At 42.2% G+C, this 54,037-nt stretch overlaps 1 protein-coding gene across 1 annotated transcript; it reads right to left on the bottom strand.

The window, feature by feature from the left end:
- Positions 1 to 15,389: 15,389 nt before the first annotated feature.
- On the bottom strand, positions 15,390 to 37,617 carry MAL2 (mal, T cell differentiation protein 2). The gene is made up of 4 exons (XM_032858430.1): positions 37,404 to 37,617; positions 24,052 to 24,222; positions 18,448 to 18,603; positions 15,390 to 15,685 (listed from the first exon to the last, which is right to left on the bottom strand). Exons 1-4 carry the CDS (start codon positions 37,533 to 37,535, stop codon positions 15,614 to 15,616), a joined length of 531 nt encoding a protein of 176 aa, XP_032714321.1. The 5' UTR covers positions 37,536 to 37,617; the 3' UTR covers positions 15,390 to 15,613.
- Positions 37,618 to 54,037: the final 16,420 nt, after the last annotated feature.

Here is a 54,037-nt window from a genome sequence, read left to right on the forward strand (position 1 = left end):
GAGCCGAAGGCAGCGGCCCAACCCACTGAGCCACCCAGGCGCCCCAGGTCAGATTTTTGAAAACAAAACAAACTTAGTTTCCAGAGTCTTTGGAGGTTAAAGTTGTGGGTAAAGAACTATGGAGCTGTAGGTATCAGAAGTGATTGAGATCATTTTGGATAAGACAAAGGAAAGATGTGGAATTTGGAATGTCAATGAATAAATTAAATTGTTTTTCTTAATGTCAAGGGACACAGAATTGACTCCTTGTTTTTTTCCCCTGGACCTCATCTCTAGTAGATGTTCCATAATTATTTATGATGTAAATACTTTCTACTCTTTTTTGGGCTGGTTGGTTGTGTTCTCATCATTGCTCCAACTTCCTTACCGAAAGGCCAGCCTCAAGTTCATGCCTCTAGAGCATTTGATGGGTTGGTCACTCTTCCTAGGTGTCCCTTTCACTGACTTGTATCGAGCCACATTGTATCTAAGTCTCTGACTGGTCCTCCTTGGTTCCTTTTTTGGGCTGTTTTTCCTCCCTCTACCTTTATGTGCCAGTGTTCCTCTTCCCATTTTCCTCTGCACATTTCTCAACAGTGAGCTGATAGACCACCTACCATTTGTATGTTCACAACTCCAAAGCCGTGCCTCTCTATAGCTTATATAGTTCTTCTGAGCTCAGGACTTGTAGTTGGCAAGGCATTTCCAAATTCAAATGAGCTACTGAGTTTCAAATAGAATTTATTACTTCCCTTTTCCCCAGCCACACTCTCATAGATTACTTTAGTGAAACATACTACCCTTCATTTGGGTGCTTGAGACAGAATCCAGAGAGTTAGCAAGTTCTATCAATTATACCTAGTTGATACCTTCCCTAAGCATTTATTTTTCTCCCTCATTTACTCTGACACCATCTGATTCTAAACTTCATCATCTTTTGCCTGGATTACTCAATGGCCTCCTCCTAACTCAATTCCCTGTTTTCAGTTACCATTTCCTACCATCCACTTATTTTATCAGTATTAGAGAAATTCTTTCTCAAGCAAATAATCTGATCAAGTTACAACTCTGTATCGACTCTGCATCAAGTCTTAAGGCTTTCCTCATCCTCAAGATCAAGTTCAAGTTTCTTTATATAGATACTACACTCCAGGTGGCCTAACTTCTAATTTCTGGACTCACTTATGACTCCCACAGTTTATCTCAATCATAGGAACTATTTGTAGCTCTCCCAACACGCTCAAGCCATTTTACCTTTTGCTCCTTGCACGTGGTATGCTCACTTTCTAAAACTGAGCATCCCCTCAAATGCTTAATTAACTTACATTTATGATTCAGACTCAGGTTAGACAGCTGCTTCTTCAGGAAGTTGTTCCAATCATGCCCACCTGGGATTAGTGTCCTCTCTGCACACCTATAGCACTCTGCTTATATTAAATTATATATTATAACATGTTTTCTGATGTCTATCTTCTTTCATAAGACTGTTAGCAAAGGCCAAGAAATTCATTCTTCATTGCCTAAAAAACTGTCTGACCCATAATATCTCTTAATAGATTTTTGTTGCATGGAGAAATGAATACACACACACACACACACACACACATACACACACACACTCCTATAAAGCATGCAATAGGGTTTGTTTTGCTTTTTGTTTTTTTACTTTTCTGAAATGTTAAATATTGGCCCAGTAACTCTAGGAAATGCTTTTTAAATGTTTGCATGACTCAAACAACTAGCATAACATTCAGGATGAAGGAGGTTCTTCTGCAGTTACAATCATTAATCTCAGAGGTCACATGGCCTTATCTCATCACGTGGGCCCCAAGTAGTGCAAGCCTACCATGTACACAGAATCAAAGAACATTTGTTTATATGAGGACTGGCAGGATTTTAGACATGAAGACTTTTTGTTTTTCCTCATTTAGAACATCATACTTATAAGTAAAAGCATAGAGTTTAGCATCAGTTTGATTTTTAAAAAGCAACTTCTTGATCACCAGGTATTTATTTCATTCATCTTCTCCATTTACATCAGCACCCAAAGTTTTGGTTCTCTCAGCTTCTAAATCCTAATAACTTCCTCTGAGCACCACACATCTAAGGGAATCCTTCTTTCCTTCCGTCCTTCCTCTCCCTACTCCTCTTACCCTGACCACCACCTCTCCATGGCTAGATTACAGCACTAGCCTGCAGGATATCTCATTTCTCCTCCTTCAATCCGTCCTTACACCTGCAGCTAGACTAATCCTACTAAAACACTCCTTTGTGTTTCTCTAGAGCTTACAGAATAAAATATTAAACCTATAACTTATCACCCAAGGCCTATTATAATTTGTTCCTGACCTCCACTGCGACCTCATTTCCTCATTATCTTCCTGCAAAAGCCTTTGGCTTATGCCAAGGGGCCCTCCTTGAGTCTTCTCTTTCTTATCTGCACTGGTATAATAACAACAGTCCTTATCTCCTCGGGGTGTCAGGAAGATGGAATGAAACAATATGAGAAAGGCTTCGAGCTCACTGCCCTGACATACAATCGGCTCATGATATTGTGACACGTGGTTAGAAGTATGTACTATCCCTTTCTAACACTCTCATTAGCAATCTGTCATTAACTCTCAGCACTTACGTAGTATGCCGGTGCCATCCTTCATTCCTTAGGATTCCCTGAGAATAGAGTATTCTAAGAAACACACAAATGCTAGTCATTCATACTGAAAAAACTGGATACTTCTAATAGTTTATAAGTATATAAACTTATAGTTTTTTGCAATAAATAATCTTGGTTTGTTTCATCCAGACAGTGGCACACACTACATAGTTCCTGGTTTCGCTGAGTTTCACTGGGACTTCCACCAGGCAAACAGCCAGTTGAAGGTGTTATTATACTTAGAAGATGGACGAATTTGCTTTTTTTAGGGGCCTGGCTGTGTTAATAATCTGCTGTGCTTTCTATAGTAAAGGTGGTCAAGAATGTCACACCAGCCCCTAGGGCATTTGTCAGGCACTGGGATGTTACACCTGAGGGTCCCTTCTAAATGGATCCTCCTTTACATTGCCTGGAACAGGGCTCTACAGATGATGCTGTACTGAAGCAAAAGCACTGGATGAGGAGTCTGAAAATTCGTCCTCTGACATCTTTCGAACAAATGGCGTGATCCGTCAATACCAGTTTCTCAGTGGAATGTGAATAATGCCTGCTTTCTTAGAAGAGAGTTGTAAAACCAAATTCTATTTGCCAAAATGTTTTGCTCAATTGATACTTTGATTTTTGCATGCCATTTATGTATATCAGACATAATGTAATATGCAAAGCATGCAAGAAAGGCTTTCATTATGTGTGTGGTACTTGCTGGAACATTCTTCTTGAAGACCAAGCTGGGTTCCTTTCTAAGAGGTAACTATTACACACATACAGAGTCAACTACAAGGACTAAAAACACTCTTTGCTGTTTTTTCTTATTCCTTTTGGTGCTGGTATTCTTGAAGAGAAGGAAAACAGAGAGAGGAAAGAGGTTTTATATGAAAAAAGGAAATGTGGGGAATATGACTGGTGAATGCAAATAAAAATTAAATTTTTTTCCTTAACATTGAAAACAGGGTTGTTGTTTTTTTTTCTTTTCAGATTTTTATTTAAATTCTAGTTAGTTAACATACAGGGTAATATTGGTTTCAGGAGAATTCAGTGATTCATCACTTACATACAACACCCACGGCTCATCGAAAGTGCCCTCCTTAATACCCATCACCCATCTAGCCCATCCACTACTCACCTCCCTCCATCAACCCTCAGTTTGTTCTCTTTCTCTCTCTCTCTCTTTTTAAAAAAGATTTATTTATTTGAGAGAGAGAGAGAGAACGTGAGAGGGAGAGGCAGAAGGAGAGGGAAAGAGAATCTCTAGCCGACTTCCTCCCTGCTGAGTGTGGAGCCTGATGCAGGGATGATCTCATGACCCTGAGATCATGACCTGAGACAAAATCAAAAGCCAGACACTTAACAACCATGCCACCCAGGTGCCCTGAGTTTGTTCTCTATTGTTAAGAGTCTCCTATGGTTTGTTTCTCTTTTTCTTTTTTTTTCCTTTTTCTCCCCTCCCCCCACCATATGTTCATCAGAAAACAGCGTTGTTAAATAAAAATCAGATTTATTTGGGCTACTGTCTGTATTACCAGAACAAATCTGTTCTGCTACTCTTTGGAGAGATGTCACTGGAGAGTAGCTGGCTACTTCCATCAAAGTAACAGTGACAAAAGCAACGGGAGTAGTAGTTTCTGCCTCAAATGCTACTGCTCAGTAAAATCAGAGCATCGCTCATCTTCCAGACATGGCAAAAAACTGACCCAGAATTTAAGAGACTGGCTCTAAATCTCATAATCGAGCCAAAATATGAAACAAGTTCTACCTGGCTCCAAGCTCTGTTTCTTTCATGGCAGCACCCAACCAAGCTGGTCGTGAGAATAACAGTGACTTCAATCAGGAAGGCAAAGACAACATTAGAAAGTGTCCTGCAAGATGCAGCATTTTAGAAATTTGTGATTATTGCATGAAACACATGGCAGCCTTAAGTGTGTGTCGTTATTAACACCTCAATCGCCACTAAGGTTTTAAGTGAAGGCTGGAAGGGTAATGCCTAAACTCAGCGGAAGGCATGGCCAAATGTTGCAAACAGAACCCAGCGAGAATGTTCCAAAATTATACTTTAACAGTGAAAGATATTGCAAGTGTTGAAAAGATGACCTTTAATTGTAATATAGTGCGTATCTCAAACACATGAAAGACACTGGTGTTTTTAGTCCCTCCCTACTGTGGAAACGCATTCTGATTACAATTATTGCTATCTATGTTTTTAATGATTAAGTTTTGGCTAGTACCTTAAAAGAGGCTATAGCTCTCAGCTCTTACTTGGACGGGCATGCTACATATGGCCTTAAACTTTGCGTTTGCACATTACCCCAGGGAAAAGGACTGGAGGGTACACCATAGTTAAACGGAAAATCTTTCTGAAGTCCCCCACCCTTAAGAAGCTGCCTCTGAAGTCTCTAAAAATGTACTCTGACTGCCCTCTCCTGGTTGGATGGAAGAACAGCTAAAAGAAAAGTGAGCATGGGTTTTAGCACTGCATGCTCTTTGGCTAATCTGAATTTAATAGAAAAGGAAATTGCTAAGCGATCAAAAGCGAAAGACAATGGGACAGAAAGAGAATTCTCACTTGTGACTCTGCAGTGTAAATATGGACCCAGACGAAACAAATTCCATCAAGGAAGCACCCTAATGTTGGAATGAAGTCTTGCTTTAGAGTCATCTGATCTGTAGGGATGCCCCACAGCTACCCACGGTGTGAGCAGAATTCATCTGTGTTCTGGATAGGTTTGTCTCAGATCCGATAAACCATAAGGTAGGACTCAATGGAGCCTGGGGACACCAATGTTAAATTTGTTTTCATTTACTGGTATATTTACTGCCTGGTACCATCTGTACCATCAGCAGATAGAAGGGCTGACACCAGGCTGAAGTGTAAAAACAGATAGCTGCTGATCCATGGAAAATGTTCTGTGTTTCACTGTAAAATACTCCAGCATTTCTCCAGTACTTGCTGACCCAATTCATGGCTATGATAAAAACTCAAAGTGTATATCTCCTTGTACTTGGTTCAGAATTATAATCTTTAAAAATGCTTTGGATACCAGTACTTATTGGGCTCTACGACCATATTGCTTAGGTTTGAAATGTGGCTCTACTCCTAGTTGTGTGACCTTACACAAGTTCCCAAGTTCCAGTGTCCTCAGTTTCTGTATGTGGAAAATGGTGATCATGAGAGTCTTGGGTTATTGGGGCAATTACATGTGAAACATCTAATATTCTTAGGTTAGTGACTAGCACATAATAAATGTTCAATAAATGTTAGGTGCTAGTGCTATTCTACATCACTAAGGAGTCCCGTGATGGATTTCCTTTAAAAGACAGAACTGTGGGTAGGCAAGATATTTACAGAGGTTGGCTCATCAAAAGATATAAGATGACGGAAACATCCAAAAGGATTCTGGATTCTATTACGGATTAATAGGATTAATCTGCAATTAATAAGGATTAACTGCCCAAATCCAGGGAGTTACACATTTTGGAAGAGGACATCACAGAGCCTTGACCCACTGGAATTTACGCAGGTGATTACTAGAACATGGTTCTGTAGGGGCAGAAACAGGTGAGCAACCAATGAGAGTACTGCTTATTATAGTCAAAAGAAGGAAAGAACAGATGAACCTAGAACTGTTGGCAATTGTTCACTTTTTCTTGCTCAGTTCACAACCTGAACCCATTTTCAAACCTAGAATGTATTGACTGAAGAGAGATGGCTAGTTCCAATGAGGACAGACTTCATAACATCAGGGCAGACGTATACTACTGATCCTTCTCCAAGTGATTAATATTGAGTAAAGGGGAATGACAAGGTATTTTGAGGGCCTTTGGACACAGGGACTGAGTTGGCTATGGATGTTTGGAGAGTCAAGCATGATCATCATACCTGCTCGAGGGGCCATATGGGGAGAATAGACTCCTGGCCAAGATCTAGCTTATAAAGAACTTCCTATGTGTGTGAACCAACTGGTGATGATCTCCCTGGTGCCCAATTATATAACTGGATTTATCATACTTGGCAATTAGAATAAACACTATATTGGATCCCTGGTCTATAGACTAAGAGCTGTCATAGCAGGGGAGGTCAAGTGGAAGCTTTAGAAACTGCACAGCCCCCCAGCCAATATACATACTAATTTTTTAAACATACACGTTACATTCTAGGGGGAGGGTGATGACAGGGATTAGTGTCATCATTAGGATCTTAAGGTTGCAGGGGAGAGAGTCCCTAACATATCTCTATTTAATTCAAAAGTTTGGCCTCATCAGAAATCAGAAACATCTTTGAGAATGGCCATAGAGTATCACAAGCCCAACCAAGCAGTGGTCCTGATTGTGGCTGCCATGCCTAACAAGGTGTCAGGCACTTGGTATGCTGAAGGAGTTGGTTCCATCTCTTTTTTTAAAGATTTATTTATTTGAGAGAGAGAGAGAGAGAGAGCATGAGCAGGAGGAGCAGAGGGAGAGGGGGAAAGAGAATCTTCAGCAGACTCTGTGCTGAGTGCGGAGCCTAACGCAGGGCTCATCTCAGGACCTTAAGATCATGACTTGAGCCAAAACCTAGAGTCAGACACTTAATCAACTGCACCACCCAGGTGTCCCAGGAGTTTGTTTCTTTTTAAGCAAAAAAGGGGATCAGAAACAGTTGGCTTTCCCATGGGTTGGATAGTAATACACATTACAGATTTGTCCCAGAACTAGGATAGCTCTTATGCTGTGTGTCATGATACATAGTCTGTAGAAATCTGGACAATCCCGACATAACCACAGCACACGATACTGATCCATGACAATGACATCAGGATGAGCACAAGACTCAGTGAAGACCTTGGTAAGATCTGCACTCCAGAGGGCATGAGAAAAACCCTGCAAGGATTCAGGGAACTGCCTTTTCTTGTAAAACTGGTAGGCCTGTAGTTGTCAGCTGCATTCTGGAGCATCTCCTCTGAAGAAGCCAAATTCCTGCACCGTGCTTTCTTAACCCAAATGATGGAAGTACCATGGTTTGTAGGTTTCTCTGGGTTAGCATGTTTTCTAGGTTCATCCACATGTAGCATGTATCAGTACCTCACTCCTTTTATGGCTTATTAATATTCCATTATATGCACAGATCACATTTGTTTATCCATTCATCCAATGATGGTCATTTGGGTTGTTTCCACTTTTTCACTATAGTGAATAGTGCTGGACAGGTATTTCTTTGAACATGTTTTCAGCTCTTTGGGGTGGGGTATGTATCTAGGAATGGAATTGCTTGCTAGGTCAGGTGATAATTCTATGTACATCTGCTAAAATATTTTGAGGAATGGAAGTGTCTACCGCAATGACTACCATTTTACATTCTTTTTCTTTCTTTTTTTAAAGATGTATTTGTTTTAGAGAAAGCATGCATGAGCAAGGGAAGAGGCAGAGGGAGAGGAGCAGACTCTGTGGGGCATGAAGCCCAGCACAGGGCTCAATCCCAAGAGTCAGATGCTCAGCTGACTGGGCCACCCAGGCGCCCTCCATTTCACATTCTTAGCAGTAATGAATGAGGGTTCCAGTGTAATTATTTTTCTTTTAAAAAATATTACAGCCACTCTAATGGGTGTGAAGTGATATCTCCTTGTGGTTCTGACTTGCATTCCCTGGTGGCTAACGATATTTAGCATCTTTTCATGTGTTTTTTTGGCTACTTGTATATCCTTTTTAGAGAAATATCCACTCAAGTCCTTTGCCCATTTTTAAACTGGGTTGTCTTTTTGTTGTTGAGTTGTAAGAGTTACTTATGTATTCTAGATACTGGACCCTTACCAATGAAATGAATTGCAATTTTTTCCTTTCAGTAAGTTGTCTTTTCACTTTCTGGATAGTGTCTTTGGTGCATAAGAATTTTGAATTCTGATGTTAACTTTACCTATTTATTCTTTTGTTGCTGTGCTTTTGCTGTCATATCTGCAAAGCCACTGTTGAATCCAAGTTCATGGGGATTTACCCGTTTTCTTGGATTTTATCTCATGCACATTTTGTGGAATGAAAAGGGTCTTGAGGTGAGAAAGTTTACCATCTCATGCACAGTAACATTATGGAGGGCTTGTTCCGTAAGCCTGGAATCCCAGTTGACATAGCATAGGACCAGGGAGATAGTTTCATGACTGTGGTCATTGATCATATCCTATAGTGCACTGTGCAGAAGCAGCTGGCCTGAAAGGGCCTGTCGAAAGCACAGTTGAAGCACCAGGTTAGAGCCAATACACTGTGAGAGCGGGGAGTCATCTTCCTAGATGCCAGACATGCATTGAGTCTGAAACTTCTATAGGACACTGTGTCCTCGAAAGAACTCATGGTGCTGGTGAAAAAGGAGGTAGAAATGGGAGTAGCCCCATTTATCATCACTCCCCATGACTCACTGTGGCCTTCATAGAGCCTGTCTTTGCAACTTTACATTCTGTATGGTTACTGTTTGGATCCTCAAGGGAAGTTCATTCTTACCAAGGAATAGAGTAAAGCTCTCATTGAACTACAAGCTGTGGCTTCTGTTGAGGCACGTTGGCTTTGGGAAACCAGCAGGCACAAAGGACTCACCATTTTGGCAGGCCTTACTGATCCTGGTGAGGGAGGAGGAGGGCTGTTATTACACAATGGGAACAGGGAGGAATGCGTATGGAACTCAGGTGATAACACACCTGGGTACCTTTTCAGTATTTCTTTGTCCAACAGTGATTGTGAATGGACAAGGGCAGTGACCTTTACCTGTAAAAGGTATTGCTGCCAAGAGTTTAGACCCCTCAGGGATGAGAGTTGGGGTCACAACCCCAAATTAGTGACCAAGACCTGGAGAGGCTGGTGGTGGCTGCTACCAGTGGTGACTCCAAGATTAACTGCGGTGATAGAGCTAGTGGTTTGTCTCACTAACTTCCTTGTTCTAATTCTTCCCTGAGGTCAAGAGGCCCACTGGGCCTTTGGAGAAGTGGCTCCCAGGACGTGAATGGAGAAGTAGATTTATCTGGCACAAGGGGCAGAAAGTGGCAGTCACCAAGTGTGCCGTTCCAACCTCCAAAAGGTTATCATCCACGGGGAGGGCAGTTCTTGGAGAGCCTCCAGTTGTAGGGGTGTCAGGATCTTCCTTCAGCTTGTGAGCCAAGGAGCTGAGATCATAGTCTTTCTGGGCAATCCAAGGCCAGTGACTGAGCCTGGTGTGCGTGTGGGGTTCATCCTTTCAAGCTAGCATGGGACTCCTCTGTGGGCAATCTCGGTGTAGGAGCTCCCTGGTAAGCTGGTTGAGACTTTCTTAAAACTAGGACACAGTTTGAAACTCTTCCTACCTAATCTTATTTGTCCTTCTTCTCTTTATCTTTCATAGGCATTACCTCTAATCAATTGCTTATATTTTTAACTCATTCTTGGTTTCCTCTCTCCAAAGGACCTACTGTCACAGGTTTGCATATATGATCAGCATTGCAGATGAGTATATAGGCTTAAATAAAGTGACTCACTTCAAATCATACAGCTCTTAATGGGCTATTTTTTCCTACTTAAATGTTTATTTAGTTTCATGCTGAATGATATCCGTGAAAGTATGCCTTTGATGTGCAATTTATACTTTCCTAATGAACACTGAAAATATAACTATTAAAAAACTAAGTGAGGCAAAACCTTACTCATCTCACACTGGGAAAGAGTATAATATCATATGCATTTGCTGAGAATATATGTGTTCCATAAAAATTTGACCATGAGTTAATTTTTTAGAGATAGGCAGCTTTCTAATCAAAAGAAATGAAGTAGTAGCTCTTCTCTCACCAGGAAACCAAAGCAAAAGTATAGATAAAAGACCATGTCTATGGCTGCCAGACCCTATATGAGACACTTTCCCTTCTTATTTTATTCAACAGTTCATTCAAACCAGTAGAAGACATAAATCCAGGCAGCTGACCTCCAGATCAATGATCCATTCTTTCCTGGGGTCTCCAAAATGAGTGTCAGTGCCTTGAGAAATATTCAGGGTAATTTACTACACAGTGTGATATGAGAAAATATTTTAACTATATTTTATGATTTAAAATTAAAATAGTTAAAATAGGTTGACCCCAGTTCATATACTTCATATACATAAGTAAGGTAGGCATGTTCAGAAATTGAGATGATTGTTAAATTGTTTAAAATCTTAAATGTTAAATGTTAAAATGTTAAATCTTGTTAACCACTGTTAAATATTTTGTATATTTTTGTATATAAATGAGTTTATTCACATTCCAAAAATTTTCCACAATAAAGTTTTAGTGTATTCAGTAAGATGGCCTATTTAATAATCAATGACATGCACAATTTCATGAAAAGGCCACGTGGCCCAGTATACTGTTACACCACAACTTCACTGCTTCGGCAAAACTGTGCATTGACTCAGGATATCAGGCATACTTAGAATAATACACGTAACTGCAAGAAGGGAATTCAACAATATCCTTCATCTAAAAAACCTCTCATGCATACCCAAGGGTAAAGCTTGAAGTTGGCAGACATGAAAAATCAAAATGCCACACGATATATACATAGATACTTCCACCTCTGGTTACACTTAGAACAGTGAGAATCATAATTTTTAGCAAAAACCACTAGCCAGATCCCTCCACTCCCATCATAATTATAGAAGAATGACAGCCTTTGGCCATTGGTTCTTAGTTCAGATGATGCTTTGAGGACTAAGTCAGGTGGATCTACAGTGATGTCTTTCATCATGGAAAAAGTTGGAATAAAGATCTAATGAGTTTACACAGGTTGCTTAATTTTTATATGCATAGCTCCTCTGCTATAGAAAGACTGATCACATAACATTTTTACAACACACATATATTTAATTACTAGAGGACCTGTAAAGTAGAATTCACTCTAACTACATCCAGAGCTAGGTGAAAAATGCCTACCCATTTTATACCAGAAAACTTCAAGTGCTCACAGGATCAATTTTTATAGAGTATATCGACTGGAACATGAAAAGAGGTATTGCTATAACATTCATCCACTTGCTAACTCAAGGTCTAGTTACTGGGCACATGCTATTTGCTATGCGCTCTTCTAGGCATTGGAGATGGAGCCGTAAACAGAGTAGAAGGCTCCTGCCCATAAACTTTACCTCCTAGTGGAGAAGAGGACAAATGCATAAATAAATAAAATAGATGCTCTTCATGCTATATTTTAAAATATAGGTCCTAAGTGCCTAGGAGAAATGCAGGAAAAGAGAAGAAGGACTGCTGGCCTGAGACAACTGAGCAAAGACCCAAAGAGGGTGAGGGAAGAAGGCTCCAGAGAGAGCGACTAGTACTGACCACTGCCCACTCTCTCTAAGAAGATGAGCTTTCGAAACATTACCAAAAATCCATATGTGTTCTAAAGATGATCATCTCCCTTTCAACTCTGGGCCCCTCCCATGTGAATACATCACGCGGCCACCTGAGACACTGGCTCACTTTATAACCAATTTGAACCTTCGTGACAATGACTTCAAATTCCAGATTCTGAACATACAGAAGTGGAAACTGAGAGTTTACGAGTCAAGACCAAATGGTACAATTCAGACTAGAGAACCCTTCTGATGTCCATTCCAGGGCTGACCAAGAAGCCAGGCTAATTCAACAGAGGACGGACTTGTAAGGCAATGCAGGAGAATAAGGGCCCACACTCCGGGGCCGGAATTACTGGGCCGGAGAAATAGGTAGCCAAGCTCTCCGGGGGCCTTCACAGACCAAAGCTGCCTAACATTCCCCCTGTAATGGAGGTCTGGTCTAAAGTCTTACCGCTAAACTCACAAGTCCTTGGCTCTGACAAAAGAGTTCTAAAAGATGATATCTGCTACAAACAATTATATTTAACATTCTGCTAAAAACTTTTTTTGGAGGGGAAGGGTCACATTTCTATACATATAAAACAGGTAAAATCTTGAAGAACCGAGGGATACACAGCCATTTGGTGCCTGGACTCGGGAGCTAGACTGCTGGCTACTCATGTGTCTACACTTGTTAGACACATGACCCCGATGTCACTTAAGGTCTGTGTTTTAGTTCCCTCATCTATTTGTTTTGTTTTGTTTTGTTTTAAGTAGGCTGCGTGCCCAGCATGGAGCCCAACACAGGGCTCAAGCCCACGACCCTGGGGTCAAAATCGGAGCTGAGATGGAGAGTCATATATTTAACCAACTGAGCCACCCCGGTGCCCCTAGTTACCTCATCTTTAAGAGGAGATGATACTGTCTATCCCACAGAGTTGTCACGATGAGGATTAAATGAGCTAATATTTGAAAAAGTGCCGAGGGCACCTGGGTGGCTCAGTTGGTTAAGCAACTGCCTTCAGCTCAGGTCATGATCCCGGGGTCCCAGGATCGAGTCCCATATCGGGCTCGCTGCTCCATGGGGTGCCAGCTTCTCCCTTTGACCTTCTCCCCTCTCATGCTCTCTCTCACTCTCTTTCCCTCAAATAAATAAACAAAATCTTAAAGAAAAAATGCCAAGAATACTGCTTGGCACATAGTAAGCACTATATAAATGCTTTTAAATAAAATAGAGTATAACTTAAACTTTCTTTAAAATATTACTTCCAAAGACTTACCTCTTTGACCTTCACCAAAGAAAAAATGCTCACTGACATTTCCTGAGAGACTTATCTTTGAAACATTTAAAGCAGAACTTTGGTATATGGTGAGTCTAGAAATTCCAAATCAGTCAAGTTTACATCAAACCTTTAACTGAATTTCAAAGTGAATTGTATAAAAAATAGATGACCAAAAGAGATTATCAAATGAATACTTTATTAGAGTCATAACACTTATAAAATAAATTTCTTTTCATCATGGAGTAACCAGATTTTAAAACCACCAACACTTTCTCATCTCTATAGCATATATAAAGAAATTCTCAAATGTCATAATTTTTGTTCAAGTGCTTTGTCACTCAATTCACAAACCCAGAACATGATTAATCTACAAATGTAGGTATTCACAGTCAGATGAGTTTTAGGCTTGGTTCTTAATGATCTAGAAGCAATCCATTTACAAAAGTGCCACTAAAGCCATTTCATGAAATCATTTAATTTAATGCCACCAAGCATAGACCTGTTATACTCTGGAAACAAAAATAAAATCTCGCAACTAAATCTAGCAGACTAACTTTAAACGATTCCAACTTGAATGAACTATATATCCTTATGGCACATTTATGACTTTGTAATATACAATTCATAATACAGGTTTAAGTGTGTGGTATGAAGCTAGAAAAACCAAGGAAGTCAGATACTATAGAAAAGATAGAACATGAGTTGAAAGTCTTAGACTGATTTCTTCTTGCCGCATATTGAAATACGTCTGTATATCACGAACCAAACTCTGATAAGATTCTTCTTTCTAGGGGATTATTATATAAATACCATCTGCTCACTCAGCATTGATCATGTGACTCATTTGGGATTGTTCTACATTCCATGAAATCTAGTAGCACAATTCAGACATGGCACTCTTAGGGGATGACTCAGCCAAAAAAAAGGCAAAGGGCTGAAGGTTTTGAATGGTCAAACCCCTCTTTTCCCAGAGGAAACCCACCTGGGGCAGGACATAAGTATCCTGCTTGGACAGTGTGGTGGGATCTGGGACTGAACTCTTACTTGTTCTCCCATTCAAGCCATTTTTTGGCACCTTCCCACAACCAGGTTCTCGAACAGATGCATTAAGGTATTTTCTGTGCAATTTGACCAGAGACAAGTTTTTAGGATGGCTGTTGCTTTACAACTGATTTCATATATCTGTTACCAATGCAAAACAACAAAGATGTTGGGGGGCTATTATCAAAACACATAAGAAGCTTCAACTTTAAATTATATTTAATACTCTATTCAAATTTAACTGAGAAAGTAATGTGAAATAATGAGAAGTAAAAAGTTAACTCTTCAGGGAAGCTCTATTTGGTAAAGCCTCATATATCCACACACAAATATTCGTATGTTCATGCACAGGACAAACAGCTATATTCTGAAGCATAAATAAACCCAAAGAAAGACATAAGTGGCTAGATACCAGTTCCAGTAGTGGTGAATGGTCTCTGGGGATCTCATTTGAAGGATGCCAGATGAGAGGTCTGCTCAGTTGTTAAGAGTCGCTTAGTTTGATTAAGCAACTAGGATTTACTTCACAAATTACTTTTTCCTGTACCCAAGACTCTGCTTGAATTTGCCTGAAAAACTATCCACCACTTCAAGGGTAAGGACTTGACCATTAACACAAAGGCAATGTGATTATTGCATAATGAGGCTAAATATTACATGATTTATCTCGTTTTATACCTTTCGGGATCAGTTTAGTAAAATACATAAAATATAACTAAAGTGTCACACCAGAGGTCGGCAAACTATAACCTGCAGCCCACAGGCCAAATCCAGCCTGCTTCCTGTCTTCCTGAATCAAGTTTTATTGGGACACACACTCACTTATTCATTTGCTATTGCCTATGGCTGCTTCCACAAAGTAACAGCAGGGTTGAATTTTTGCAACAGAGACTGCATGGCCCACAAAACCTGAATTATTTACCATCTGGACCTTTAGAAAAAAGAGTGCCAATCTCTGTTTTATGCTAAAAGACAGAGTTCAGTGGGAAGGCTATTTAAAATGTGGTTTGTTTTTGCTTTTTATTTTTTTGTTTTTTAAGGAAATTTTCGTTACCTATTAAAATTAAGGTTTAGGTGACCCAGCAATTAAACAAAAGAGCAGTATCTGTATATTTTATGGCTATAAAGGAAAATTTTCTTTAAAAAAGAGACAGATGTAAAATTAAAGGTCATTTCTCTGTTTAACATCATAATAACATTAAAATTCCATCCACGAAATGAACCAAAACTTGTTATTTAGATTCTCTCCACATACTAAACAGATTACTTTTGGAATGTTGTTCTCTCTGGACAAAATGGTATCCAAATTGATCAGACATATAAAATAGACAAATGAAACCAACACAGACCGTTAGTTTCTAAGGAGTGTTACGGTCGCCATCTTCGTAAAGCCAGACCCAAACTGCAACCATAACAAGCTGTTGTCACAAAGGCAAAAATCTAAGAAAAAGGAAACAAAAGCTCATCAGATTTATAACACTGACTTTAAGAAAACACTTATTCTAAAGAACAACTATCTGAACACTGATCAACCTACCTAAAGATACTTCAACATGTACGAAATATAGTTTATAGTCATCTTTTTGATGATCTGTACTACTGTGTTTTACCCCCGCACATCATTAACCCTTCTTTTAAACATTCTGGCCCCCAATAATTTTCTCATTTGTGGATAGCCTTAGGTTGAACCTTTGTTCACGCGCTGGACTCACTTGTTAAATACTTCTACAACCCCCGACATGATATTCAAAAAGTCAGTACACGGTGTCTATTCATACAGTGATTTCACGGCAAGAAAAATACAAGTCTTAGAACTTGAGGATGTATCAAACCCTTCCTGTGACAGTGGAAAATGCCTTAGAAGCAAACAAAGTAAAGCCACAGAAACGAATCAAGAGACTGGCATGGGAGATAGTTCTGAAACCTACACTCAACTCTGAATTACCGCCCTTACTATCTGACAAGGATTTCTTTAGCACCAACTATGTGTACATCAGTACATCTGGTGTAGATAGGCAAAGAGTAGATAGTGTCCTCATCCTTTGGGAATTCATGAGCCATAGAAAACTTTAAGACAAAGCAATTAAATATGGTAAAACATGATTTAGTGCAGGGATCCTTTACCGGGAAGCTCTAGCTCTGAGAAGGAATATTGGATTCACCTGGGGAACATGGTCATTCTCTAACTGCGGTTCTGCAATTCTCTCCGGCCTGCTCTGCTGGTTGTCTGTGTGACACATCTATAATCTAGACACTATCTGCTGGATGAGAATGACCACTTCTAGTATGCATTATTAGTGAAAATGCATTTTCCTCTCTCAGGTGCATTGCAATTAAAAGTAAAGTAAGGGATTCAATGCCATGTCACAAAAGCATGGCTCATATATTTAGGTAGTATTAAAACTCAGAAGTTAAAGATTCACTTCTGCAGGAGGGTATAGATGAGATGGGGGGTACTGTAGAACTAAAAGCACGTTGAGGTTTACCAAGGCAGTTTCACTTAAGCAGAGAGAGGGACAAAGTCACAGAAGAGGGTCGGCCAGAACAGAATCATGCCTCTTAGGACAAGGGAATGTCGGTGAGAAATTAATGACATGTACCATCCACAAAGCACTTGAGCACCCACTACTCTTATGAAAGTGGGCTCTTAAGGCGACTATAAGTAGACCCATTCGGTACTACTTCAAGGATCTGAGCGGCAATGACAGCGCAGCCTACACCACTGAAAAGGAAGGGATGAAAGGAGTGAAGGAAAATCCAACGAGAACTGATGACTCAGGAAGGACGCTTGGGAGGAAAAACGTCAATTCCAAGTCCCGGAACTTTTCTTCACTTCACAACATTGTTAAAACCAGTGGTTTCCTAACTGTGGTCTCTGGATAATAGGGATCCCACAGCAGTGCCTCAGAGATGATGAGGTGGGCAGAGGTGGCTTCAGGAGAAGGACGGATAGGGTCAGTCAAGCCCCCTGTCTCCCACTCCAAGTAGAGCAGCTGTGCTCTCACCTTCTGTATATACTTACTGGGTTTTCAGTAAGATTTCATTAGGTGAAGCAATTTCACTTCTCATAAAAGAAAGTGTAAAAATCATTGATCTAAACTATAAGCCTGTCAAAGTTGGGACCAGGTCTCCTTTCTGTTGCAATCCACAAATTGTCTAATTCATTGTAGACACTCAATGAATAAATTTTGACAAAGCTGGACAGAGGCTTAGGAAACTGATGGCTGTAGGTCTTAGAATCATCGTGCCTCCACCCTTCAAAACCCAGACTCTAGACCTGTGCTGTCCGATATGAGAGCCACCAGCCACATGTGGCTATTTAAATTTAAATGTAATGAATTAAAAGGAATGAATTAATGGATTAATTAGTAGCCACCATATTGAATTGTGCATATATGGGATATTTCTATCATTTTAAAAAGTGCCGGTAGATTTTAATAGCTATATGGGGGAGTCCTGGGCTGTTTATATAGACTACCTACGTACAATAGTGAAACATTAGGGTCACTAACTTGCCACAGAGCCATATTAAATATCAACACCTTCAGGGAATAATTTGGATTTCTGACACTTTCAAAATTATAAAAACAGAAATAACGTAGTATTTCTTCAAATTACCCATGTCAATAAAAAACAACAAACTCACTTAGTATATGAATTAAGGAGGACTAAAAATTTCACAAACTTTCCCCACGGAATGCATTCCATCTGTATGTCATCTATTGTCATGGTGGGAATATTCACCCCCCTTCAGCCCTCTGGACACTCCTCAGGGGCAGGAGCTGTACGTGGTTCATCCCAGTCCCCAACACCCCACCAATTTCCTCCTTCGTGGTAGGCTCTCCATAAGCACCCACTGAATTAAAATGAATTACAAGCAGGTACTGACCACTGAAGAACACATCTCCCTCACCACAATCTAAAGTTAGAGGAAGTAAAAAGCACAATGAATTCTTTCTACAAAGTAGGCTCTGTTGTGCCAGGCCAGCCGCAACCATGGGCTGGCATTCACCTGCATCAGGGTCTATAACACTGGGGGTAAGGGCGGAGCTTTGCTCATGAGGTTGTCATACAGCTAAATAGCGAGTCTATGTGGAATCGAATGGCTCCTGTTAGAGAAAGCGAGGGCTGCCTGAGGTGTTTCTGGGAGACCGTGACCACGGGGGCGGGGGTGCTGGTCGCCTGGACTCATGGACACTCACTGTGGCTGCTACGTTTATGTTATACTGGTTATCGCTCAAGAGCGGCTGCACCGTCATGGTCGTGTTGCAGCGCAGGTCATGCACGGATGTGGCTGCTGCTTCCAGGAGAAAGGCTCCGAAGTAGAAGACGAACACTGTAAAATGGTATGCAAAATCCTGAAAGAGGAGGAAAACCAAAAAAGACACCTGTAATTAAAAGTAATACTTTTTTCATTTTTCTGTTCCTTATTTGAACTCATGAGGTTTAGATTCAGGAGGGCGAGACCACATCATCAAACAAGCTTCAGCCATACTCGCAACTTACTTTGGCTGCTTCAACAACGTCAAGCTATTAGAATCCAAATGAAAACCAACCGACCTGCTGTAGTCGATGTACTGACGAACCTGACGTCCTGAATTTTATAATAAAATACATACTTTCATATGCCTTGCTATTATAGTTATTGGAGAATAGTCGTATTATTGTAGTATATTAGTTATATAATAACATACATACATACATTTTATAATTAAGTCTTTTATTTCTGAGCAGTTATTATTTTCATCCATTAGACTGTCACCCCATATACTGAAGAATGCAGAAGACTTATGACATCATAGAACTCAATACCATATCTCCCTCTATTCTAAAAAAAAAGCAAATTATATATCATATACTTCGACAAAAAGTATAGGGACTCTCAAACAAAACTCACTTGTCATAAAGTGATCTCACATGTTGCAGCATCGTGAAGTGTAACTTTGCTGGAATTTACACTGTCTTACATGAACCGATGTTTGTCCACACGCTGCTGTGTATTTTTGTCAACAGCTCCCAGATACACAGACGGCACAGTGGGGACACTGGTGCCTGGCCCAGGCTCCTGAGCTTCTCATTAATTTGGGTAAGACCGTTGATCTGCAGCCCACTCTAGGACTTTCCTGCTTTATCCAATTTCCCTCCCCATCACCCTTTTTCCCATTTCCCTCCCCAGACAGGTACTATCTCTTCCCCCTTCCCCTCAAAAAAAGTCTTTTGCAGTTTTTGGAGTTTGTTTGTTTGGTGGTTTTGTTTGTTTGTTAGTTTTAGAGAGAGATAGCAGGAGCAGGGGAGATGGACAGAGGGAGAGGGGGAGAGAGAGAGAATTTATGCAGGCTCCAAGCTTAGCCTGGAGTCCAACTTGGGGCTCGATCTGATGACCCCGAGATCCTGACCTGAGCTGAAATCAAGAGTCAGACGCTTGACCGCCTGAGCTACCCAGGTGCCCCCGAATCTCTTGCACTTTTAAGTTCATCGTACAGTCTGCTTCCCAGTGGACCTGAGATGACAGATACGCTCTTCAGTATTCTGAACACTCCCTGCTTGGCCACTAACATCATTGTGATTAATGCATCCATTGTGTAATTATTTCTTTTTGTTTTTTAAAGATTTTATTTATTTATTTGAGAGAGAGAGAGAGAGAGAGAACATGAACAGAGGGGAGGGGCCAAGGGAGAGGGAGAGGGAGAAGCAGACTCCCTGCTGAGCAGGGAGCCCCATACAAGGCTCGATCCCAGGACCCTAAGATCATGACCTGAGCTCAAGGCAGACACTTACCTGACTGAGCCACCCAGGTGCCCCTGTGTTATTACTTCTTTACTGACACTATCTGCTACAGCAAACTCTGAGAGCCACTACAGGCCTATCTCGTTCACCACTGTATTTCTAGGGCCTACCCTAGGACTCGGTATGTATCAGGAGCTCCGTCAAGGTCCCCCCACCACCCCGGGGAGAGCCACACCCACATTTCTATCTGGCCTTCCGGGCATCTGATTCGGATTCCTGCTCTGTGTGGAACGTATGCAAGAAGGTCTTCCACAGATTTTTTGCTCATTGTTTTGGACAATGTAGATCGTTTATATAAAACCGATGGTTCTTGAAGGTAAGCAGGCCTCAGAGTCATCTGAAAAGCTTGTTACAGCACAGACTGCTGTGTCCCAACTCCTGAGTTTCTGATTGGGGATGTCTGTGGGACCTGAGAATCTGCTCTCCCAACAAGGTGCCAGGTGCTGCCGCCGTCGCTGGCCGGGGACGACCCTTTGTGAACCACCTGTCCTGAGTTCTTGGCACCTCCCCGTAAGCAGATGGCCCCAGCCCCTTTCCGAGTCTCCTTTGTATTTTCCTCCTCTTCTGTCTTCTGCCAAGCTTCCCGATAGTCACACAGCCCAGACTGTGGCAAGCTTGTCTTCCCTTTTGCTCAGGTAAACAACATTTAGCAGAGCATGATTTTTATTTCTTTCTTCTCCATATTCTTATCTTTAGCCCCTGTTTTGCTCCTCAAGTCAAATTTTTACTAACTAGTTTTAAAGAAAGCTACATTGCAAATAGGGGAATCCTGGTTTCCACAATGGCAGCATGAAAAAGGGACAAGAGCCACGCTGAGCTTATCTTCCTCAACCGTAAAAATGAGAACAGTAATACTCTCCCATAAGGAACTGTCATAAAGATCAAGTAAGTAAATGAATGTCGGAACAGAAAATACAGTTTGGGACACTCACAGCAGTAAGTGATGTCAACAACAGGCAAACGTATGCCACCTACTTTGGGGAAATAGAGTGCAGCACGTTGAATTGCATGGGACTTTTTTTTTTTTGTAGCTCTTATTTTTCTAAAATATGTCTTTCCTTTATATACCACCTCTCCAAAAATGGAAAATAAGTATGGGATCTCTTATTTTAAAGTTAGGCAAAATGCTATCTCCTCTCTACAAAACAAAAAAACAAAAAACCACAGAAAAATAATCTCAAAAATCAAAACTTGCTTCTTTCCTCAAATTAGAAAAGGGCAAGTTTCTAGCATTTAATATTTGTTATTACATATATTACATACTGTATTTCTATTTCATCAAGCTGGGGAAAAAATTCTGAAGATATCTACCACCACAAATGTTAATCCAACCTCATGCTCAACAAAAAGCGAGAAACCATGAATATTTTAATTAATATCCCACAACAAATACTTTTAGAAAATAAATTCTTCAACAAAATGCATTCCTGTTTCCTTCATGTGCTGTACACAGGTAACATTAAACTGTTATCACAAATGGAAACAATTATTTTTTGAGCAGTTAAAGTCTAACAATTCCAGAACACAGCAATTAAAAACGGTTACCATCTGGTGACGATTCCATGATATGCATGGCTCAGAAATTTTTCTGGCAGAGAGGATACACGATACATTACAAAACCTACTAAAAGCAACCCTGTGGTCAGAAATGACTGATTATGTGAAAAATCACAAGAGGAGAGAGAGAAAAAAAGGAGCTTGTTCTAAATATGGCCAGCGTTTAAGTCAGCTCCATAAAGGCATGATGAGTTGGCTCTTGGAAAGTGTGGCCACCATGACAAGGCCGTGCAGAGAACGCCACTGTGCCAAGTGCTGCGTGGGTCTACCGTTTCCTCCCTCAGTAAGAGTGGACGGCCCCGGCTAAAGAACCATGGGTTCAGCTCTGCAGGTGACCTCTGCAGCACAGTGGTAGGGTCTTTCCAATTTCAGTTGCCACTTTCATTAAGTGGTTTAATTAAAAAAAAAGAAAGAAAGAAAAAACAGCACACACTCTTACATTTTATTGTCTGAACAACAAACATAATGTTACAGATGGGGGGAACCACATATTTAGGAAACCTAATGAATTTATAAGGATATTAATGATGTACTCAATACCAAAAATTAGATTCAATATAAATGAAAGGAGAAAAGATGGTATGAACATATGTCTAAGAAAACCAGGCAGGATGTTGGGAAATAGGTACACATTGGTACAGCGTGCGCATCAACTATTAGAAGGAAGGCTGGGCAGGGCAGGACCCTGGAGACTCACTACCTTCCCAGGTGGTAACCCTTTAGTGGCTGGGCTACCAGGAGGTCCAGGAAGGTCCCAGAGGACAGGACAGGGTGGCAGGGAGCACAGCACTTGGAAAGAGGTAGCAGGTTCAAGCAATGACTGTGTATTAACTAGTATTTCAGGCTATACTGGTTCCTGCTGGCCAAATACCATCTTTGGAGCTTAATAGTTAAAGAGCCTGGTGGGGCTTACCAACATCGGGTACGAAGTGATTCATTCATTCATAAATATGGGAAAGCCAAGCATTCTGAAAGAGGAGGTTAAGCAATCTATCTGTAACTTAAATAGAGATTTCTGATCTTCATCACTTGACAAATTATTAGAAATATTTTCTCATCATTAATGAGAAAGCAAGGCAAAAACATAGGAACACACTGCATCAGCAACTTATGAAACACCTGTGTGTGGGGGGGTGGGGTGGTGTGTGTGTATTGGGAATAATTTTTCCTTAAGTTTTTATTTAAATTCCAGTTAGCTAACATACAGTGTAAGATTAGTTTAAAGTGTACAATTTAGTGATTCAAAAGAAGGACTTTCAGAGTGTCAAGCTGCAAGCCTTGACATATTTAAGGAATTAGGATGATTACGGATCGTACACCACAGATCACATGCAAAGCCGATGAGTACTTCCGAATACATTAATTCCAGGTAGGTACTATTATTACCATTCTACAGATGAAGAAATCAGAAGTCACAGAGGTTCCATACTTTGGCCAAGGCTACACAGTTACTAAACACACCAGACCTCCTTTCAGATCCCGTCAAGATTGTAACCCTTGCCCCACGCTCCCTCCTTAACTTTGCAGTTAACCTACTGTGCCCAGGCTGGCTTCACTGGCAACCACACCACTAGGCTTCACTGCTGGTAACATCCAGGGTGATGATGGCTCTCCTTACGCTCTGAACATTCTTTAATATGCCTAACATCCCTCCTAAAGCTGGTAGATACAATGTTACCGTCCCTGAAAAGAACAATACCATCCTGACTAAGGCCTGATTTAAATTCCTAATCAGCAACTGACTGAAATGGAACAGAGGTTCTTCCCTGAACTCCTCACAAACTTCTTCAGGCGCTGTCTGCCGCAGACCAGAATTCAAGCTCCACTGGCCATTCTGGAATAGTCTCAGAGACGGAATAAGCCTCAAAATGAAGGAGGCCCCCTCTATTACACGGGACAAGCGAAAGCAAGTTGATCCAATTTAGTGGCTATCATAAGTTTTAAAATTAGGTTGATTATAAATTCATTTCTTAAAATTAACAATTCTTACTAGTTTAGGACAGGAATTAAAAATAAATGATCCCCTTTTCTAAGTATTTACAGTAGAGAGTATACAGCTACTGGTTTTCTGAAAAGAATGTATTATTTAATATCTGAAGCAGAAATTGATGGAAAATTTCAAGATCTATGTCATAGCGTCCATCTCCCAAAGGCACCTACTTGATAGTTCAATAACTGCAAAGCAAGTCATCTGTTGCAGGAAATAAGAGTCTTTGAGTAAAGGTCATCTAAGTCATGGCGGAGTAACAGACAGGTTGCTCGGCTCTATCGACAGAAATCTCACCAACTGGGAGCCTGCTTCCCCAGGAAGGCAGCCACACGGCCGCACAGCAGACCCGGGGGTCGGACCTTTCCTCTCTCACTGGAGGCAACAGAGAGAACAGGGGAACAGGCACTTCAGGACAGAATAGGGTATTTATACGTTTCTCGCATTTTCCTGAAATAGACTTAAAAATCCTTACCAGGAAGTTCCAGTTGGCATCAATCTGAGTCACCATGCCAGACAGGAACAGGCCCAGGAAGAGGAGGGAAAAGAGAAAAGCCGTCACGGACACGAACATGACCCATCCTTGCAGCAGAGGTAGAGGAACGTTGGAGGAGGCAACCAAGATCCAGACGAGGCCCCCGAACAGCTACGGGAAGGAAAAAAGACATCACGGGTGTGGGCAACAGACCTGAACATGTTCCTTCCCCTGCCACTCACCCTTGGTTTCTCCCCAGCCCGCTGCACACAGTCCCGCAACCCGGCCCACCGCCTTTCCTCTGTCCTTGCACGTGTCCGACACCAGCTTCCCTCCGGGGCAAGGCCAGGGCTTCGGCTGACAGGTCAGACCCAGGGCCACACCCGTCTCTGCACCTGCCTTCGTGTCGGATTCTCATCCTCAGCCCATGAACAGACACAGAATCTTTTCATTACCTAAAAGTATTTCCGTGTGACACTGCTGCGTCTCTACTAATTTCCTCTCCGGTCAACCATTTCTCAAACTTTACCTGTGCTTGGTCCCCACCTCCAATCCGTGACCTCTGACTCTTCAAACCACTGGCTTCTGCGCTCACCGCTTCTCCGAGAGTTTATCAGCCAAGATCAGCTGTAACTTTCTAACCTGTCACTTCTGATGGCCCTGTGCCCGCCCTTACGATGCTCTAGCTGTGCACACGAGATTACTGCCTACCTGTAGGATAGGAGCCGCCGCTGCGGTGCAGGGCAGTAAGCACAACCTGCCTAATTTATTGACACTCCTCTGCATGCTGGCCACGGGAACAGGTACCTTGGATATTCACGGACCTGACATTCAGCAAACACCTAGTGCCTGTCAGGCACGGCTCCAGATGCTGGGACTAAGATGGTCTACACGCTACGCTTGGTTTCTGCCATCACAGAATTCACCGTCTCTTACAGGAAAGAGACTATTTCATTTTATTTTGTAAAAAGATTTATTTATTTGTTTACTTATTTATTTGGAGAGAGCAAGTGGGGGAAGGGGCAGAGAGAGAGAGAGAATCTCAAGCAGACTCCACACTGAGCGCAGAGCCTGAGGCAGGGCTCGATGTCATGACCCTGAGATCATGACCTGAGTGGAAATCAAGAGTCAGACGCTTAACCAACCTAGCCACCCAGGCACCTCAGGAAAGAGACAATTAAACAAGTGAGTAACATGCTGCTTCACCCGTCACAATTGGGCAAACAGTGGGCACTGCAGGTTCCCAGATGGAGGGCACCAAAAACCCAGAGCTGGAAACTCAGGGAACACAGCCGGAAAGCAACAAACCAAGGGACAAAGCTAGGGCGTGTAGCGGCAGGAGGAGAAAGCTGTCCCAGGGCAGGAGGCCAGCCCTGAGAGGATCTGGCAGAGTGAGGGGCAGGGCTCAGCATGACAGGGACACGAGGTAGCACGTGGGGCACGGCCGGAGGAGAGCGCGGGAGGCGGAGCTGAAGCAGGTCCCCTCAAGGAGGTGAGCTTCTCCCCCGGGCCACGGGAGGCCACAGAATGCCTGAGCAGGAACTAGCCTGACCCAGTCTGTATTCAGAAGCTTCTCTCTGAATACAGAATGAATGCGGGGCCGAGGGACCACAGAGGAGACCGTTACAGCCACAGAGCACAGCCCAGACTCCGGCAAGGAGCACAAAGGGGAGCGAAAGGATTAGACAGAAACTGAGAAGTGGTGGCAGGTGGTGACTGATCAGATAGGGGACATGGCAGCAAAAGAACAGATAAGGAAGAAACTCAGATTCCTAGCTTGGGCAATGAGGAGTGAGGGAGAAATCACAGGAGGAGAAGCGATGACGGCACAGAGACGGTCAGTTTTATGACCCTAACCACCACGGTCTCCTCTAACCTACCACTAAAGCCACAGAGGCTACACAGCCTTTGCATGGGATTCCAGGCACCTCATGCTCTAACCTTTCTCAGCCTTTGTCCCTTCCCACGAAGTCCCCCACATTTCACATTAAAGAAAAAAAAAATCCACAGTCCAAAGACAAAGCGCTTTCACATCCAAGCGGCCTGACATATGCTGGCCCAGAATGTCATTCCCTGCCCACGTGTATTTGAGAAATGACCATTCAGAGCCCATCTTGAAGAGCACATCATCTCGGAAGGCCTTCCCGAGTTCCACCCCGCCCAGGTGCCCGCCCTGTGCCCTGGGCAAGCTCCCTACATGGGTAAGTTACACGGATGAGAACCACTGCAAGTGGATCCCCCAGCTTCCAGGCCAGCTGCACGAGGAGACCCTCCTGGCATCCGGCTGCCTTCTAGGCCTCTGCGCACTAAGCCATTTCCCCACTGACACAACGATCCCTTCCTATTAGCCAGGCACTACACTAGAGGCAGCGGTCCAAAAACCTAGGCTGTGCACCCGTGCTGAAGCCACCTTCAGCTGGCCGGTGGGAATCCACCCCAGGCCCTCCCCACCCCCTGCCACATACACACACACACACACACACACACACACACACACACACACAGTCATATCATAGAAACATGTCCCTGTGGCATGCAGAAGGCTCTCCAATATTTGTTTTGTAAATAAGCTCCAACTTTCCAAGAACAGCTGGAACTCTACATATTCATATTAAAAACCAACGATCAAGGGGCGCCTGGGTGGCTCAGTGGGTTAAAGCCTCTGCCTTCGGCTTGGGTCATGATCCCAGGGTTCTGGGATCGAGCCCCACATCAGGCTCTCTGCTCAGTGGGGAGCTTGCTTCCCCCCTCTCTCTCTGCCTACTTGTGATCTCTCTGTCAAATAAATAAATAAAATCTTAAAAAAAAGAAAAATCAATAATCATGTGTATCTTGCTTCTTAAGTATAGAGATAATACCCAAATTGCACAAATCACTAAAAGTTAAAATCACAAGTTTTACTAATTCAAGTTTCTAAACGAAGGCCCAGTCGTATAAGCCATTACCACCTTGAAAAAGATTTTCGAAAGCATAATACATTATCACTTGAGTATGATAACGGCAGCACCAATCTAATCAATTTATAATTGTGGTTGTTGGTATATCTGAAGTCCTAATTTCAAATTAAAAAAAAATTAAAATTAACAATCAACCCAGAAAGTTTCATGAAATAAGTCTAAATCATGAATATGAATGCATATTTAAAAAATTTAGCCACAACCTTTTTTACTAGCTACGCACAAAATAATGTTCCCGGTAACAAGATTCTCTACTCTATCGTACTGTTTATTAAATTCGTGAAGGTGATAAGATCTTCAAATCTTTCCCTTTTTTCACAGCATCATCTTCCTGGTAACATTTTCTTACTCTCCCACTATAAATAACATACTCTACTTTAAATATTACTTAAGAAATATGCATTGCTATTAAATATCTATTATTAAAGAGTCATTTATTGAGAAGCAAGGTGTGAGTATACGGGTAATAAACTGGCAACGTTTATCAGAGGCAAACAGACTCCACAGACAGAAAAGCATAATTATAGGATACAGGGATTATGATAACTTGACTCTCTTAGGAAGGGCTATATGATCCCCTGGAATTAAAGAAACATTTCATAAACCCCAATTGGACCTCAAACTATTGGTCTCAAATCTCCCACCAGGCACTGTAGAAGAATACTCGGGAAAAAAAGAAAAAAAAAAAAAAAAAAGCGAGGTTCTGTCTCCAGGAGCTCTAGATTAGGGAGAAACAGACACCACCAAATCTGATTCAGGAGCAGATTGTGGTGAATACTATAAAAAGAGCTCCACACACTGTGCTCTGAGAGACCAGGCGAGAAGAGAAGAAACAGAGTGGGAGGCGTCGATAGAGGGAGGTAGGGGAAGCGAGGGAGGCAGGGAAGTCAAGGGAGGCAGGGGAGGTGAGGGAAGCAGGGGGGCAGGGGGACAGGGGAGGCAGGGGGATCAGGGGAACAGGAGGGCAGGGGAGGTAGGGGAGGCAGGGGAGCCGGGGAGGCAGGGGAGGCAGGTTTGGAAGCAGGCTTGTGAGGTAGACAGGGCTTGGACAACGGATGCTGATGTGAAACGGTAGAGACGAACCATTCTCATCATACTCAAAATTACAGCCCTTGCAACACTTCCAAGGCTTGGGAAGGAAAAGGAAAGCTTATACAAAAAGAGAACAGATTGGCCTCCTCATGGTGTGTGTGTTGCAGGGGAGTGGGGCAGGGGAGGGAGGAAGGTGTATGAGTGCCCCTCCCACTCTATCAGCACCCCCAACCCCTCCCTCCCCTGGATTCCTGGCTCAGTGAGTCTGTGAGATCCAGGCTAAAGTCCTGCTCCCCATGGCAGCTTTGGGAGAGGCCACAGGGATGGGCTGGAGAACAGAAGCGAGGCCACCAGGGAGACCCGCCTTCCTCACCGCAAGACAGTCATTCCGGTACAGGGTTGACGGGGCTCTGACACAGTCCTTTCTTCCTCGCTTCAGGATTTCCTTTTGCCAAAAGCTACCTTTTCTCCATGGGCTTCCCAGGCTGGCTCCAACTTTAAAAACTGATCCTTTCATAACACGACCACTGTCCATCCAATGCCAGGCGTTACTAAGCTGAGAGCATTTACCAGCCTCACTGTAACCATTCACATCCCGGTTCAGTACAGGCAACTCTGGAGGGAGCCTTGTTTTTTGAGCACAGAAATGGTTAAAATCCACAGGAGAACAGCTGGTAAAATATCCTAGCAACGGCTGGGTACACACGCTGTGGGGAGGGGCAGAATGCTTTGTCCGCCCACGTTCTCCCCTCTCAGATCTGAATCCACATTCTGACCTCTTGTCTATCACCGCCTTCCATCCCTTTCCAGTGCCCTAGAAAGTCTGACACTTACATACCAGACTCCCCCAATGCACCCCATTTTGACATTTCTTTCGGGAAGTACTAAGTTGGGGCTCATGCTTCTGGACCCCAAGCTCTACCAAGAAAAACAACCGGACTTCCAGGTATGTTGCAAAGGCCAACGTTTCCTAGAAGTGGGTGTCCGCCTTCCCCTGGGACTCGGTTCCCCCCTTACCTTCTGAGCTGCAATTAAGGCGATCCTGGCAGATGCCTTGAATGCTCAAGTGTGCGCTGGGATGCCATTACTCGATCGCCACACAGTCCGAAAACCCCAGCCCTCCTTGGTGGCCGACCATCTGCTCGTCACTGTAACTTGGCTCCTGCAGCCCGCAGGGCGTGACAGCCATGCAGCCTTCCCGTAAGCAAGCTGTGGAAGTTTTCCTCTACACATCTCACCCAACTGCACCCTCCAAGTTGGACTTAAAACTAGGTAAACACGCCAGTGCCTACTCTGACCTATTTTTAGTCAATGTTTGGAATGAGAACAAGCAAAGGTAAATGAATCTGAAGGTACAAAGGACTGGTTAGACTACCCCTAAGGAGAAATACTTCATTATTTAGAGCTTCCTGTGTATGACATATAACCCTTTCTTTCCGATTTTCCTGCTATTTATAGATCGAACATTTCACCACTATAGCAGTGATGAACCAACAACAACCTGGAGGGGGGAAAAATGGTCTCTTCTTCTGGTTTATAGAGTTAGCTTGAGTGAGAGGTTGAAACTGATAAGGGTAAGAGAAGTATCAGCTAGCATTTATCAAATGCTTATGCCCCAAGAACTGCTCTAAAGGTTTCATTTGTACCAATTTAATCCACACAAACTCTGAGACATGATTACCATTTTATTCCCATTTTACAGATAAGTCGAAGTAGACAGCCTTTAATAACTTGTCCTAAGTTACACAGTTAATAACTGTTGGAAATGGGACTTGAACTTGGCAACGGGCTTCCAGAGCCTACGCTCTTGACACTATGCTATTGTGCCTCCCTCAAAGGTTAGTGTTCCTTCTAGAGCAGGGTTTTCTATCCTTCTGCTGTGGACTGGCTTGCTGGAGGTGGAGGGTTGATTCCCTATCCATCGGGTAGCTAATTGCATTTTTCTGAGGACACAACTTTCATCAGAATCTCAGAGCCATTTGTGCTCCTCCCAAAGTTCAGAATATCCTATCTTCTTGGTAACCTCTCCTATTGTAATAAATGCTGGCTTACTGGGTATCCACAAATGAAACAACGTGGTTAAAGAATGTTTGATGTATTCAGACCATCATCTAATGAAGAGATTACCTACTATTAGCTCTTTATACACAATCTGTAGTTCAAGTTTTTTTTTTTTTTTTTTTTGTTAAAGAGTTTACTGATTCATTTGAGAGGAAGAGAGAACAGAGAGAGAGAGAGAGAGAGAGAGAGAGCAGGTGTGTGAACACAAACACGGGGGAGAGGTGGAGGGAGACAGAGAAGTAGACCTTCCAGTGAGCAGGGAACCCCATGCAGGGCTAAAGGCAGATGCTTAACCAACTGAGCCACCCAGGCACCCTCCAAGACTTTTTAAACTGGGCACATACTTCAGTCAACATGTACCACTTACAGATGTGCTTCCAAGGTAGCCCATAAATGTGTAAATTCAGTCATGGCAAGACTGTAGTGAAGTGTAACCGTCCTGAGAAATGGCTGCTATCTCTCCAAGGCCCCCTTCTTCCCAGCACCGCAACTTTTCCAGCTACCCTAGCCTGGCGCTCCAGCCCCTCATCCCTTATCCCCTGCAAATGAGTCCATCTCACTGGCCTGTGCTTCTGCCTAGCATGTGCCGCCTACATTTTCTCTGGATAACTAAACGCTGGTAGCAGGTCTTCCAGAAAGATTTCCCTGGCTGGATGCCACCCCTTGGTGCTTCTGTGGTTACTGATCGCTTGTCTCTTCTGTGCCACTTACAACTACTGGTTTGAAATCACAGGCGCATCTGGCTGTTTGGCCCACTGGATTATGAGGTCAGAGTCAGCAGCGTTGCCTCAAACATCTCTCTATGCTCAGAGCCCACGACAATGCTTTGTCCAGAAGAGGTTCAGCTACATTCTCTTCAAAATGAATGAAAACCCACCAGTGTGTGTCATGAACGGTTCTAGAAGAAAATACAGAAGTACAGCTTGAGATGCTCAGAACACTGCTGTCTGGAGCCGAGCTCACTCCCTGGTACATGGTGGGTGGTTGAAGACAGGCATGAAGATCCGAGAAGCAAGAACACATACTTCTCAATTTTTAAGTTATTACTGGCAGCACCCAATACCCTGGAAGAGAACCCAGGAGGCGGGGATGGAGAGTTATGCGTAAGTTGGCAGTCTAGCTTTTGCCAGTCTAGCTCCTGACACCCCATTTTCAACCTTCTTCAGAACCCAAAGGTGTTCAGTTCACCCATTCTACTGCAATTCCTGCTGGAACTCTTGACCGGGGTAGTGGTTGCCTTGTGACTCACAAGCCCTCCTCCTGCTCCCTCCATCCATCCCCATCTGCCCTCTCCCCTTGAGGACTTCCATCCAAACTGGTCCTGGTCCTGGACTAGCCCTGGTAAGGACAGCCGGCACAGTGTGCTTGTTTTAAATCAGAGAAAGGAAAACAAGGCAAGTTCTGGGAAGCAATGAGAAATAACAGACCTAGAAGAGGTCTCTGTAGAAAACAGACTAATGCAAAAGAAGTTTTACTTTTTAGACTTACATCTGAAAGTTTAATAAAAATTTGTTTGAGGATCATTAGAAGAATTTGGTACTACAGTTCTGCTTTGTTTTGTTTTCCTCTCCATCCAACCCAACCTTCTATTTTGGTCTCTTAAATAGTTGGTGCTAATGTTAAACTGAAAAGCACATCTTATAGGGGAGAAATATGTTCTGGCCCCTTTTTATTCTTATTTACCATTGCCTTTGATTTTTTAAAAATCCTCTTTTCATGTTTGTGGGTAACTATTGATCACCGAGGTTAAAAATGTCCATGCAGGCCACTGCCTTGACATCAGCAGGAACCTTACAAATCATCGACTCTTTCCCTCTTTTTGACCTCCCTCCTTCTGGAAGTTATTATACAAAAGCTAAGAATGTCATATATGGTGACTCTTTCACATAAAAGAGGACATAGGAAATTCAGATCAGACGGCAGATTCCTGGAGAAAAATCATGACATTTTAAAAAGTTGCTCGGAACATCAACCCCCAAGCTGCCCTTCTCCGCTCCAACCAGTTTCTCTAGAGTATTTTCACACGCTGTCCAGTTTGTCCTGCTGACCCAACAGCATCTGTCAGGTGCAGCACGCGCACGATTCAGTGTACACTAGCCTTGTTCCCACCCTTTGTCATTACACAGTCTTCCCTATTCAGAAACATCAACTCAAATATGTCATCTTCAGGGCTCTTATCACCAGCTACAATGTTTCTACAGGGTTCTGCAAAACCAATCTCCTCTCCTCGACCTTTTCCTTTGGAGCTCGAGGTCAAGACATTCAGGAACCTGGTTCCAAGTGTTCCGTACTGCCATGCTTCGTGTTCCGTACAGGGCTGCCAGTCAGGGGCAAACGACTGCGGAAAATAATGTTTTGGCAGGGGCATCAGTTTATTTTCTCTTATGAAATGTTAAGGACTCTTTACCCATGGCTGGAGATTTTTAACCCAGAGGTAAAGGGAAAATCTTGCTTATAGAATTAAAACCCTTTTAGAGAGGGACACCTATCCTGGAAGAGCCCCTCTTCACCACTGCCAATGCACAGTGTCCCTGTGCAACTCAAATCTATTTTCTGGGCAAGAAAAGGAAACTCTGTACATCTGACCATTCATATGTTAGCCCGGTGTCAAAGCTCTGGGCTGAAAATAACCTGAAATCCCTTTCACAGATTGCTCTGCATGACTGCACATGCCTGCCTCAGAGCCCCTCCCACCCTCCCCATCATCCACTCATTAACATTTGTTTTCCTGGCATAATTCCTCAGAGTTACATCTTATATTTAAGCCTGGTCTAGTATCATTTCAGGACAAGCCACACTTTGCGTACTTGGTTGACCTTCCAAACGTCAGATCTGTCTCTCCCCTTCTCTACTTCTTTCATTTGTCAAGTTGTCATTATCCCTCATTCAAACCACTGACACAAGCCCCGGAGCTGATGTCTCTGCCTTCCATCTGTTTTATAACCAAGCCTCACTCCGCAAAGATCTCTAAAACACAAGTATGGTCGCATTTGCCCCCATCGGTCAGCAGCTCCCCATCCTGTGCCCTGGCCTATCGTTTCCCAGCACATCACAACTTGAGCCCTACCTGCTCGTTCTCCTTCTGCCTCCTTCCCACAAGTTCTATAAAAAAACAAAACAAACTGACAACTGCTAGAACCCTCATGCCACAGTCTGTCTCGTCTCAAGGGTTTACACATGCCCTCGTTTCTACCTGGAATTTTCTTCCCCACTTTTTCTGCCTATTGAATTCGTCTATTCATCATTTAAGACTAAACTCAAACGTCACCATTCTGTTCAAGCTGTCTGTTCTGGACTCCTCAGTGGCCAGAGATGCTGTACCCTGTTTTTCTTTTACTTTTTTAAGATTTTATTTATTTGAGGAGAGAGAAAGTGCTCATGTGCCAATGAGCACCACTGAGGAGAGGGGCAGAGGGAGAAGCAGAGTCCCTGCTGAGTGGAGAGCCCAAAGCTGGGCTAAATCCCAGGACCCAGAGATCATGACATGAACTAAAGCCAGATGCTTAATGGACTGAGCCACCCATGTGCCCCCTACCCTGTTTTTCAATAGTACTTTTCAGGAACTAATTTTACCACTTCAAACACAGCACTGTAATTCTTTCTTGACTTTATACTTCAGTATAGAGGAATCACTTAAGGGTAGGAGCTATCCTATTTCCAGGGCATAGAATAAGGCCTGATGCACAGCAGATTCTTAATTATTTCTTGAATAACTGAAAATTACTCAGACATCCGCAACACTGCAGGTTGAAGCATGTGAATAAGAGTCCTAGAATATCTCCCATAAAGAAAAATGCTAATGAATATCTTGGGGAACATGGGCCGTTTCTCAAACACCAAAACCATGAAACACACTGAATTCAATATATTGACCTTTATTCCTTTCCATGTTAAATACTGTTACAGCTAATCTTTTTTTGTGCATTATACAAGGCAAGTTGAGGATAGGGACCTGAGGTATCTTATTCAACCCAATAGTCCAGCTGCTCCAGTGCCATTTTCTTATGAACAGACCTGCCTGGAAAACACTTTAGCTCCAGCTCACTCTCCATACTTTCATCTTCCTTGAATGGTAGTTATGGTTACGCATACCATCTCAAGTAGGTTGTATGCTCTTCCAAGTGAAGAAGGGTCTAGGCGTCTTTTTATCCTGGAAGAGTGCCTTGCACACGGTAGGTATTCAATTCATACCTGACAAATGGCTTAGAAAACATTAATTGAGGAAAACATGAGAGAATTTGAAAATGAAACTTCGACGGTGATATTTTCCCTCATTGCAGAAATAACTTAGCATTAAGCTCTTCGTGGCAAGTGTAACTCAGTGCACAAACTGACGGGCTGACAATCCATCTATCTGGGAATGGGACACACCTATCCCCAAAAAGCATGCCGGGCCTGTGTGTGGTTGCATCATTCTCTACCTACAGAACCAGTGTTATAAATGGCCTTACCTGGTGCTGTGGGGGGGGGGGGGGGGGGGGGGGGAGGCTGTTTGCATCTTTTGAATGACCTCTCAACAAATGGCTTATACTTGTGAGATTATGAATGGGTATAATAAGGGGGATTGAGATGGAATTCTTCATGTAAAATTTGAAAGAATTTACACTGAAGTATAGTTGACATATAATGGTATATTAGTTTCAGGCGTACGACATAGGGACTCAACAATTCTACACATTACTCAGTGCTCACCACGGTAATTAGGCCCACCATCTGTGAGACTGAATTTTCTGAGCAAGTTTGATCTCTGCTCTCTTAGGGTGTATAACCCAATATCTCTAAGCAGTGTGGAAGGGGAAGGGCCAAGAAGGAGCTCTAGTTTGGCTCACAATGAGGTCTGTGTTTCTCTGAGGTCACCAGTTTCATTGGATGATTTCGGTTATTTTACTTTTGCGGGGGTGGGTTGGGGAGGAGGGAGGATGATATTCAAGTAAAAGAGGCAAGGGAGACCTAGATTTTAACCATCACATATGTTTGGCCATAATAAGGGAAAAGTAAACTGACAAAGCTTTTGGAAGTGATGCTATTCTATGTAGGTAAGGGTCCGAGGCTTGTTTCTTCAGTAAGAAGCCAGACATAAGGAGATAAGAGGAAAGTCTGGCTATTTCTGGGAGCCTGGGTCCCTGCTAGAATGGGGAGGGGTAGAAGCTCTTGTATAGGGAGAAAATTCATATTTGTATGAGAGCTGTCTTGTCCATGGCCCTGATAAAGACCGCTGATAAAGACCGCTCTTGGCGGTTCCCAGCCATGACTATACCCCAGAATCTCTAGGGAGCTTTGAGAAGAACCTGGCTGACTCTGGGCAACCGCCCCCCCCAACCCCAGAGATTCCAATTTAATTAGTCTGGTCCAGTCACCATATTTTTAAAAGCTTCCCAAGTAATTAAGTACAGCAGAGTTGAGAACTAACTACTTGGCCCCATAAAGAAATACGGGGGCAGGAAAGGGGAAACACAATAGAATAAATCACTTCCACTTTTTCCCATCAGAATTAGGCAACATTTCCAAAAGTGTGATAAGACCATAGATGATCCTTGAGACAGGATTTGATTCGACGGCACACGGAGAAGCCGTCTCTGTATATATGTCCCATATATACATACAGGTACCCTTACCCATCCTTACATATATACATACATGTGTAAATATATATCTTTGAGTAAATATTAGAAAAATACCCCCAGTATATCAAAGTTGCGGACTCATGTGTATTATTGTTTAGGATGAGGCTTAAAGTAGGTGCTAAAGTTTAGGAAGGGAATTGAAGTGAACATTCTGTAAATTCTAGAACAGGTGGAATGCGGATTTGGCAAAAACTTGTAAAAGAGGTATGCAAACAACTGGAGTTTGAGAAACATGGCACTGAAGCAGCCCAGAACTTACACAAGCTTTCTCCCCAGATCCTACTGTTCCGAGCGCATCTCCCCCACACCCAGCAGAGCCCGGGCCCAGTGCCATCCTCTCCCTCCTCTTCTCACATGGATGCCTGTGCCTCATCCCAAGTACTCAGATGCTTCTGAACTGGGCTCAGACTCAAACCAGCCTCTTCCAGCCTCGCCATCACGATCCGATTACTGATGGCGTAGCCTGTAACTCCCCTGTCTCCTTTTTCAGATTCAAATCTGAGCTAAACTTAACTTAGCACGCCTTAGCCACCTTAGCATAATAGGGCAGAAAACCAATGCTCACAAGGCGTTGGAGCCCCAGGAGCACAAAAGTGAAACTGAAGCGACCAAATCCAGGTTATGCAAACTCAAAGGAACAGGTGAGGGAAGGGAGATGAAAACTCCTGACCCACCAAACAACATCAGCCTCCAGGAAGGGCAGAGCCCTGCGCTCTGGATTTGCCTTTCTCAGGCGATGATGCAACTGTGAGTTGCCCAATTTATGTTTGCACATTTCCCCTGGTCCACGATGAGTTCCAAAAGCTTCCAACTCCATAAAATTGCCTTTAAAAAGTTTCAGTCTCTAGTCCGATAAGGTTGCCAGTCAGGCCAGGTGACCTCACCTTCACTTGGACCCAGGAAAGTGTTCTGAGAAGGTGTGGAGGGGCACAGGTCCACTAGAAGCCAGAAGGTGCAAAGGTGGGCAGCGAGGAACCCGACAGCCACGTTTCCTCTGCCGCTCTCACACCCACTGCCCTAGAAAGGGCCAAGGGCACGGTTCATACTTGACCTTTTCCCCTGCCCTGCCTCCTAAACCCTGCTCCTCTCCCCAATCCAAAGGGCACTAATAATGGCAAGGGGTGTGGCGGGGGGGGGGGGGGGGGGCGGGGAGCCCAGGTCTTAAACCGGCCTTCTCTTCCTGGTAACTCCCGCCTCGGCTTTTCACATCTTGGCCGACTCCAGGTCACTCAGTCACCGGCTGGCTACACCTTTGCACCACCCAACAAAATGGCAGGTTAGCAACAGGCGAGGCCCAGAGCGCCTGCTCTAGCTCTAGCCAAGCGCGGCCCCCGGCCAAGCCTCCGGGGGTCTCCGGCAGTGCCCCAAGCCGAAACACCCTTCCCCTCTGAAAGGCCCCAATCCGGGGCCCCGCCGGGCAGTCTGCTCGCTCTCTCGGGGCGATTTCTGTCGCCAGCGGGGGAGCAGGTGCCAGCGTAACAGGTGCCAGGAGAGTGGGCCCAGGTTCGGGCCGCTCCAGGCAGGGAGAGGGCAGAACCCCAGGAGGGGCGCAGGTAAAGGCCAGGTCGGGGGGAAGGGAGCTGGAGCGCGCGCACAGGGAGACAGCCCCGGGAGCAAGGATGCCGCTACCCTTCCTCGCTCCCCCCGGCGCGACCGTCACCGAGGCTGCCCCACTTACAATCTCCAGGCAGACGAAGGCACCCGAGTAGGTCCGCAGGATGTCCGGACCGGCGGGCAGAGTGATCCGGGGCGCCGGGAAGGACACGGCGGGGTTCGGGGGCGGCGGGACTGGCGCTCCGCCGGCCGACATGCTGCCGCTGCCGCTCTGCGTCTCCGCGAGCCGCCGCCTCCCTCCGCCCACCTCGGCAGCCCGGGCTCCCGCCGCCGCCGCCGCCGCCGCCGCCGCCGCTCGGGTCCGCGGGGTCCGGGCGCGCCGCGCGGGAGGGGGCGTGGCCGCGCGGCCTCGAGCCGCGCGGGGCCCCGCCCTGTCACGTGGGCCCAGGTGAGCCCGCCACGGCCACCCAGCCCGCGCCCGTCACGTGCACAGGTGCAGCGGCCACCTGGCGCGGTCCTTTCTGCTCCGCTCCGCGCTCCCCTCGCGCGCCAGCGCCCCGCTCTTTGTTTCTAATATCCCTCTTCTTAGTTTCCACCTGCCCTTCCCCCCGCCCCCAGTCTCACAACTACCCTACCCCACTTTTCTCAACTTAACTACCAGACAGGTCTTGAAGTTGTGACCCAGAAGGTAAAATTAAGGTCACCAGTCACACCTAATGTGACTAATCCTACAATAGCAGGATTTAAAAAAAAATACCACTAGGACAGAGTCAGATGGCTCAGCCTCAGTGGCAGTGGACGCTGGACAGGTAACTGGCTTCTTTGTGCGCGGGTGGTGTGCTCATCTGTGAAATGGGGGTACGGGTATTTACCCGCTGTGATTGCCCAGATTACATTAACATAGAAAGAGCTTAGCGCATGGTCAGCGCCCCCTTAATGGCAGCTGATATGATGACTGATATTTTTTTGAATTTTTACGCATACACATATCTTGCACTGTGTACACATGGTTGCATAGGCTATATTTTCCACATAAAACTTAAATTACTGATTTTTACTTGTCTGCAACTTATAAATTGTTGTTGTATCTTAAACACTTAAATGGACTTTTTAAGGGATGCTATGTATAGTTTAGATTCCCTGCCCCAATTTATCCCCATTTTATCTTTAATTTTTTATATCAACATTTTGTAAGTGAAATAAAGGATGTGAGATTGATCTTCTCAAAGATCTGCTGAATATAAATAAAAGTACACATACCAGCATACACAGGTAGATCATACTGGAAAAAAATATTTGCTAACATCATCAGGCGTTCTCCAGATGGAATACTGATCTTGTCTATCAGTACTAGCCTTTAAGGGACTGTGTAAAGCTCCATGTACTGGTCAGCAGATTTTAGTCATTCTACCTCTTTATTATTTTAATAAGTGAAACTCGTAGGTGTGGTGGCAGGATTAGAGCGAAAACCACAAAACAGGGTGTGGGTGAAACCTTTTGTATATTACTCCTATTAGTCATCACTTTCTGATATTTAACGTGCACTAGTTAATAGGAAATTTAAAGTTTTCTGCACTGATTTGTTTCATCAGTGATCTCTCTCTGTGTTCAGACCCTGAGAGGGAAGGAATAATCTTCCTGTGTAATGTATTGTATTGTATTGTATCATATTGTATTTTCTGCCTAATGTTTCTTTATAAGCACTTTAAGAACATTCAAAGGAAAGATCTCTTCAAAGAATTTTATCATAGAGATGCTCAGCAACTATGATGGACCCCCAAATTTTAGTGAATAAACTTAAAATGACTTTGGAGTTTCCAGAAATATGAATGACTGAAAAAGCCTCAATCGCACATGTTTAAAAAATTGCCACGAAGGGGAAAATTTTCCACTGTGTCCCTTCCAGCACCTTCCTTGCTATATACCATGTATCCCGAGGATCCCTGCTTTCCCTCTTCTACCTGCTGCCACAATGACCAATGGAATGAAAAGAATTGTCCTTGAGTCCTCTTCTATTATTGTAACATATTATTTGCTTGAATTCCTTCCTAGAATGGTTTCCCTTCTCATGATCACTACCCAAACCTGTTTTCTCTTGATGATTTGAATTTCCTTCTAATGAAAGCAGCACCTCTAGACTCCAAGGAAGGAAAGCACTCATCCCCACCCCCACCCCACCAGTGTGTCCCTTCCTCTACACAAATGACTACAAGCTTTTAACAGGTTCACTTTTCTGCTCTTCCCCCATCCTGTTGCCATTACTGACTTCCAGAGTGACTTTTACCTTCTTCATAGACTTTCTATGGACACCCTTGTTTGGAATGTCATCATTCATACCCACAATACTTTGAACAATCTTGCCTCCAAACAACTTGCTAGCTTCAATGAGGTGAAATCACATCTGGACCTACCTTGTTGGAATTTCACTACGGCCATTCCTGTGAACGCTGACATTCTCTCTGATGGCTATCTCCTATGCACCAAACTCTCCTTCATTCTCAGCCCACTGGCCTCCAGCCTTTCACTCTCTCTTTATTCTCTCATTGGTCCCATTCTGTGCTCATGGAAAGGCATTTTAGGGATGCTTGTATTAGTCCCAGATATTGTCTCCCATCTTGTACCTTATTATAGATTTATCCACACTGCCCCCGTATCTGCAGCTGGGGTTCACCCCACCATCTCTACCTCTTTTCTCTGAGTCTACTTTCACAGCCCCAGAGGTGCTGAAAGAATGTCATCACCAAGACTCTTGTTCCCACTACTAATTCATGTTATATAACCTGGACTGGGCCTTAGGGATTCCTGAGGTTGTCACTTTCTATTGCCACCCCTCCCCACTACTTGTCTTGCTTATTACCCCATAGCTTCTTTCCCTTTCCTCATATTTAAGCCTGGCACAGTAGGCAATATGTCCAATGAATACAAAACCAAATCTAAACCATTCCAGCTGTCCCTATTTTCTCTTACTTTACAAGGAGTTTTGGGACATCTAACCAGTAATACTTGTTTCATTGAAAACAAGGCTGTCAATCCAGTTATCCAAGACAAACATCTGGGTGTTTCCCTGGGTAGCTCCTCTCATGCCACATATTTAATCAGTTATGAGGCCTCTTAGTTCTACCACCTTATTCTCTAGCATGTATCACTTCTCTCTATCCCCGCTGTCCTCCTCCTATCTCAGGATATTATTCCCTGCCACAACGAATATTCTAACAGTCTTGTTCCTTTCCTTGTGTTCTCTACACTGCTATTGGAATGACTTCTAAGCACAGAATGGATTGCAGTCACTCCTCTACTTAAAACTCCTCCAGGATTCCCTACTGTTCTCAGGATCAGTTCCAAACACCCAGAATGCATTCAGGGTATTTGTGGGATATAGCTACTGATGAGCTCCCTGACCTCACCTGTCCTATTAATCCATCTGCATTTCCAATAATTCTCCTGCCTGTACACATACTCCTCCCCCCAATGGAACATCTTTTCTTCTCACCACTCCTGTCCCCATATCTATTTTGTGGATAATTCCTTTGGATTATAAGGGCAATTCTTTATGACAGCATTTATCTGGCCATTGAAGATTACGTAGGGCCCCACCCATCCATTGTGTTTCCACAACCTGATGTGCAGAACACTTACAGGACAGAATACTTATTTCCCTAAATTGAAATTGGACTTTCATGTGTCTCGTATCTCTTAGCTAGTATTGTGTAACAGGATATTAAGTTGAAAAAAATCAGTGGAGGCGTCAAGAGATGATAGATATCAGATACCAATGTGAGCTGTGAATCAGACCACCAGCAGTTTTAAAGTAAGTTGATTAAGAACTCATTAGGTGACCTATAAAACCCTCACTTTTATCAGGAATATGGAAAGCTCAGGAATGAAGATTTGTAAGGAGGGTGATTTCAGGGAGACCTGTGCTAGAAATCATACTTTACTCTCCTCCTCCATCTCCTGGCCCACATTGCATAAAGTAGTTGAGATTTATTTACATTACATGCTAGGAGCTAATATTAATATTAACCAACCAAATGTAGTCTGCATCTAAATTTCTGTTTTGTCACTATTACTCACCTCCTTTCTTCCTGTCTCAGACAAATTGGTTTTTTTCCCATGTCCAAAGGTAAGTCCCATCCTAGCTTTTCATTATTTCTCCTTTGTACTTCCTTTAGGAAATTCATTCATTAATCTTTCCTTCTCTCTCTTCAATTTCAATTTCAACCTTGCACTCAATCTTTTCCCCTCTATGAATATATACCAATTTCTCTTATCATCAAAAAACAACAACATGTGACTTCTGCCCAAAATAGAATAACTAAGACTGGATTCATCTTTCCAGCTAAAACAAATTCCAGACAAAATATGTGAAACCCTGGTTTTTAGACATTGCACATCAGACAATGCAAGGTAATGATCCCTTAGGAATAAGAAAAAAAGTAATGTGAACCATATTATTTTCTCACCTTGGAACAAGTTTCTAGAGTGAGGGAGGAAAATCCTGGTGGAGGCCAGGGGTTGAGTTGGTGAAGCTGGATTTGAGGGTGCCACAGAGCTGAGTTCATAGAGTACTAGTGAGGAAAGATCTGAATGCAGAGAAAGCTTGGGAAGTCAGAAAAGAGTCTCCCTTAAATCTTCAGATGAGTGCTAATCATTACATGAAGGTAAGTAACTTATCCGAGGCCAAGGAAGAAGCATTCAGAAAAGCAGAGGAACAATCCCAGGAGTTCATACATGGCTGGGAACAGTTTTTGTTTCCACCACCTGCAGCGAAAAATTTCCTAACTAATAGAGCACTGGATAGAGTACATAGAAAAATACTGTCTCGATACTGAGACGTAGCCTTAGATGAAAGTCTGCTCCGGTCCATCCTTACAAAGCTTTTCTAAAAGCCTAAAAATGCTCAGACTGTGTCTAGATAACTCAATTGAATCATAGAAGAATCCTTAAGAGTATTAAGGAATACAAAAATGTCTAGCACCCAAGAAGAAAAAATTCACGGGGGCACCTGCGTGGCTCAGTTAGTTAAGTGGCTGCTTTCGGCTCAGATCATGATTCCAGAGTCCTGGGATCGAGCTTCGCATCAGGCTCCCTGCTTACAGAGAGGCTGTTTCTCTCTCTCCCTCTGCCTGCTGCTCTGCTTACTTGTGCTCTCTCTCTATCTCTCTATCAAATTAAAAAAAATCATAAAAAAAAGAAAAGATTCACGTTGTTTGGCATCCAATTAAAAAGACAGGTATGCAAAGATTCAGGAAATATGAAACATAATGAGGAAATATCAACCACCATAAACAAATCCAGAAATGGTACAGATGATTGTATTAGTAGAAAGAATATTAAGACAGTTTCTATAAATGTATGCCATATGTTCAAAAAATAAAGATTGAACACTTCATGTAGAAACAAATATAAAACACATAAAAAGGACCCAAATTGAATGTTTGAGTTGAAAAATATTCTGCAAAGCATTAACAGCAAATTAGATAATACAGAAGAAAAGATTGGTTAACTTGAAGACATGGAAATAGAAATGGGAACTAAAATGAAATACACAGAGGGGAAAGAGTGAAAAAAATTAAAACATAGTGATTAATGAGAGAACCTCAAGTGTTTTAATGTATTTTTAATTGGAATCTCAAAAGGAGAAAAGATAAAAAATTGGAGGACATAATGACTGCCAGATTTCCAAATTTTATCAAATTATATCCACAGATCTAATAAATTCAATGAACCCCAGGAATTGGATACATGAAAAAATCTATACCAAGCCACATCATAACTATATTTCTTAAAAGCAATGATAAGGAGAAAAATCTTCAAAAGTAACCAGCAAAAAAGATACATCACATACAGAGAGACACAGAGATAAGACTGGCAATAGACTTGTTGGAAACAATGCAAGGAATAGAGTAGAACAACATCTTCAAGTTACTAAAAGAAAAAAAAAAAAACTGCCAACCTAAAGTTCTCTATACAGCAAAAATTCATTTCAATAATGAAGGTAAAATATACACTTTTTAATTTTTAGTTTATTTTCTAAGACTTTATTGTTTTAGAGCGGGTTTTGGTTCACGAAAAAATTGAGGAAGGTGCAAAGATTTCCTGTGTATCCTCTGTTCCCATGCATGCATAGCCTCCCACATTTCAACACCAGTCACCAAAATGGTACATTTTATACCAAGAGTGAATGACATTGGCACATCATAGTCACTCAAAGTCCATAGTTTACATTATGATTTACTCCCTGTTTTCTCTCTGCATCACCAGAGGCAGACCCTGAGAAAGTGGATTCACGTGCAAGTGATGCAGTAATGAAGTACTCTTACGGGAGACAGGAAAAAGGAGTAGAGCAAGGACAGGGCGGGGGAGGAGGCCAGGCAAGGATGATGCAGGCATAAGGGTGATCCAGGCATAAGCCTAATCCTGCAGAATAAGTGGAATGCAAGTTACATCTCAGTGTTGCATAATTCAAGGTGAGGCTTTCATGCTTCTTTACCTGATTGTCATTAGAAAAGGCTAAGGGAGAAGAGATTATTTTAACAGAAAAAAAAAAAAAAAAGCCACCACATTTCAGCTGGTCAATTTTACATTGAGCACCTCATGACACAAGAAGAGAGAAAGAAATCTTTCCCCTGGGAATTTGTACTATAGTGTTCTTCAGACCTTAGACACAATCAGATCTGCCCTTACTAGAGGATTATCCAAGGATAGAGATAGCATATTAAGCTAACTTTTCCTCTAGTTATCTCACATATGAAGGGATAGTCTTTCAAAAAATCATAGCAGAAATCAGTACCTTGTGATTTTTAAGAAGACAAGCAGATGCCCACAAAAATATGTTTTCTGAAACAAGGAAAATAATTTACAGAAAAGTTAGGGAAAGTGACAAATACTTGGCATGACTTATACTTCCTATTATGCTGTACCCATGGCAGACATCTGTAATAAGTTATATTCTCTTCCTCAGAGCAGTTGGCACTTTGGGGAAAAAAGAAATCTTTTATCCTTGTTCTAGGTGTTCATAATTGTTTTTCTTGTAGAAGGATGAGATATTCTAGAAGACTGGGGGATAGGCGGCAGAAGACCTTCCTGATTTAACTTAAAAAATCCTTGAATTCTCCATCTAATAGAGACAAATTAATAAGTGTTGATAAGCTCATCTATTACATTCCCAAAATCTCTTGGAGGATCCAGACTATATGTCAATGAGAAATTAGGAAAAATGTGTCTCAGACTGATACTGTGCAGACTGGTCTGTAAGGAACCGTGTTGGTCTTCCTCAAATACTGTGGTAACTGGTGATGGTCCAGTCTTTGGGATAAGCAATCTTAGTCAAATCTTGGGCTCCTACCCTTGATGAAGGACTGATGGTTTCCCAGCCATAAATCCTGGTGTTGTGACTCCAAGTTTGGTACATCTCATGACTGACACTATATGGCTATTTCCCACCACTTTTGAACACAAAACTGGCAGGATATGGTTGGAATCAAGTTTCTGCCACTTCGCAGCATGGAATCACACTGGGAAAGAAACCAGTGCTTCTTTAATCGTTCAGCCTAGAACTTCCCAGCTCAAAGTCTAGGGTTGTTGAGTCTTATGTCTGGCTCTGCTATAATGAATGAGCAATGGAAACCTATATGCCTGCTGTTAATTCTATCTCCCATAGTTTTTCCCAATGAATGCCATTCTAGCTGCCCCATGAATGGGGTGATCATGTGTGTGTGGGAGGGTGAGTGTGTATATGTGTGTGTGTGACTATTTGTGTGTTTGTGTGAACGTTTGCTCTAGTATTAAGAATGTTAATCATACCTCCATGTAACTTGTCTTAATCTGGTTTCTTTCCTTTTTAATGTGAGGTCAGCCATCAAAGAACATTGAATAGAGAGAGAGGAGATCATTTCAGAAAAAAATAGTGTTTTGTTTGAATCAATGTAGAGTAGATGTGAAATCAGTGGCCCTGTCTTTAAATGCTTCTTCCCTATTTATGCCTTGGATTCACCTTATAAAACCTGCTAATCCACTTGCTTCAATAATTCTTCCATGGTTTCACCACCCACTCATTCTTTAGACCTCACTTTTGTTTGATTTTCTAAGTTCTCATCCTAACAGCTCCTGGCCAGAACCTCAGTTTCTCTCTGCCTAGATTCCCCAGAATAACAACCTCTTTAGGAAACATCTGTGTGGTTTCTTCTGCAGACTCACCTGTTATCATACTTCCTCTGCCCTGCACGGCCTCCAGAGCTCAAGTCCCACCCTCCAAACGTAGAATCTAGGCATCATATGTCACTTCTCAGGATGGCTTCTATTTGGGTATGTCCTGGTAAATGTTTAACAACCATCGAGGGCAGAGGGAAGCCTAATTTGCAGCAGTGCTGGTTTCCATGGTGCAAATATTTCCACAGTGATCAATTTTAAGCTGCCACCATGAAGTCACTGAAAGTGGGGTTTTAAGAGTCTATAGCTCTTATAGTGTATAGTTATAAGAGTGTATATTGTATTCTATAGATACAATAGCTGTAGATAACTCGAAGAACATATGTAATAAAAAATTAGGACAATAAGTCAGAATTGTTGAGCATTTGTTACCTTTATTTCTACCATAATTTATCTGCTTGTACGTTTATATAATTTAGATTTTAATAATAGCTGTTTAATAAACAACCTGCAAGTTTCTAAAAACTTGGACAGCTCCTGTGAACTAGTATAGACTAACCCCAGTACACCCGGGTCTCCAGCGTACCACTGCTCCATCCCACCATTTGTCAGGAAAGAGGCAAGAGAGGTGCAGAATATGCCCAGAAAATGAATCATCCTAGATGTTCCCTCAGATTGAAATTTTCTTAAAGATATATCTGATAACACCACCCACACTCCACAGCACACACTCTTACCATCATACACTCATAGAAATCACAGGCAGAAAGGATCCCATTTTTGCAGCCTTGGATTGAAACCCCCAATTCTGCTCTCCTCCAGTTACTATGTTGCTCCCTGTCCACTGAGCCACCAATAGCTGAGTGACCGAAATAGGACATGAAAGCTTGCTTTATGCGTCCTTCCTCAGACCCACTACAAACTGGAGCTATACAGACTTCTTACATGTTTTGATTCCATGAATGGATTTTAGCTCTTTATCCTGAATAAACCTGTTATAATTTACATTTTTCTCCAAATTTGTGTTAAGGTGTATTTTCTCCAAAGTCATATTAAGGTATATTTAAATGATCCTCCTAAGGCTTTATGTTACTTATTTTTATTTCTTTTATTTCCAAATGGGCATTGCCTTAAGAGATCAGGGCATATTATTACATTAAAAGAGCCTAGGATGAGGGAGAGGAGATGCAACATGGGGGGTTAATGGGGTAGGAGAAGAGTAAATGAAACAAGTTGGGATTGGGAGGGAGACAAACCATAAGTGACTCTTAATCTCACAAAACAAACTGAGGGTTGATGGGGGGAGGGGGGTTGGGAGAGGGGGGGTGGGGTTATGGACATTGGGGAGGGTATGTGCTATGGTGAGTGCTGTGAAATGTGTAAACCTGGCGATTCACAGACCTGTACCCCTGGGGATAAAAATATATTATATGTTTAAAAAAAATAAAATTTATTAAAAAAAAAAAAGAGCCTAGGATGACTAGAATGCTTATTTTAGACCAAGTAAACACATTTGTTTACCGTCCGTGTGTAAACCTTCTCTGTAGCCTTTATGTATCGTCTTGAGCTGTCTTTGGGGTATTACAAACTGGTTTACAGTCAGTATAATCATTAGGAAGCAGACTTCTTTTTAATTAAACATATTTCATTACAATAATTAGTCTGCTGTGTACTCATTAAACAGAATTATCTATCATTTTCTTCTAAACATTGAATTTGTTTCACAAGCTTATACTGTCTCATGGTTCCTCCCACGCTGAGTACTTATTAACTTTCTTTATTCAAATGCATCCTTGCTTGAACATTAATGAGCTCAGTCTTTTCTTTCTTTCCTATTTTTTTTTTTTTGGAGTCACCAATATTATCCAAAAAGGGCAGTTGTACCCTTTCCTTTTTGATTGTGGGATAATTTAGCTCCAGGATTTTATAGAAACTGGTTTTTCAATTGTTATTGCGAATGATATAAAAATACTGAATGTATACGGTTGAGAATATATATTTGTGTATGTATATTTTCAATTATACACAGATGGCATTTTGTTATCCATTAGCAAAAACAGTTGAAAAAATTAATTTCTAGAAAATCCTAGAGCTAACTTTTATATATAAGGAGAATATATGTATCTAGTCAGTTACATAGTTTATATGATATATATGAAATCTGCTACTTATAATGCATGCTATATATGTCACAAAGTGTATATATATATATATAATCTATATACTAGATATGCATAATATATGTCTTCATACACTGCAATGGCAATTATATAATACCTGTCTCTCCATATATTCTGTTATGGTAGTTAAGCCGGCTCTTAAGTCAAAAAATCAATGGGGGTTCAAATCCCACAGTACTCCTCAGGTGTGTGACTTTGGGTATGTAATATCCCCCCTTTATGGCACAGGTTTTGTTTTTGTTGTTGTTGTTTTTTCCTGTGAAGTAGGAATAATAATAGCACCCCCCTCCTAAAGTCAGAATGAGTGTGTTCGTGTTTAACCAGGGAGTAGAAACCTTGTGAGTACTTGGGATAAAGAATGTACTGTAAGAGTTCCAATTTACACAACAGTGGCATGACTCCAGAGATAAAGAAAGGTCTGAAAAGATCCAGGGTGGGGAGAGAAGTTGTCAACCATCAGTCCTGGCATGGGTAAATGAGTAGGAGTTTCTAGAAGCTGCATACATCCAGCTGCTAGAGAAGTTCCAGCCTAGCTCAAAATTGATCAGTACAAAGCCCCATGTTGTGCAGTGAACATGACAAGTGTTAGAGCAGCCCCTAAAACATGACACACATTCGTAAAGTGATCCCTCTTTCGTGTTGCTGTTATTTCGTTATTTTCATTGTTTTGGCAATTTTGCCAAATGGAAGCTTGGGCCAAGATGGTCATGGGATTTGATGACCAGTTGTAAGAGATAGATGTACCATGGGATTGAACCAGCAAAAAGAGTTTCTTTACTGGAACAAAAGATAGCTTTGCCTTACAGGTATCAAAGAGAACCCTCTGAGAGGGGGTTGAGGGGGGGCAGCAAATGGTTTCTCCCAGCCAGAGGCTGAGCAGGACAGGCCAGTGAATGGTGGGATAATAGTGGACTCTCCTGTAGGTGCAGATACCTTCGGTCCTATTGTAGTGATGGCGTTGTAATGATTGCTGGATAGTGAACGTCAGTTTTTGCCTTTCAATCCTTTCAATGCGGACAAAGTGTTTGCAAATGGGCTGTGAAAAGGTTACACAGCACTGTTTTAGCTAGATCACCCTAGGTAAGGTGAACCTAGGCAGCTGTGGAAGAGAGCTGACCTAGTAATCTGTTTTCAGATTCTAGTTGTGCTCCTTGCTGCCCATGTCCCTGTAAGGACCACCCAGCACCTATTGTCCCTTTCCATGGTAACAGAGCCCAATTTTGTTTGGGAGGAACTGTTCCTCCTACTGATGCCAAAGCTGTTTTATTCCCCTCTCCTTCCAGTAACTTTGTGAGATAGTGATGGATTGTCCCTTATTTGTGTATGTATGCCTGATTTAAGTGGGGCAGGAGTTTTACAGCAAAGATTTATTCTTCCAGATCACACTTATCTTTCTTGGAGAATGACGCCCCACCCTGATTGTCCTTATCCATGATCGTAGCCCAGCGTTTTTGTTGTTATTAGAAAATGTCTGTTGTCTTCTCTTCTCTTGCACTGGTGTTACCTGATTTTCTTCTTGATGCATATTTGTTTGGTTGCGTGTTTCTGAATGTGCATTCATTTCCCCTTCAAGCTGTACATTAAAAAAAATGTCATCTCTAGACATATCAGGCTTCTAAACTTATCAAACTTTATACTTTGTATCCTATCTCTCTTCTTCTTGGACAGAAGCCTGTAGTTCTCTTTAAAGCAGAGATCACAAACTGGCTCATTATGGACATAATTGGCCCATGGACATATTTGTCATGAAATATCTAAACTTTTTTAAAAAATAGCCAATGTCTAAAAATTGTGAGATTTTATTTACAAGTTCAGATTCTGCTCCTCCTTAAAAAAAATCTCATGTCTGGAAACACTGAGCTCACTTCATGAATGTGAGGAACGGGCTGGACATGGCTAATGTCTGCTCCTTTCAGGATGCTCGTGGGCTCTTCTGTCATGATAGACTCACCCCATTTTATTGTGTATATTTATTTATTGTGTATATTTCTTTAAAGAAAGCAATATAACTTCACGGTTTGGCGCTCATGCTCTCAGTCAGACAGCGCGGCTACAAACTCCAGTTCTACCAACTTCCTAATTCTGTATCCTTGGTGAGTTCCTTTACCTTCATGTGCCTCAGTGTTCTACCCATCATAGGATTAAGAATATCTGCCTCAGGGGCACCTGGGTTGCTCAGTCATCTGGCAGGTGGCAGGTGGTATCTGCCTTTGGCTCAGGTCATGATCCCAGGGACCTGGGATCAAGCCCAGCATCAGGCTCCCTGCTCATCAGGAAGCCTGCTTCTCCCTCTCTTTCTCCTCCTGCTGTGTTTCCTCCCTTGTTGTGTCTCTCTCTGTCAAATAAATAAATAAAATCTTTTTTTTTAAGATTTTATTTCTTTTTTTTTTTGAGAGAAAGAGAGAGAGAGAATGAGAAAGAAAGGAGAGCATGAGAAGGGGAGGGTCACAGGGAGAAGCAGACTCCCCACCGAGCAGGGAGCCTGATGCGGGACTTGATTCCGGGACTTCAAGATTATGACCTGAGCCAAAGGCAGTCGCTTAACCAACTGAGGCACCCCAAGTAAATAAGATCTTAAAAAAAAAAAAAGAATACCTACCTCATGGAGCTGTTGTAAAGATTAAGTGTGTTTATGCATAAAAGTATTCAGACTGATGCCTGTGCATAATATGCACTCAAATATTAGAAGTTGTTATTCACTACCTGGACCTTGTAAACAGTTGAACTCGAAGCCTCTGCTCTCATCTCTGAATTTGGCTCCAACATCCTCCATAGATTTGGTGTCTTCAAAATGATCAGGTTTCCTTGTGGGAATTGTCACTTTCCTCTCAGTGAGAACATCGAGAAGGATGGACTCCCCCTTTCTCACACACGCACACACACACACACACAAACACACACACTCCACCACAACCACCATCATAACAGGCATCAGAATGGCTAGTACTAGAAAGCTGGGGAGGTTAAGAAATCTCTGGGCAATGTCTTCTCGGTCAGACAGCCCAGCTGCTGCCCCCAAGTTGTAAGCAACTCAGAGGCAGATGTTGGACCTTCATTCCTTCCTCTTTAATCAGTTGAAGAGTGGTGATCTCCTATGCAAGGTTAATCTCTTTCTTTAGATTCCATCTCCTCTCAACTCTCCCACCTCCACTCTTCTGGATCTTTCTTTCTCCTTCATCTCCTATTACCTCATTCCCTGTCATGGAAACTCCTCTAAATAACACTGTTTTCTTCTCTTTATGGCTAGGCTTTTTTTTTTTTTTTTTTTAAGACGTGTTTATTTATGTAAGAGAAAGAGACAGAGAGAGAGCACAAGCATGTCAGTGGGGGCTGGGGGGGCAGAGGGAGATAATATTCAAATAGACTCCCCACTGACGTGGGGCTTGACCTCAGGACCCATGACATGAAATCATGACCTGAGCCAAAGTTAAGAGTCAGAGGCTTAACAGACTGAGCCGCCAGGCGCCCCTACAGCTAGACTTTTTAAGAGAATGGTCTACCACATTGTTTTCACATTACCACTCTCCTGTCCCTTTTCTAACAACACACAACATAATTTGGCTTTCCCTCTCCCAATTCAAATTGGAATTGTTCAAGCAAAGGTCACTAATGACCTCATAGGTGTGAAATAAAATGCTAACTTTTTAATATTTTTAACATAATAGCTTTATTAATATGTAATTCATATATCATACATTTCACCAAAACTATACAATACAAGGGATTTTAAGATAGTCAAAGAATTATCCAACTATGACCTAAATGACTTTTAGATCATTTTCATCACCCCATAAAAAAATCCATACTAATTAGCAATCATTCCTCATTTTCCCTCAAAAAAGGACTTCCTGCCCATCCCTAGAGCACACCACAAAGGCATTTTTTGTCTCTATAGATTTACCTTCTGGAAATGTCATATAAATGGACTCATACAATATGGACTTTGTGACTGTCTTCATTTATTTAATGTAATATTTTCAAGGTTCAATCATGTGGTGGCTGATACTGTATCAGTACTTTGTTTATATGACTGAATACTATTCCATTGAATGGTTATACCATATTTTTGTTTAGCCATTCATCAGTTGATAGACATTTAAGTTTCCACTTTTGTCTTATTATGGATAATGTTCCTATGAACATTTGTATTTATATAATTTATATAATATCTAATATAATGTATTTATATATAATTTATTTAATTATAGATATAAAATTATATATTTGTATTTATATAATTTATGTAATTTGTAATTATATCTATCTTTTGTTTGTTTTTGTTTTTGTTTTTAGAGAGAAAGAGAGTGTATGGGGGGAGGGAGAGGCAGAGAGAGAGAGAGAGAGAGAGAATCTTAAGCAGGCTCCATGCTGGGCCTGGAGACCAATGTAGGGCTCAGTCTCATGACTCTAAGATCAGGACCTGAACTGAAATCAAGAGTTGGGTGCTTAATTGCCTGAGCCACCCAGGCGCCCGTGTGACATATTTTTTTAATTCTCTTGAGTGTATACCTGCTGTTAATCTCATTCAATGTATTTTTCATTTATATCTTTCATCTCTAGAAATTCCATTTAATTTTGTAATGCATTTTCCACTCCTCTCCTTTCATGTTTATGCTTTTCCTTACTTCTTTGAGCATGTATATAATAGCTGTTATAATGCTCTTATCTGCTAATTCCATCATCTCTTTCATTTCAACATTTGGCTCTGTTGATGGACTCCTGCTTCTGGGTCACATTTTTCTGCATCTTGGCATAGCTATTAATTTTTGATTGTATGGTGGACATCTTGAATGTTATATTGTTGTCTGGATTTTGTTTTTCTTCTTTAATTCGTGTTTGGGTTTTTTTTGTGGTGGGTAGTTTGTTACTTTTTTTTTAAATCCTTTTTTTTTTTTAAAAGATTTTATTTATTTATTTGACAAACAGAGGTCACAAGTAAGCAGAGAGTCAGGCAGAGAGAGAGGGGGAAGCAGGCTCCCTGCTGAGCAGAGAGCCCAATTTGGGACTCAATCCTAGGACCCTGAGGTCGTGACCTGAGCCAAAGGCAGAGGCTTAGCCCACTGAGCCACCTGGTGCCCAGATTTGATACTTCTAAGACTTATTCTTAAGTCTTCTCAGAGTGGGTCTAGAGTAGCATTTACTAGTAGTCTAAAGTATGACCTCTTGAGTTCTAGTTATTATGTTCTAGTTATTATGAAGATGTGGTCCCTGGAGTAGCACCATCAGCATCACCTTGTCAGTAAGGTAAATTTTAGGCCATTCTAGATCTACTTAATCAGAAATTCTGGAGTTGGGGTCCAGCTATCTGTGCTTTAACAAGTTCTCCAGGTACTTATGTAACATGCTAAAGTCTGAGAACTCTACTAGAGGATTATTTTTCTTTTTAAGATTTTATTCATTTAGAGAGAGAAATCATGAGCAGAGGGGAAGGGTAGAGGAAGAGGGAGAAGCAGACTCCCCACTGAGCAGGGAGACCAACATGGGGCTCAATCCCAGGACACTGGGATCATAACCTGAGCTGAAGGCAGCTGCTTAACTGACTGAGCCACCCAGGTGCCCTCTAGAGCAATCCTTCTCAAACTTTCATGTGCAGATGAATCGTCCAGGGGTTTTATTAAAATGCATTTTCTGATTCGGTAGTCCAGATAATGCCTGAGGTTCTAAAATTTGGAGAAGCTCCTAAGTGCTATGACTGCTGCTGAGTCTCTGACCTCACTTTGAGTAGTAAGAACCTAGAAAGCTTACTTTTAGCTAAGGAATCTAATTTCAAAGTCATATTAGTTTTTAAGTAACTTCATAATAATTAGCAGCCCCAGTCTGGAATGTCTATATTGAGGCTCATTTTTGTTGGATATTCTACTCACAAAAAATACACATTTTTGTTGGAAACAGCATAAGAATGTATCTTTTTTTTTTATAAGAATGTATCTTAATTTCTAAATCTGAGTTCAAGTATGAGAAGCCCATTATAATTAGTGGTAAGGATATAATGTCATTTGTTGAAAATTTGCATCATATTCTGGGCTCTGACTAATTTTTAAAGTCCTCGCAATAATCCTAGGAGGTCACTACCATTCTTTTCACTCTTTTATATTTCTTATTTTAATTTTTCCAACTGAACTCAGATTAAATTACTTGTTTGATGTCATCCAGACAGCAGTTGGCAAAACCTTTACTTAAATTCAGGTCTGTCCAATGAGAACAGTTTTTGCACTTGTTTTCCTTTAGTGTTTTAGCTTGAATGCAATCTTAAGAACAACAAGAACAACAACAGCAACAACAAATGTACTGACTGTGTATTGGATTACCATGATTAATATAATAAGTCTGAGTTAAACTTGAGTTCCAAGTCAATGCCACCTGCATAATGCCTGTGCTCCTGTGGGTTCATTCTAATCACTTTTAAACAAGAGCCTCCCTACAGGTG

Source organism: Lontra canadensis, unplaced genomic scaffold (genome assembly GCF_010015895.1).
Source record: "Lontra canadensis isolate GAN:19392208 unplaced genomic scaffold, GSC_riverotter_1.0 scaffold15, whole genome shotgun sequence".
Taxonomy (NCBI): Eukaryota; Metazoa; Chordata; class Mammalia; order Carnivora; family Mustelidae; genus Lontra; species Lontra canadensis.

Excerpts from the sequence above, each read along its gene's own strand:
- MAL2 (XM_032858430.1), bottom strand. The coding sequence starts at position 37,535 with ATGTCGGCCGGCGGAGCGCCAGTCCCGCCGCCCCCGAACCCCGCCGTG. Across the intron at positions 24,223-37,403 it reads CCTTCGTCTGCCTGGAGATT|CTGTTCGGGGGCCTCGTCTG; the intron begins GTAAGTGGGGCA and ends TCCTTCCCGTAG. Across the intron at positions 15,686-18,447 it reads ACATAAACGTAGCAGCCACA|ATTTTTGCCTTTGTGACAAC; the intron begins GTGAGTGTCCAT and ends CCTTTTTCTTAG.